Here is a 69,846-nt window from a genome sequence, read left to right on the forward strand (position 1 = left end):
TAACTCAAGCTCAACGCACTGACCAGGGACTTCAAAGCGCGCCCCGAGCTTATGTATGTAATTTATAGGGGCAACGAATTATCCATAAAGGAACATTATACCGACAGATTTTGTCATTTCAGTAACTTTGTTTAAGTCAGAAACGACACAACATGTTTCTTCATGTTTCAATCTAAAACATCTCTTTGTCAAGTTTTTATGGAATCACTTGGTTATTTCCATATTTTAATATTAAAACACATTTAAGATCTAAGAGTTTACATTCTCCCTACTGACTGTTGTCTATCGGAAGCTATCAAATGTTAGAAATAGGTGAAGGGGAGACCAGGTTGACTAAAACGACTTTTTTATAATTATGAAAGGGGCCATATCTGTCTATCATATAAAATCAGGTTTACATTAAATTTTCTGAAATGTGTATAATATCGCCTGCAGTCATATTATCTAACTGTAATTATGATCGAATTTTATATTTACGTTCACCAGTCTGATACCCCTTGGCATGTTGGACTCGCCAAAAACATTTTTGTGAATGCTGATTTTATCTTCCCGCTGATTGGTGCGGTACATCTAAAGGCTTGTGACGTCACTATGTAACAAGGATTGTCGGCGGCGGGCATGTGGCTTTGATGTTTAGAATCGTCTCGGATTCAAAACTTTGAAATTAGTGAGACGCCATTTTTGTTTTATATGCATAAGAAGCAAATCGGAACAGGTACGTGTTATTTTTACATTGTGTTTCATCTGCTGTGTATATCTCACTAAAACTTGACTAGGGAAGGTTTCACACAGGATTTCTACTCCCTACTTTCATACGGACTATTTTGAATAGCAAGGATTTCGTATTTTAGACAGCACAACAGATCCGTAGGTGAATATTATGAGCATTCCCAAAATGTCTTATGTGTGTGGAAATTCTATGGATTATCGAATGAGGAACCTTGGGTGTATTTTATTATACTCGTATGGTGAAGCGTTGTTTATTTTGTTGTGTGAAAACGTGTTTATAAATTCCGCTGGTAATGTGTAAAAATATTCTCACTTTTATGAATGTTTTCAGTATCAGTAATTGTTTGTTTTTTGTACTGAACCGATATCGATTTAGGTGTTACCAACAATCATGAAAAAATCCAATTACCAGTTTTAATTGATGAGAGCAGGTGCTCGATAGTACGAGTACGGCTTCGGTTTACAATGACAGCATTTATCGTTAATAACGTAATGAATCAAACGATATTATGAAATTTCATGTCCAACATTCTTCAAACGAAGAAAATAACAAACGAAAAGTAATGGATAAACCCGTGATTTTACTGCTGTATAACTTCTATAAACAATAATACATTGAAATTTATAAGAGCACTTCCTAACATGAATAGTCATATATGCACTGTGAAGAATTTTGTTTTATTGATAAATTCACTAATTGTGTATATCTTCTATGTGTAAAAAATGAAGAAATTTGTCATTTAATTTTTTGCTAAATAAAGCAGTACAAATGAAAACGCAATGAAAACTTTTCATTTTAACACAAAGTACAACAATGTTGATATTCTTATTTTTATACCGTTTCCCCCTTCTTGGCCCCCGATATTTGCATAGGCTATAATGGCGGCCTCATGTCCTCTGTGTGGATTGTGGTAATACCGAACAATTTCACTAATTCTTGCTGTAAACGGTGCTGATTTCGTGATGTTAGAGAAAGAAATGTAAGTAAGGGGATATTTCTTAGCTGTTCGATAGATATATAAACATCGAAGACGTGTTTTATTCCAGATTTAACAATTCATTGTTTGTATTCGAGCTGCTTACACCGATGTGGGATTTCATTCAAAAAGAAACGGGGTCAGAAATTTGGTTGAAAGCCACAAACTTGAGAATCGACTGATATGCACAAATACAATTGTAATGATATTTCATGAAGAATATATGAAGTGAAAATAGAAATTATATGACTCCATTTTGCTATAGGCAGTCATTGATGTTTTCATAGTGTTGGGGGATGAAGGAAAGCACCTCCATAAATTCTACCTTGCCAACTTCTGATAAATTTGTTGTTAAGTTACATGTAAGCCCACCCAGTCACTCACTGCAGCTGCATAGGTAACTAAAATACTACTATTTACGATAACATTTAACATAGACCATTTTATACTGCATACATGTGTACATGATTGATAATGTGCTTTTGACTATGAGATCAGAGGCATTAAAAATTGGAACATTTGTTTTCAAAAGCTGAAAATTCTTATAATACAAGTGTGTAAATAAGTCATATAACTTTGATTGTGTATCTTTTGTAGCTTGCGGTCATGTTTAAACCCAGTACTACAAAGTGTTGTGGTTCGAATGATGTAATTTAATCCTTTTTATACATGCAAGAGGTGGGAAATGGAATGAACGCTATCTGCCTTATTGAACACTTGATGGTTGTGTCCAAGATGAAATTAGGATATTGTATAATACTCCTGCGATAGATATTGCTCAAAATATTAAATCTTTGTTTCAATTTTAGATGATGACTTGACACTTTGATCTCTTCGTTGGACCAGTACCATGTCTGCAAGATGACAAGCAAAGTACATCAGTTCCTCAATGAGTCAGGGGGAAGCAACTTTACGGAGTCCGCTATCCGACCCCCAGTCTACGGCGAGGAAAATGAACTGGTTTCGAACGGAGGAGTCTCTACACGGAGTAGTGGCTCGCACAAAAGCCAGTTGTCAAACAAAAGTCAGACATCCTCCAAGAGTATGGGGTCCAACCGAGGAGATTCCCCTGCTGTTACTCCCCGTCGGTCCAACAAGTCCGCCCAGTCAATGAGTGTAAGCTGCATAGACGATGACGACATGGCCCCTCTGGGCTTTGAACCAGAGGGGAGTGCCTCAAGTTCGCCACCGTTCAATGAGAACAGTACTCCGTCTTTCATGAAATGGGCAGAGAATTTCAATTATTTACTTGAGGATTTACAAGGTGTAGAGCAATTTCGGAACTTCTTGGTCCAAGAAGGTCTTGGGTCATATGCTGTGGAATTCTGGTTTGCTTGCCAGGGTCTGAAAAAGAAGGATTCTGGTGAAAGCATTGCAAATGTGATACGTGTGATTCATAAAAAGTATATTAAATCGGATAAACTGCCGTGTATAAGTGAAGCTACAAAAAAGGATATACATGATAAGTTACAAAAACGTGTGGACCTCAATCGTGAGATTTTCGATGAGGCACAGACGGAAGTGGAACAAGACATGCGGAATAATACCTATCCATTATTTATAAAATCTGATTTGTATGTGCAATATGTCCAGAAGGGTGGGGAGAGTCCCAAGAGCAGTAACACCTCAAGTGGGTCCATTACACGGCCAGTGTCTGTTGGACCTCTTCCCACGCTTATGGAGGACCAAGAACTTCAAACAAATGGGACTCACCTGTCCTCGTCAGTATGTGGACCCCCTATTAGTGGTAAAAGTTCAAATGTGTCAAGGTCAAGCCAAGGGGAAAGTTCTGGTGCTAAAAAACACTCCTCAGAAGCCTTCAGTAGGTAAGGATCTCTCACAGCCTTTACTACTTGTTGTTTTACTTACAGATTGTGGATTTCGGTTCAACAACTTGGTAATGAAAGTGGAAGAGGAATCGGAGGTCATCTTAAGATGATCAGTACCAAACTGAAGTAGGAATACAAAATGTTAAGATCAGTGGTATACATCACTTAAAATCTAGTGCCAATTTCATTTTAATTTCATAGTACCATAAAATTACAAGAGATACAAGTGACTTGTCAGCTTTACAAAGACTTCTTGCAACACAAGGTTGTATCTTGATGTATTACCTGATGAAAGGTGATTTGTTTCAACTGGATTGACTAAAAGAATGGACCTGGGTTGGTTGATGGGGGAGGGGGGGGGGGGGTGTAGCGCCTTGGGGTTCAAGGGAAGCGCCCTTGTCTTAGAGTCAAGGGAGGCGAAGCACCATTAGTTTGAACATACTGACATGGGAACATCTGAACTGTCAACAACATGCAACATGTCAAATATAGATAACAAACACTAAGTTGATTAAGCATATTAAATTTAATGAACTGTCAGAGTTTATTAGATTTTAAAAAATTAGACTAATTGTGGACTGTCGGCGCAAATCAGTGAAGTAGTAACAGACTTAAGTTGTCAGACGTTGAATTCTGGCAAACCTTGACAAAGTTTGTGAAGACCTTTTAACATTTGTAGGCAAGTCCGGAATTATTCCTGAAATGTGACATTGAAAAAAGGATGAACTAGTTTGTCAACATGTACCCACCAGGCCCACACACAAGGTCCCAGAGTTAACAAGTGTAACATCTTACTTGTTCATTTTTAATGTATTAGTGTCTTAATATAACCAACACGCTGAGAAATCTTTTTCAGTCAGATTTTTTTTGTAAAACTATGTTTGGTGAAAACAACTGGCCAAAATCAAATTACAGAGGGGTTAATCGGCCGATAGCCGGATATTGTTGATAACCCGGAGGTTTAAAATATGTGGTACATAATAAGCATCTGTAAGTGTATTGTAAGAAATGCATGTGTACCACATTACCTTATAGTGTGGAACATTTCTATAAAACTGGCTGTTTTCCCAAAATTTTAATAAATGATTCTTTGATTAAAGTTGCACTGTATGACTCAAGCTTGATCAAACAATCAGTGGTAATTAGTACACATAGTGGAATATACCCTAACACCCTTGTATTACCCAGATAACTATTCCATGGTTTGTAAACACAGTTGTGAACAGTTCTAAATTTACCAACGCTGAACCGGATAGAATGGTTTTATGTTATATCTGTTGTGTATTGTAGTACTGTAATACATGATCCATATAGCTAAAAGGTAATGATTGCTCTCGTGGAGTAAAGTAATGTAGACCTAAATCAGATCTTTGCCAAAAAAGGTAAACTAAGTATAAAAATAACAAGATGAAGAGAAAATTGGTGGCATTTTGGCATCTCGGGTCTTGTGTGATTGTAAACAACTCTTGTATTGTAGTGTTCTGTGTTGGTATATTATAACTTTGTTTCCTTGCCCTCCAAACTGTGCCAATCTAAATCCACTTTTTCTAGAACAGCAGTAGGCAGAGCGACATTAAAGCCAATAGGCTTGCATTGATCCAATAAATCTTTGCGATGCTTTAATTTGGCTGAAGTTGCTTTACTATGTACTAGCCAAGGAGGTCATAGGAAATCTGTAGCTTCTCTGTAGTCTACAAGGCTGTGTGTACAGATTTACATGGAGGGGCTTAATGACTAGGGGGCATCAAGTACACTGGCCATGGTCTGTTCATCGACTGGCTTTGTCCTGTCCAATGGGCCTTGCCTCATTCCACCTGGGCAGTTCACAAGTGTGTGCTAATGAGCTTTCATTGCTAAAACGTTGTCTCACCTGTTTTGACCCAGTTTTGTTGCATTATATTGATATAGACAAGACTAAACAGGGCATTATGAAGTAAATACTGAAAAACATTTATGGTTATAGCTTTCAATTCTCCACTTGTACTTATTTTTATAGTTTCATAATGGTTTAAGTTTATTATTCTTTCATATTTGACTAAGAAAATTGACTTAAAAACTTGTGACAGTCAATTAAATTCTCAAAGCTGTTTTTCGCCTTTTATGTTTTAGATTGGAAAATTGCCAAGCACTTGTGTTTGTTTAACGTGATAAATTATTGAACAAAGTTGACATCAAAGCAAGTTAGGAAGTTAAAACGGAAAACATAGCTCAGATGAATTCTGCTTTAAGCATCTGTATTGTTGATGGTAATATCAGGACACTATTTAAGAAAGTGATTTTTTATGGAGTTGCTGGTTTTTGTCCATCTCCCTTCCAATCTGTTCTTGTTATGTCATACGGTTCAAGAATAGGGAGCAGGTTTTGGTGACAGGTATGCTGTATAGTAGTAAGGCAGTACGCATGCTTGAGCCAGATCACATAGACTACTCACTGATAGGTTCCACTTGGTTGATGAGAGAAATCCCTCCAGAACACTTCTACCTGGTAAACAGTACACAGAAATTGACTCGTCTCACTTTTGTTTCATCTATTTCTTGTTTGTTTTAGGGAAAGTAATCAAAGAAGACTTTTATTTGTAGTTAGTTTTTTTTCCCACCAGATGAAAGTCTGTAGCCTACTTTTGTACAAGGCCAGTTTTTTTTTTTGTATATATTCTGAATTCTTTATATTGGAATAAAAACAGATTTTCTGAATTATGATAGATGTACTCTTCCATCTTGGAATATATATACATGTATATTAAATGATTGAATATTTTTTTTAACTTTAAAATATCTTTAGAGGAATGATATTGGTTATTTAAGAGTTTGATATTTACCATAATTTAATTCTTTCAACTATTTAACAATATTATGTTTGATCCTACTTGCTATAAACAAAACCATCTAGTCCTGTTCTTGTCTTGACTAAGATTCCTGCTAGTGTATCGTATAACCCATGATAGAATTTTAAAATGTTCAAGATCTCTCTGTCGACTGAGCTCTTGCACTCACACACACACATACACGCACACAAAAGAGAGGGGATAAAAAACCCAGCTCGATGTAGGTTAGTGCTTGAAGTGAGGGCACATACTTAGATGATAGGAAAATTCATGGTCTGATGGGTGCTTTGATCTGTGCCAGAGAGCACTTGAGGCTTTTGGTGGTAGGGCTTTACCAGTGTTGTTCCAGTAGAGATGCCTTCTCTACTCACGACTGCCTCCTTGAGCGGGGAGGAAGGTTTTATAACTAAGTGTTCCTAAATATCAAGATCTTTTGATCTGATATGCTGGTGTTTTGATTATTACTGGGAAACACATTGGCAGTTTGATTATACTATTTTCTTGTTTATTTTTCACCTAAAAGTGAAGAGAGATTTTAAATGTGACTTCCTCAATAACTGTTATAATCCAATGAGATAAAAAGATTTAAAATATTGTTTATTAGAGAAAACACTGAATGATTGTGTTTGAAATAGTATTTTAGTAGCACTAAAGAAATGTTTTAGCATATTTTGTGCAAGTGCACCTGTAGACATTAATACCACGCCCGATCTACATCACTGGATGCATGTGTACAGTGAGTGAATGGGTTTGAAGGTCTCTTCTGTAGCATAATTACAGTAATTACCATAGAATCTCACTGAACACAACAACCGTCTGATTTTACTCACTAATTATATACAATAGTGTGTTACCTAGCCTCCATCAAATTCATTACATACATCGTGTTCACTCAAGATGGTGACCACAATTACAAAAAAAAGTCTTTACACCTATCATATTACCTGTATGTTCCCAATAATTTTTGTAGGATTTAGGATCAGTGAGTGAGTCCTGCACTCTGCTTTGTTTGAAAAGAGCAAGTCCCAGAGCTAATCAGTGAGTCTGGTAAAATCTTAGAGTACCACACAAAATACTTTATGTGAATCTCTTTACAACTAAATGCAGTTGTTAGAATACCCACCTAGATATGGTAGTTCATAAATGTTTGAAATGGATATATATATATTAACACCAGTGCTCTTTTGAGAAGCAATTTGTTTCATCTTCTACATACTGAAAAAAATCTTCCTTATTGAATTTACATTGTGTCATTTTTCTAATGGCACATGGTACATCTATGGTTCAGGCCTTTGCCTTGTAAATCTGAATGGCACTAATAATTGTTGGATATTTTCAGCCGAGTCTAGAACACCATTTCCAAAATTTTGACGAGTCCCATTACCAGGAGATATTGTGGGTCCTCAAAATTTAAGAGATTCAGTGGAAACACATGAGTGTAGAACTCGAATCTCAGTCCCCAAAATTACTGAATTGTATGGCCTTTGCCATCTTCCATCCCCAATATAAACAATAAAGTGCAAAAAATAACTTGACAAGGATTAAAATTACAAATTAAATTTTGCAAGGTAGTATAGCTAGTAATTCCTTTTTAACAGATAATTTAAAATAAAAAGTATGACTAGAAAGATAATGTAAAAATTAATAAGTATGACTAACTCTTATTCAGATAAACTCTTACAACAGTATCATCATCTCATTCAAACACTCGCATGACATCTGACATTCATTATCACCTTCATTCTTAGCATTGTTTACATTCGTACAAGGAACTGAAAGTGGTTGTTTCCACTCAAACACACAAGTGTAGCCCGAGGCGTTCAATCAACAATAAAATAAAAAGAGAACGAAGATTAACACAATTTGTGAAATATAAAACAAAAGTATAGAATGACACATGAGGAATCAATATGATGCCATATAAAACTCAGAAAAAAGTGAAAGTGATACTCTGAAAAACATTCAACAACTGTGATTCTTTTTGATGTATGTAATTGTATTCTGTGAGACTGAATGATTGATTGTAAAATTAATCTGATATATATTACATTCATAATGTGGTTTACATATTACCTATTGTTTCAGCCTACTCATGAATATTCATGTTTTTCTTTATGTCAGTTATGTAGGCATCATGTGTTATACATGGATTTGATTCCCTAAGAAACAATTTATGGATGTTTGTTAGTTTGATAAATGTTCTCTAATCAATACGATCTTTTAGAATATTTTCGGATCCATAAATATGAAGGATCATGAATTTTCTGAATTGTTTTGTGTTTTTTTTGTAGTTTTCCTGTGCCATTTGCCCCACGGACGCCCTTGGCTCATCCTTACCATGTGTCCTACGCGCCAGTATCAGCCCAGGACAGTGAGATACAGAGTTTGTCCAGTGATGCCTTGACTGATGACACGCGCTCAATTGACAGCAGTGTGTAAGTAGTAAACTTTTATCAATTGACATTCTGAAAACATTGATCGACTTGGATTATCATGACTGAAGGATAAGAAATTGGTCGATAGGAATGTCTCCCATAGTTATCGACGAATGAGTCCTGCCATATCTATAGCTTATAATAGTAGAACTGCTTTGTTTCTCAGTTCAGAGATGGGATAAAATTGGTATGGTATCAAGATTTTTTTTGTCAAATTGGGAATTAATTTATCAAAAAAAAACAGATATTTTGAAGATTATATACTGGGTTTACATTGTCTTGCCAGTTAAAAAAAACTCGGATCCTTCAGAAAGAATACTATTCTATCCTGCAAGAAGAATATTTAATAGTACATATACTCGGCTGAATGAAAGAGCACCAGCATGCTTGGATATTATTTCTTTGGTAGACCAACTAAATTTGTTTGTTTGTATCGGTTCAATTTTTCATTTGTTGTTTGATTTTCAACATTGAATTCCAGTACAAAGAAGTGCTAGAAACACTATCTGTAAACAGATAGTTTCTCATCCCTTTTGTTCAGAACTTGAAAATCTTTGCAACTTGAAGTTGTGTTAGAGGCCAATATCAGCTTATGCATTTTATGGGATATTGAAGACAGAAGGTAAAGAGAATGTTACTGCTCACATATAGAGATTGGTGTTAGTGCAAGAGGCTTCTTTAGTCGAACACCTGAGTTAGCTGTGTTGTAATAACCAACAGGTACACAGCATTTTCACTTCATTTGAAATATGTATATTATTAAATAAATGAATGCAGCTGTACAACCAGCCAGCATAGATTTAACCTCCTAAGGGAGAATTGACTCTGCTGAATCAGAGAGAGAAGAATCCACTTTGTATTACTAGGGCGAACAGGATTACAAATCGGTAAAATGACTTTCTTTCTAGTGGTATGCTAGCATTCATATTGGTTTAAATGACAGAGTGAAAACGTAAATGGTGTCAAATTGATAAATGCGCACAGGTATCCTGTTTCGTTTGATCAGCGATTTAGGAGATAGGGTCAGTCTAGGAGTAAGGCTGTATGTGTATACATCTTGTCTAGGGCCTTGTGTACTTGTTTCACCTAAAATCTCAAAAGCCCCACACCTAGCGGAGATACCACACTGACAGTGTTGCAACTTCACTAGAATTCTAGCAAAAACTTCAGGAGGTGCAATAAATACTGTTTGGTTTAGAATTAGAATTTTTTTTAGGTTTAAGAACATGGTAAAACTTTTTCACATCTTATAATTACAATACAAAATGATAAACTTTTGAATAAATTTTTTATGTAGAAATGAATATTCAATTTAAAAGGTCAAAACCTTCTGACTTTTAAACATGAATGAAGGATATCTGTTTGAATTTCTGGATGTAAATAATTTGATGTCTTAATTTTGATGTAAATTTGTCACCATCATTTGGTTCCCTGCCGTCTCCTTTGAAGTCTGGTTCCCATCCCACTCCTATGCTGGGAAAAAGGAGGTTATTGCTACACATTGAACTAATCTGTTTCGCTTGCACTGAAAATAGTAGTTTTTGAGATGAAGTAATCACATGCCATTGATCATTGACGCAGATAGTGACATCTCTGTTTACTTGTATAAAAACAACTTTATAAATATTTTTCTTTCAAAAATATTTTTAAAACTCCATTGAGACGTACAGTGAATTGATACACTTCTTGCTATTTCAAAGCACCAGTCTTGGCCTTTACAGTAAGGGAACCTGTATTTTACTTTAGCCATAATTTAATTATCTCAAGTCAATCCTTGCTTGGGTAGATTTTTGAAGCGGTTTATTGTTTTCGGAGCCTTTGATCCCCGCTTCGATGGCCCTTTGCTCATACCCAATACAATCTTTTATGGGGATTTCCCTTTGAAGTATACCTGTGTTCCATCCAGCCTGCATTACCACTGAAAGCTTTGAAGAGGTTCGCTTAGACCAGTTAGGGGCCTCCCAAGGGGAAACTTACCTGTGATCCTAAGACTTGTAAAATTCACTCTAAAGATCCGAGCCATTTGTGTGGTTTTATGTCCGATAGGAGCATACAGCAGTAAAATGCACCAGCAGGTAGCTCCAACTTTACAGGGTTTTGAGAGAGAACCAAACGAGTTAAAAAGGAATATTTAATGAATTGACTGTTTGTTGTTTGCAGAATCATTCAATACTTTTATGGAATTAGGTAGGATGAAAGACATGAAATATGGAAATAAAAGGACTTAAAAAGAACTAAGATCAAATGCAGTTATGACCTTTTTTAATACAGGCCAAACACATATTACATGTAGATAGCCGGTTGTTTTTCTACATTGTGATTAATAGTACAATAATTACTGGTTTGACGATTAATAATTGTGATGCACAGTGTTTGATTGGATCAGAGTCTTCTGAGCCAAGTGTTCACACACACAATGGCTGAGCTAAGTCAGGCTCTGTCAATAATTAGAACTTGAGCCTTTGAACAGCGTTTTTAGCAGGGCCCTCATAACAGCTGTGCACATGTAGTGTAAATTAAGCTGAAAAGTTGGCTAATGACAGTGAACAGTGACACAGAGTTAACTACACCAAGGCAACATGGCAGCAGACTGAAATTCCTTTGATGTCCAACCTCAAAGGATATTGTATGCTTACAAAACTGATATTTCCCCATGTTGTACATGTGTGTAGTCTGGGTGTGTTTGCCAAACAAATAGAACCTGAAATTGTTTAATAGCATTGGATAAATAACTCTTGTAGGCAGCCATGCATTAATCAATGGTCTTTTTTGGCCTTTTAATGTTATAGTGTTAGTGGGTAGGCAGATAGAAATTGTATTAATGATGTCCAGCCTGACCAATTCACAGATGTCCGTATTGGACGATCAATAGAACTGGCCTCAGAAACTGAAGATATCTGGGTATGGTGGGTGGAATAATATTGATATTTCCGAATTAAACAAAATGACTAGCTTTTGTTTGGAAGTTTTGTATTTTTCAACTGCCAATATTTCATACTTGAAATTTTTTACTGCGGGATAATGTTGATAAAAAAAAATTGATTGAGAAATTTTCGTATTTTTCAATCAGATATATTTTGTAATAAGAATATTTTCAAATGTTAATTATTAATTCCTATCTTTTTTTATCTTCCAGTGACAATGATAAGATGTGGAAAAGGCAACGCCGGGCAATGCGCAAACGGGCAGAACAAAACCGGGAGAGTGGAATTCATCAGCAGTTTATACCTGTATGTACCTCGAACTCTGTGCTAGGCTACTGAACACTTAAACACTATGAAGATATTGTAGTCTGTCCCTGTCTGATCCTAGATGTGTCTGCTGCTCCTTCAGCTATAAGTCTACCACATTTCTTCTAAAAGCCCCTTATTTACCCCTCTGGTACATCTGGTGGGTCCCACTTAAACTAGAACATCCAATTACTCTGTTATTCAACAATGTGAAAACTTAAACACAAAAATGCACTTTTTCTCGGAGTTTAAAGATTGTTTTTCTGCTGGGAGATCCACCTTCTTTTAACACTGATACCTTGCACCTAAAAGACACTCTTTTAATTGATTCACCCTGGGCTCTTTGTACTTAAATCAAACAACTTTTCAACTCCTTCAGATCTGTTTGTGATTCAAAAAATAAAAGTATGAATTAAAAAAACAAAAAAAAAAAACCAAACTGACACACCCATACTTGGATTTCAAGTGTTTCCCAGCTGTTAGATCACAGCCCTGTGTTTCTAGTTAGGTTGATTGTTGAAAGTGAAGCAAAAGAAAAGTCGGTCTTTTGTGGTTTCCTTTCATCTACAACACCATCATCAGTTAAATGTTTGTGCCCACATTTTACCTGCATATTTCATAAAGTATTGAGAGCTTCGTCACTTTGCCTGTTGCCTTTGTAAAAACAAAACAACAGGCAGAGCCATACTTCAGAAGTTACACTTAAACAAAGTATGACCTTTGAAGGGGATATCAGCTTTTTTGTGTGTTGTTTAATTAATGATGAACACACTTGTTTTTTCATTGTTTCTATGTAAATATGGATATAAGGAAATGGACACTTGAGATTTTTTTTGTTGTTGAAAGATTTCATAGAGATAACACAAAGAAACAGGAGTAAAGAGGGTTGTGAAGCTTGTTGTACTAATATGACAAGTTGTTCAACAGGTATATTTGATACTGTGCGGAAATAACCCCCTTTGTTATTTTAACAGAACACTTTCTAATCAAGCAGCATCAATTTTGCATCTGTTTCAAAAATTAATGAACACTTCTTTTGGTCTTTTTGATGTGCTGCAATAATACTTTCATTTGATCCATAATAAATAAACCAACCCAAAGCAAGAACAAATGAAATATGCACATCCGGGAGGATATACTCTTTCAAAAACAATCGGATGACAACAAAGACTTGAAAACAAGCTTTGATGGTTCAGGTTGGTCTGTATCATGTTTGTTGACTCAAAGCCTGTTTTCATAGTTGATAGATCACTGTTAACAGAGAGTATGACATCCATGTAGAAAAAAAGCATCAAGGTGTTTGATATATATTTATATACAGTATAAACACACAGTCTCTCCTGGTCCCATCATCAGGCTCTTTTTATTGTGTTGTAAGCTTTAAGCCTATAGGAATCCTTTCATATGGACATGAAACGTTTTCATTGCTGGCTCCTCGGCAGAAATAACTTGCTGATGTTTTGATTAGAAATCACTGTATAAATAAACATAAAAATAATTAATGGACTTGTATATTTGAGGTTGTTTCTGGGAAAAAAAACTGAAAAAAATGAAGCAGTTATTGTTTAGAAAACAATACAGAAACTTTAATTTGTAGGTCCATAATTTGGATTAGGACACATACAAGACATGAAACAGATTATATAGTAAAAGGAAGGTTTTATCTATGAGTTTACACAGAATGTTATCCTTGTTTTGCAGCGTACTCAAAGAGCACCAAAGGACTCCAACATTGCTGAAGTCAATCCTAAAAAGTTTGCTGCCATGTTGATAGAGAAGCTTGAAAGAGTTTTGAAGGAGCGAGAAAAAGAAGAGAAACTGAATGAATCTATGAGTAGAATTTTAGAGGTAATGTTGCTGATGTTGTATTTATTACAGAAAATATCAGTAGTTTTTGTTTAAAAGCCCCTGTTTAGTTTATAATAATAATCTTGAGTGTCATTAGAGAGGACATTCTTCAAGTCAAAGATTTTATAATAGAATTTTTCATTTGCAAGGATATCACTTACAGGATATGAAGGATATGTCACTTAACACTATGACAGAAGCTGGAAGAAATCTGTAGCATTTTTATATTAAGTGGTTATATATAAGAGCGATTACAATGTATTCTTTGTTTCTTTGTAGTCTGACTTGGAGGAGGGAGACAGATCAATGTTGAACAGGTCTGTGGATCGTTCAGTTGACCGACTGGAACGCCTTGATCGGTCTATAGAACGCTCAATAGATCGGTCGATGGATCGGTCAATGGACAGGTTAGACAGGTCTCTTGACCGGTCGGCAGTGTTGAGGAACACATCCTCTGCTACCTCTATGCCTTTAATGACATCTGCTGTGATAATGGACGACGACAATCCCAATAGCATTCTGGAGGAACATGTGTCCCGAATATGGGAGAGCTCTGCTCAACAGACACCCACTCGGTCGCCTGGACGACAGTCACCGTCGTTAAAGAGGTCGGCAGCTGATCGCAAGTCCTCGGCTAATCAGACACTGCCCTTGCCCAATACCTTGCCATCTTCAGTGCACAATAATAAATCATTTCACAAGAAACGTCCAGACTATCATTCCTCATTTGACAGTGGAATGGGTGAGGACAAACCCTCTGTGGAAACGCATCGTCACATACACCATCACCATCATCACCATCATTCTCGTGACCCCAAGTCCAAGACATATATTGAATATGAGGCACAACAACATGTGAGTTGTTGGCCTGGTGATGTGAATTCTAATAGTGCGCGTGGACACGGGTCAGGAAATAGTGAAACTAATAATACTGATAGGGGACGGACTACACGCCGTACTAATCGTAAACATTCGGATACAAGCAGCAACATTGACAGTGGAATTAGCATGATTGAGTCTATATCACCAATGGCTGTGCCAAATGCTCCTCTGGATCCCTCTACAGAAAAGTAAGTATAAATTCAAAAAATCATTTCAATTGAATTCAATGATATTCATTTTGAAGTAGAAAGAATATGAAATTGGTAAGACCATTACATACCAGGCCTCGTTTTCGGTCATGATGAGTTCTGATGGTGATTGTCTTTGAATTTTAACCAATATTTAAAGGGCCCCCTTGTATGGTTGATACCATGGTAACAGTATATCTTTGTATGGTGTTTATGTCATACATTATGGTAGTTTCCTTGGATAAGATATCAGAGAAAATCTTATCTAGACCCTGAAAAGATTTATCAAGAGACAATCTGATCTACAACTTGAAAAGATTTATTTCAGGCTGTTTTACAATTGGATGACAAGGAAATCTGTCCCAAGGGTAAAGTGACACTATCAAAGTTCATGTAGTGTTGACTATGGTACATTAGTAGGTCGTTGTAAAGATTGACCTGTTTTGCAAGGGAGATAATTCAACCCTTTCAGTAGAAGAGAAAGTAGCATCAGGAGAAACTGGTACTACCAACTGTAAAATAAGGAAGATACACTGTAGACTAGCATGCTACAACATGTTAAACAGAATGTGCTGTTTATATTGAATAATTTAAGTCTGGGCAAACCTTACTGAAGGCTTCAAAGTAAACACAGCCCTTTGATGTATGTAGCAGTCCAGGGCCTCTGCTGTAAGGAACCCAATGATTCTACAGATTCAGGATTTTCTGATAAAAGGAATCTGTAAAAATTAGTGGGGGCACACATACAGGCTTTCAGCAGTTAGAGTAGATCAAAGATCCTCTTATCATATTAAGAAACACCAACATTTGAATGTCATCCACAGCTTGTAGAGAATCCCTGCTGTGTGGGATACCAACTCGCATCTGTTACATAAATCTTGCTTCACAACTAGACCAAGCTCCAATATCTCCCCCATTGTGACTGTTAATTATGAAATCACTTGGGGTCCTTCATCAGTCAGCCCTGAACCAATAAACAATAGCTTTTGTCATTTCATAAAAACAGCTTTTTTTTTTCAAATGGCTCATGTAGATTCATTTAAATGTTGTATTATCATTAGGTGACAAGATGTTTTGTTCACATAAATCCCCTTTATCTAGTGTGTATAAAATCCTTGAATTGGTGTGATAGGATTTGTGAAGATAACATCTAAATTAAGTTTTTGATAGATTGATATTCATAGTATTATGATTGATATATCAGACATGATAATATTGAACATGGATGTAGTGAAGCCTTTTATAGTGTCTGACTGCTTTTTAGATTTATTTACTGACAAGTTTATGTATTTAACTGTATACAATAGGGCTTCAGATACTCTAGATTATTAGAGAAGAGAAACCACAGACCACTTTATGATTTCTCTTGTCTTAATTTCCTGTCTGTAATCCTGGCTTGTACAAGATTCAAATACCCTGGAAAATGAATCAGTCTGAAAAATTGAAACTTGTATTGGGACGAGGGTCTTTGATCTAAGGGAGATAAATTGTGGGCCATAATTGATCATGAATAGTCCTTAATTATCCCTATCCAGTTTCAAAAGGCTGCTTTTTGTACAAGGCACAATGGAGAGTTATAGGGCAAAGCTTTTGAAGGAATTTGAGTGTGGTAGCTGTAGCTACGGAGAGCATCTGTCAGGGCTAGCATTTGGCCATGCAGCCAGCAGGCTTCTGTGAGACTCTAGGATCACTAGCCTATGCTGAAATCGGACCATGCATCAAAGGGCCACATCCCCCAGTGCTGGCAGCTTCCCCGCCATGTATCATTTGGTACCAGCATTAGGTTATAAATAGCAAATAAATGAAAAAAGAAAGGGGAGGGCTTTGAAAATGATGGTTGCTTGAAGTACTGGCAGCATAGGGTTTGCTAATTAATATCATGATGATTGTAAGATGTTGGAACACCAAGTCTATCTTGTGTTTACAAGCCTGATTCACTTTATACAAGAATGTACAAGTCTGTTCACCAGCTTTGAAGTGTAACAGAGGGGAGGAGGAAAACGGGAAGGGAAAAAAAAGGCAGTAATATCTTTTTCAAGTTCCTGTTGATAAGCATTAGTCATGATAAAGATCATTTTTGTTTGGACATATAAGAATTAAAAGTAAAAAGAAGATACGAAAATATTTTCATAGTAATAATATATATATTAAAAGGTTTTGAGTGTCCTTATAGAATTGAAAAGGGGAGTAAGAACTTGTGTAGCCAGGGAGAGGTATATAAACACATGCAATAGGACCTGGGGAAGTGACACTACTTGGGCTGTGTATGTCTCCTTTAGCACTTTACAAATTACACAGAAATTATCAAACATGCTTGTCATAGTTTTCCTGAGCAAGGAATAGGTTGGCGTAGAGGTAGGAGGGACCCCTCATCAACTCCACTACTGGAGGCATATAAGACGCTATAATCTATGAGGGCCACCAGAACCTCTGCAATTTGTACCACACAGAAAGCTGATACATACCAAGACTATTGGTTTTTTTCTCTTCTCTCCACCACTATCTTTTTTATTTGGTTGAGTTGAAGGAGAGGAGCAGAGCTTTAAATTCCTCCATATGGTAGTGTAGCTCTTGGCAATATTTGAATGTACTTTGCAGTACCCTGTACTTTCAGTATGTTGTTACTGATAAACAAGTGATCAAGCTGACACTCCAACACAAAAAGGAAAGACTCGGGACTTCCCATGTAATTACACCCGAGATAATAACAGGGCACATTTTACATGGTGGAGCTGTAACATTATTTCACTTTTCCTTTCATCTCGATTACACTTAATACATTGTACTACTAATTATACATCTTATTAATGTACATCAATTTTTAAAATTATGTACATCATATTACTTATTTTCATACGTTATACTACTTATTTATATACATCGTACAACTTGTTTATATACATCATACAACTTATCTATATATATCGTACAACTTATTTATATACATCATGCTACTTATTAAGGTACATCATTCAACTTATTTAGGTTTATCATACAAATTGTTTATGTACATCATACTACTTATTTATATACATCATACTAATTATCAAACATCAAGCATCTTTCAGTACAATAAAAAAAAAGGAAAAATGAAAAGATAAAAAATTGTAATTTTCCAGATAAGTTTCAAAAATAGGAAGGGTTATGTTAGAGTTTGATAACAGAGAAAAACAACTTATGCCATATGTTACTGTGTTTCCTTTGCTACTGTTTCCTTCTGTTTCTTTATTGTTTCCCCTTAGTTCGCTGTTTTGTGTAGCAGGCAAACATGTTTAAGTGCATGTCGAAGAGCTGCTATAAATAAGGTGCTTTCTGTTTGTTGGAAAAGAAACAAAACTGTACATTCATGCATTGAAACTTTCCACATGTTGTTGGAGGTAATCGGAAAGTCATAACTTGCCTGAAAACTGCGTTTAGATATAATAATAACCATAAAGAAATAATTGGTTATGAATGAAGACGATAGAACTTTCTGATTATGTTGTTAGGATGTTGTACACTGCCTCTCGGAGTGTGGAGATAAGGCCCCTGCACGCTACTCTGCAGTAAGATGGGCACAATCTCTACAAAACCTGTCAACCTTTGCAAACATGACTTGACACAAAATAAAAATATGATAAGGTACAGCTATAAGGGCAGGAGAGCATTATAAGGAATGGTATGATTTGTCTTTTACTGTCAGGGGGGTCCCTGGAGGGGACAAACATGATAATAAAGCGCCATAGCCATTGTCTGAGGTTATTAGGGGTCTGTTTAGTATTTGACACTTCAAGATAAAAAATTATATGGACGTTATAAAATTAAAGTTATCTGAGTTTTCATAATTCATCTTCATCTAATGTTAACCTTAGTATGGGGTCTCTTGATAGAAATGGGGGGGGGAGGGGGGATACTCGTGATTTGCTGAATTCTTGTGATAAAAGTAAAGGAGTGGTCGCAAGTTGACATTCCAATCAGAGTGTTGGATAATAAGAGATAGATATCTTTCCAGTAACATTCTCTTCAAACGGATGATAAAGAAAAGATAGCATGTTAAATGTGACAGTGGCCCAGTTCTTATCTCTGACAAATATATCCAGTGATATGATTTTACAAGTATGCTTCTCCATGATCCAGGATGGCCACAGGGACTTGAGAAAACATATCAAGTACAGACACTTCATGTTGTGTTTGTAAGCTTACCTAATATATTAGCTAAATTTGAAATGGTAGTACTGTGAACAAAATTTTTTTTGTGTATTTGTAGGGTACTGAGCTGGATGCGGGACAATTCTTGGGACAGCGAGCATGTCAGTAGCGGTGCAACAGGAAGCACTGATACTGAACGCACCAGCGGATCCCATAAACGTTTCCGGTCAGGCGCTGCCACTTCTGCAACTACTCCTCACAAGCAAGGGTAGGCACTAGTTGGAATCTTCAACTGTGAATGAAAATTTTTGGGGAAAACCCAGTTTTAACTTTGTGATCTTATACTATCATGTATTTTTACATACTTTGCTCTATGTTGTTGATTGAAGAATAAAATGTCTAATATTCTGATCCAGAGGTTCTAGATTCAAAACATACAAGATGTCGTTATCAAAATTTGAAAAATGATTACTCTTGCATTACCAGATCTAACAAGAAGTCAACAACACATGGTTCTAGTCGATCAGCTTCTGTGGAGAGAACTGGAATGTTGCAGCCGTGGTTGACAATGGGTGGTCAAGCTCTGCCCACACAGCCATTTGTCCAGGACCCATCCATGCCTCTCCCCACACCACCCAACACCACTGTTCAGCTGGAGGAAGCCAAGCGCAGGCTGGAGGAATCACACATTGTTCCTGTCAAGTCCAAGTAAGAACACATGCATCATATCCATAAAACTAGGTCACGGTTACCTGATCTATTGTTCACAGTAACAATGTTGTAGGGAAGATGTAAAATGTTAATGAAAGATATTAGGTGATATTAGGTGACGTAATAGCTTTATGGTAACTGATTATGCCATACTTATTTTGTCCTTGTCAATGTTTGTAGGTCCTTCACTGGTGTTCCATCCAAGGAGAAAAAGGTAGCAATGTTCATCTCGCAGAGCATGTCATCTGCTAGACCTTCACTCCCGACAACACGCACCGTACCGAGTGACCTTGACCTTTCTGCTGCTGAAGCACCTGTTGCCAGTAACTCTACTGAGTACGTATGACCAGTGGTTTAACTTTCTCAGTAGATTTGACTATCGAGAGGAACTTGTCTTAAACATTTAGTGTCTTGCATCAAACATTTTCAATTTAAAGCAGTGTCTATGTATAAACTTCCATTTGTTATCATATTCTTTAAGATGTTTCCTAAACTTCGGCACCATATATTTATCTGTTGAGTATGTAAAGGTAAAAGATGTAGTAAAACTGGTGCAATTAAGATATTACAACCAGCATTGGAACTGCATTATATTATAGAACATGGATAAAATCTTCAATGTCTAATTGTTGTTTGATGTTTGTGTGTTACAGGAAGAAGGGCAGTAAGAAATCGTCATCGAGCAGTGCCAATACATCTGGGTCAGCACCCTCGGGGACCAGCGCTTCCACACCTGCTGCCCCTACAGAGGGGGGCGAGGTCATCATTGGCTATTTCTTCTGCGGGGAGCCTATCCCATACCGCCATACTGTACATGGGACACATGTCACACTGGCGCAATTCAAACATCTGATTGGCCGCCGGGGCAACTTCAAGTAAGTATATCACTGTAACATGATCAAGGAGATAAAATACTAATTTGATCAGGAGGTAGGAAGAATGTATTTCTGTGTACTGCAAAGGTTGTTATTGCCAGGATAGATTAGTCCATATTATTATTATAACTTTCTGAAGTTCGCATCCCATTGGTGAAACTATAGAAATTTGAACCATTGTTTAAAAAAAAAAAACAGTGTTGTCTTGAATACTGTTAAAAACGTTTTGATTTCTTAAAAGCATGCAATGTGAATTAGCGATTAGGATATGATAATATTAATGTGATTGTGATTGAAAAAGTCTTCAGTTTGCACTTTAACAGTTTCTGAAAGTGCATGAGGAGTCATTGTTTGAAGTCCTGTCCTAAATCGAACACAAAAACAGGTTGTCACTCCTCTGATCACTAGCCAGGCAAATGATCTAAACGTTTGTAAGGTCTTTGACATTTGACAGAGGTAGGGGTAAAAGAGGCCCTTCAAAGTATCTAAAATATGTGGTTGGAACATGTTGGGGTTATAGAACAGGCAGGCATGTCTTTAGTGTATGCTCAAACAATGTGAAAGAAAAAGAAACAAAAAGAACTTCATACCATGAAAGTTATTAAGTTTTGAATAAATTCATAAGATACTGCACTCAAAGCTAGTGATTCACTATCTCACTATTGAAGACAATATCTCATGCCATGGTATTAGAATTACTGTCTACCTATTCTGTGTAATTACTGTGGGTAAGTGTGAAGTAAATTTGGAGGAGGATGGGGACATTTAAACACCCCTTTTAGGGAGGGTGTGTAAAGGACATCTGAGGTACCAACAGATAATGGCTAATAGATAAGTCCTCTTTTTATCAACTGTTATGAAAAAAATTAGTGTCTTGACACCATTTATCTAGTATATTCCTTTTGAAAACATGCTGTTTTGTTAGGGAGGGAGGGTTATTGTAGGGGATGATTAGAAGAAAGGGAAGATGAAAGAAGGTCTCACTTCATTCCCCTTCAACCTGCTAGCAGATACACCCTACTTTCCTCCTGCTTGAAAACTTGCTATAATAGTGTGCACAACTTATTTGATGTTTATACAATAAATTTGTAACAAGATTGTAGGAGAGCAGGCCACAATTATGAGCGAGTATAGTAAATTTGGTTAGATTATGGGGAGGAAGATTGACACTTATGTTAATAAGGTTTGTATCGGTTAACATGAGCACTTTATCATATCGGGGAAATATGGACACTATGAATTGACATAACAGACATATTTGATAATTATTTCTTGTTAACTTTAAAAGAATGACTTTCTTATTTTTTGTTAATTATTTTGTTCTTTTGTGTCTTGCAGGTTTTTCTTTAAGAAGTTGAGCAATGAATTTGAGAGTGAAGTTGTTTTTGAGGAAATCCGCGATGACAATGAGATGCTTCCATTATGGGAAGGAAAGATTGTAGCCAAAGTGGAAAAAGTGGATTAAAAGACGGAGCAAATCGGAAAGAAAAAAAATCTTTCGAACAAAAAATTAAAGAAAAGAAAGTTAACCATGACATTCAAGTGTCACTGGAAAAGAAGGTTTAATATTTCAATAACTTTGTAATTATGCATGTAAATATGTATATATATATATATAAATATATATATATATATGTGTGTATGACTGTGACTGAAGAGGGAGAAATGTCAATTAGTATGCATGTATGATCAAATGATAACTGCTGACTCAGGGGAATTTGTTGGACTGTAACTGGAACTTTCGCCAGTATGACTAATGTAAAGGGCATTGTGTCCTTGATCTTAAGGTAGTGGACAGGTGACTTTGACCTTAAATAACGATTTAAAAATAGAGGATTTTTTGGACATATATCAAGTTGTTTTTGTGAAGGCATATTTCGGAAAGATACACCATACAAAAATATTTAGTTTAACATGAGGGGGGGAAAAAACAAAAAAAAAAAACTAAAAAAAAATGTCAAATTTGAAAATTTTGCAATTTTGATTAACTGAATGATGAGAAATTACTTTCCAAAAATGATAATAAAATGAAAAGCTAGTTTGCATGTGATGTGCAAGACTTGAATAATTTGATGTTTTACACTGTAAGTATGAAGACCATGAAGAAATGGTATTTGTTGCCGAGTTTTAAAATTATTTTTTACAATGACGACTTTTAAGAAAGATTTGTTTAACATACATAAGATATACCAAAGATTTTGAAATAAAGATATCAGACATATGTTATTGTGCATCAATCATCATTTCGTTTAGTGAAAAAAATTATATCATTATTATTTCATAAAGTGCATTCATTTAGAAGAAAAGAGTGTTTTCAAGGTCCAAGTTTTCTGTACATCTCTGGCTTTGATCTGAAATCCCTCATCAAAAGGATGTTGTATTATATATAATATTGTAATTATTTCTCTTGTGTTAATTTATGAACTTAGTGCTACTTCTTCTGCTAGTACTTAATTGATAGTTACAAATTTATATAAATATGTACAATTAAAGTTCTTCTTACTGCTGAGCCTGTGTCCATTCAGATCAAAGCTTTTTTTTTATATAGACCACCTTTGATCATTAAATAAAATTTGCATACCATAATTAAAAACAATATTTTGTGTTAAAAGTTCAAAATAAACAAAAAATTATTATTGGTGTCCTCGCTCATGGATTTCTCTCGTCTTTAAACATTCCCTGTCTTAATTAAAGGTGAAAAAAATGTAATTTTTAAGTTTCATAAATATTTGAATATTTCACTAAGTCTTTTTTAAAAAGTTTTTTCTTGCAATGATTATGGTTCAGTATGATTTTTTGAAGTGTCTGGTCATTATTTGTAAGGATTGGTCCCCACTTGGACACAGGGAACCCAGAATATCTGTAGTCTTTTAATAATCATGATAAATACAAGGGCACCACAAGTCAATTTGTCAATTAAAGAAAAAAATTATCTGATTGTTACGATTATCATGGATGGAAAAGTCCCCAGGTGACGAGGGTAGAGGATCAGGTTTTCAGACAGCTATTTATTTATTTCATTTCTATTCAACAGATGTATCATGTTAAATCAGGAAGTTACGGTTGTGATTTTGGCAGCAACCTCCTGTTGATCTATCGTTAAAAACTACCGGTATTATTTAAAAATCAACTGCCATTTTAACAGTCCATTCATTTTGATTGGCCGATACCTTTTAGTCTTAAGTAGCTGTGGGCATTTTAATACATAAAACTTTTTTAATTAATGAAATGTATTGAATGTAAATGAAATCAGGTTTATTTCTCTTGTTTGTTTTGTAACTTATTCATGGTATCAAGCGTTCTTAGATTTTATAATGAGTTCAGATAGGAGGAGGTAAATACTATTTAAATTTGGGTGATTCAGGAGAGACAGTAATCAAAAAGTAGTTTTTCTATGACATTATCCAAACAGGGTCTTCAATCTGAAAATTATCATTTCAAACGAACGATGGATGTTTATTCTGTGAGAACGACATCTCACTTTTGAACATTGTACATATTAATATTAATTATTTTATTGACATGTCCAGGCATTGTCATTATTCTTTTCTGGTTCATACTTCACTAATTAGTTCAACATTTCCATTATGTAATAAATAGTTACATCCAATAAAATTTTGTACTATAACAAATATTTTATGAAGTATTTATGTGTTGTTATTTTTATGCTTCATCGAGCTGCCACAACTGAAGGAATCCAATAATCATGTTGCTTAACAGTTTCATAGCTGAACTAAAAACGAAGCCTATTGACATAAACTAAAGCACAAAATGTGACATCAAACTGAAAGCACTAGATGACCGTAAATTGGACTCGTACTAAGTCTTGTTCTGAAGTCCGACTTCAATGGGTTTATATTACAAAATGGACATGCACGAGCAAGTTTATCTGGGGGAGTATTCATATAGAGTCAACTCTGAAAGGAAGCCTGACATTTGTTGGATTACTTGCCCATATGTTGATACCCATTTTTGTTGCTTGGCAGGCTGCATCAGCAATGTTTTAACCAACATCACAGAATCCTACTTTATCAAAGAGCTGGGTAAACTAAAACAACTAACTTCATTTAGGATGTTAAGTATGGACATCCTTATATGGACAATTGTGTAGAATGGAATAGAAATAAACAATTTTATCATCAAAGATTTTATCATGCAACAATTCAACCTATGTACTAGAATGACACCAGCATATCATCAGGTTAGAATTTTAACACACTTATTTACCAAGTTTAAGGATAAGATAGGTATTGTTGACAGTGTCAATGTTTATAGGCAAGTTGTCGTTGACGACAAGGAAAGCCATAGCTCGCCTGGTAAGAGAATAAGCAAACAGATGCACTGGTCTTTATAGTGATGTACTTGTATCCTTAAGCTGCCCTTGCTGTCCTGGCTGGCATGCGACGGGCCTCTCGTATATCATTCAGTGCGGTAGTCACTAGTTAATATAAGCAGACCCCACCTCGAAATGACCCTGGCTGTTTACGGGAGGATAACAAAAACAAATCGTTGACTACACATTGCTACCCATCCTCGATACAATTTACATACAATACTCGTATTTCACTAAGACTGCTCGTAATTCCTTCCACTACAATTCTGTATTAAGTACAAATTAAAGAAGCGCGTATCCAAATCATATCCGACGAAGTGTTTCCAAAAGGCTGATTAAACCCTGAAACATCAATGGCGGTCACACGACCAATAGGGGAGCAAACCGTCCGGAGGTCACACAGTACAGAAGAAGAGGCTAATTACGCTTGATAACAAGGTCACTCAAGCATATCGGTCGGGAGGGACGAGCACCCGTGGGCGACACACTTCAAAGCGGAGGTAAACAATACAAGTTTCTCTGTTCCTCCAGTTTTCACCGAGAAAACAACAGGTCGTCGGTCATGTGTGCGCCCACAGCACGCTTCGTGGCTTTTGATCACCATCAAAGGTTCGCTGGCAACACCACAGGGATCTGGAATTTAGACTTGTAACCATCTTGTTTTCTTTGAGATGTTTGAAAATGACTGCCATGTGAAATTACAAGTCCCTGTGATTAACCACGGGGTTGGAGGACTACGGGTTTAAGGCAAACTGGTGAAAAGGTGTATCACCAGCAAGATTGTCGCAGTTAGATCCTTAATAAGGATTTAGAACAAATAATTCATATTTTCAACTTTTTGTTCGTGTTTTGTTTCCTCCATTTCGAATAAAACTACAACATAATTTGTGATAAATTAATAAACATGTACAGAATAACACTTAACTTGAAATATGGCTCTTATAATTATCAATTTTCAAATGATTTCCACTTCTCACAGCCACTTGAGGTCATTAAATGTGCACAGCACAGAAGTTTCTATCCGAGTCAACCAACGAAATTGACATCTGGAGCAGACGACACTTTCAGGTAAGTAAGGTGTATCGATATGTATGAATACCATATATTAACTTTGTGACTCACCTAGGCGGAACATCAAAGGGATGTTTTATAAACCCTAGCTCTCTAGGATCGTTTCATATTAACAGGTAATACTGTTTTCGTATCTGTAGCATTAGGTTACGAATCTGTTTGTGATGGGATTTATGTAAACAGATCAAAACCCATTCGTAAGGTAATAAATAAGATTTCTTTGATATACACTATGTGTACATTCTATAAAAAAAAAAGCGCGTGATTTATTTCTCTCAGAACATTTTGTAACATGATTAGACAGTAATGCATCACACACAAAGGTTGATTAATATTTCTCTGTGAAAAAAACCCCTAAGAAACGTTAATGACAAATCAAAGAAATACCAAGCGATTTTTTTTCATCCCATATCTTCTTTTAAATTATCAATTTTCTTCATTTTCATTTTATTTAAAAAATAATATATATGTATTGGAAACTAAAATGTAAGTTAGATTAAATTTTGGTAATTAAGACACCAGATGAGCAATAGGACACAACAGATGAAATAGTCAGATTTCTTTATGATTCTGTTTATATTTGGTTTAAATAAGGAAGGCCTCAAATTCCAGAGAAAAAATGTTTAAAAAAATACCAAAGTTGACAAAGGTTGGTACATGATCATTAGAGGCGCCTTAAATGTTGACCTTTGTCTGGTGACAAAAACAGATGTTCTTTATCCAAAATACTTCTCTGACATTAATCTCATTGATTTTTTTCGTTTTTTATTTTTTTTTAATTTAGTTTTTAATTTCATTAATTAAACGTCAACATTTTACTTTAAATAATTTCTTCTAGAGCAAAATCAGCAACTAGGTTGTATGCTAGGTGAATAGAATATATGAATATAAAATAAATTTATAAATGACCTAGGGCTAGTTCAAGGTCACATGAGTATTCAGAAATGTTAAAAAATCATAGGAATCTTCTTAAAATTACAGAAGACCAAGGGTCCTTTTATTAGTACAGCAGGTAAAATTTCCCAGTACAAATGACCCTGATTACTTTGAAGTTCACAAGGGCCAAGTATATTGAAATAAGTCATCGTGATAAGAGTTCTCTCTAAATTCTGAAGACCCAGGTCCTGATATTTGGGCAGCAGATATCCTGCATGGATGCTTTCCAAGTCTTGCTTACCTGGTTAGAGACATATTTTTATCAATTTAAGGAAGTACATATATGCAAGCCTTTTTTTTTAAAAACTGTTCCTTGTTTCATGTATGTAAGACGTTTTAGTACAATTCATGTTCAGAAATTAAGTTTAAGTAATTTGGTTTATAATCCCATAAACTTTCCAGGTTATTTTCAGGTCTCCCTGTAGGAGCTGGTGGCAACATCAATGAACAACAAACGGGAGGCCCATTTCATGCCATCTAGAGCAATTAGGGCAATGACAGTTTCCTGAGAACACAAACTGCCAAAAGTAAATTAATCAAACACAAATAATATCTTTTTATTTTCCATTTTATCAAACAGAATTCTAGATTTAAGAAATGTAAACTTAACATGGCTTTGTGACATTAACTGAAAAAAATTAAACTGGATTCAACTTTGAGGAAAAATTTGTCAGTATGTGCATAACATTGCACTGTGATCTTATTCTAACAATTCTAACCAAATTTGATCTATTTCAAATAGAAAATATATGAATTATGCTTAAAAATGTAATTTTCCTGTAAAAACTATACAGAACTTTACCCCCTCCGCCCTGCCCCACAGGCCCATGGATGGGTGTGGACCATGGAAAGTTTCATGCAAAGTTTCATTGAAATCAGTTCAAGTGTTTTCCTTAGGAAGTGTAAAAATGTAAAAAGTTTACGGAAGCATGACAGACGACGCACAATTCTTCTGACTAATTTCATCGATTGCATATTAAATGGAGGAAACCGAAGTAAGATCGTCCATATATTTTGTTGCTTTTTCATATGTTGATCACATTTTTATGTAAATATGTATTTAGAAATTCAATCAACTGTAGTCAAGATTTCAGATTTACATTTTTGACAGCATCTGAACCACTGTGAGCCATTAAGACACTGGAAATAGCTTTCATTCACTTCTATGTCAAAGGCAGTTTATATCAGAACTTAATTAACATTGTTTTAATATCTAAAACAAAATTTAAGAAATAGATTTGAAATTATGACAGATTTGATTTTAGATAATTGATGGTTTCTGGCCCAAATTCACAGAATTGTATGAAAAAAAAATGTGTATGAATATATATATATATACACAATACAACTACCAACAAACCAAACAAATATTTGTCCTCGTGTATGTATTTGATGCAAACTTTCCTGAACATTCACTGTATTATGTAAAAATTCTGACAACAGTTATAGCTCAACATCAAAGTGTGGAAACCTTGATTTAGGGATACTTTTTAATCAAAGCCTTTTTAAATGTGGAATATCAATTGATAAACTGTGTTTTAATCTCTGCTATGAAAGTCAATTCATTGTAATTTACTACGATGAAAAATCTGTAAAACCATGGTTGATGACAGAAAACCTATTCATGTATTTGGAGTCAGAAAGACATCAAGAAGGACAAAAGTATCACACAAAAAACCCCACTGAAATCTAATCTCTCTGCCTTTGTGCAAATTTTCCTTTCATTACTAAATTGACACTAGAGAAGTAAAGGTTGAAATGAAACTAATAGGTCTTTAATAACAGAAGTGAATTAGACCTGTATGCTACTGATAAGATGCTACAAAGAATAAATGGATTGTTTCCATCTTAGCCAAAGTGTGTATTCTCTTGATGGGCGACTGATATTGGCACTTGCAAATTTGAACAAAGGCAGCTAGTTAGTTCTCAGCAAACGGTCCTGTTGTTATAAAATTTAGTGTCAATTATACGTTTCTGGGTGTCTCAAATGACTAATCTGTTGGTACTCCAGAGAAATTGTAACATTTGTAACTGTATCGAAGTCAAAACACTAATTGTTATGTTCCTGAGTGATCAAGTCCTGATGAACTAATGCCAGATTGGTTGGTATGTCAGTTGCAACCAGTAAGACCTGTATATGGCTTGACTGTCAAGTCCTTGTGGTCTGTATCTGGTCTAAATGTAAATCCCTTTGATCTGTTTCTGGCCTGAAAGTCAAGTCCTTGTAAACTTTCTCTGGACTGACTGTCAAGTCCCTGTGGTCTGTATCTGGTCTAAATGTCAATCCCTTTGATCTGTTTCTGGCCTGAAAGTCAAGTCCTTGTAAACTTTCTCTGGACTGACTGTCAAGTCCCTGTGGTCTGTATCTGGTCTAAATGTCAATCCCTGTGATCTGTTTCTGAAGGTCAAGTCCCTTGTGACCTTTATCTGAACTGATTATCAAGTCCTTATTTACAATCAAGTCCTTATGACCTGCATTTGGAGTAAATGTCAAGTTCTTGTGATGTATATCTGGACTGACTAGAAGTCCATGTGTCCTGTATCTGAACTAACTATGAAGTCCCTGTTTAGTTGATCTGGACTGACAATCAAGCCTCTGTGACCTGTATTTGGACTTAATTAATATTCCCTGATATTTTGATTTACTGTAAAGTGCCTGTAATCATGACTAACAATCAGGGATTAAATGTTGACTGCCTTTGACCTGGACTGACTCTCAGGTGCCATTGACCTTGACCATGTAACAAGTCCTTGTGACATGAACTTACTATCAGGTCCCATTGACCTGTACAAAGTAACAAGTCCCTGTGATCTGTATTCATTTGCATGTTGAGTATAGTTTTTGACCTTGAATTAATCCACGGTGGGGTAAAGAAGCATGTGCCTAATAGTTGATAGATATGTGTCCTATTTTGTACAATGGAATCAATTATACCTACTACGTAGGATAAAGATATATTGATAGGATCTAGCACTTCTCAGTAACAGGCATTGTTCTTTTCTTGTAGAAATATATATTAAGCATTGTTGCAACATCACATTTTAAAGATTACTATCATCTTAAAGTTGTTTCATCCCGGTGATTGAGATAAACATTGACAAATTCTAAAGCATACTTATTTACATAAATCATCAGAAATATATTTTTGATACCTATATCAAATACAAATCAAAGAAATCCTATAAACAATACCAAGAGATTAGAAATATTTTATTCTTTTGAAAAAAATATATATACCATTGGTCATCAAAGACAACAAGTACACCTGTTTGACCTGATGTGTATGCACTTCACACCTGTATACCTGAATATTGATTATCCCCCTCTAAGGACACACCTGTGTGTTAAAGAAATTATCACACCTAACAAGCTACCTGTTCAGGAGTTAATTGAGCCCAGGTGAGTATAATGGGCACCTAGTGTCTTCACTAACTAGGCCAGTCTTAATTAGAAAAGATCAAAGATTTAGAACGAGTACACAAGGTAGGTTAAGAAGAATCTTTTATATATAAGTTGGTTTGATGCAAAATTTTCTCAGCTCAAGCTCCCTTCTCCTGCAAGATGTAGACTTGTTCCATATCTAGGCCTCTCTTAAATAACATTATTCTCTGTTGTGTCCCTTCATATCACAAGGCAAAGTGATGGTCCTTCTTGGAACATTTTCAAATTTCAGTGCATGAAGTCATTAAATGTATGAATAAATTCCACTACAGTACAAGAAGTTGAAATCTACATTAGCATGTGTAGTTTAAGAATTCAACAAGTTTTATTTGTCCTTTTATAGATTTAAAAGTTTCGAGATAACAAAGATTTACTTTTGTCTAATAGCATCTCTTTGATTGAGGGACATAGTTTTTGACAATTTTTTTTCTAAAAATCAAACTTTGTTACCATTTCAATCAAATAAATTGACATTTATTTGTGTCTGTGACAGAAAAAATTAAAGTTACATATAACTTTCCTTTCTTTCAGAGCTAAAATTCAATATCTTAAAACTAACACCCAGAGCTTTATTTAGCTAAATGACTGTATGTATATTTGTCAGATAGGTGAATTCAAAAGTACATACAGGGGTATTATTGTAAAAAGGTCTTTTTAATTTTTAAGTAAAAATTTAGCATTGAAAATGAAACTATTTTAAAATAATAATGAAAAGGATTTATATTTGAGAAAAACACTTCAATAAACATGGAATATTATAATAGGAAGCACCCTTTAGAAAACCACTGCCAGAGTTGAATGCATGTACTAAAAAGAGGTTACGTACCTTTGGGGGCCACCTTTGTAGGTTAATCTTTCTTCATTACTTTACATTGATTTAATAACACAAAAGACCATGTGTTCATAGATCCAACTTGATACATGACAAACTACCTGCACCAAGTAACATCAATAATTAAACTGAGAATCATTTAAATCATATTCAAATTCCAGGATGACTAAACTGCTTTTAGTACTCTTGAATATTGATGAATATATTGTCCAATTAAGTTATTTTGTTGAAAAAAAAAAATCAACAAACAATATACACCATATCTTCTTTCCTTTCATCACAATCTACAAAGGATAAAAAGCTTCTATGACAAAGCACACAGTTTAGAATTCAATAAATAAATGCTATCATCAACACATAAGTTATCTTTGTAGGACAGGATCAGCAGATAGGAAAACACTTGAAATTTTAAAATCAAAAGAAAAATTTATAAGATAAAATTGTCATTTCTTTTTATGCTATCGTTGTAAAGGAAACTCTGATAAACCTGGCCAAACTAATCAGTTCTTCAAAAGGATTCACCTACACAACAAATAATCTATATACCCACTCAGTGTAAATTAGACCCACACAAATATGGGGCTCCCATTTGAATTTTTTATAAAATCTTTTTCATGCTTAAAAAAAGAATACTGAACGCTACACAAGTTACCAACCAGAGACCTTTGTAACACTATCAAAAAAGGTCTTTGTCACTAGGTACAATTAAAAAAAAAAAGTAGATAGCGTCTGTACAACCATCAGTCTGTTTTCAGTTTTAGATAGGCATGTGCTTTATTCCATACACTAGGCATCGAGAATTAAAAAGTGCAATTTTCTTACTGTATAGTAAAAGAGTTCCATTGTATGTCTACTATAAACAAATTAACAAAACAAACAAAAATGCAAACAAAAAAAAGTTTTGTTGTTTCATTTTCAATACACATGTACTTTGTAAATGAAGCATACTTTGATCTTTGAGACTAAACTCCTGTGATAACAGTTATTGAACTTTGACCTAAATTACTGATTGTATGTTATTGACATACTCTCAGTGCAATGATAAAACAGAAAAGCATTTAGAATTTACCTAACTACAAGGTCTTTGTTATAAGCTAATGGTGATATATTTAATAAACAAAGTTCAAAGTTCATGTTTATCCGGGACAAGATTTTAATTGATAGGTTAAGGGAAGTGTAGTTGGTGTAATGGGGTGGGGTGAGGGTTAAGATTGGGGTAGGTTAGGGAAAGTGTGGGTGGTGTAATGGGGTGGGATGAGGGTTAAGATGGAGGTAGGTTAGGGAAAGTGTGCGTGGTGTAATGGGGTTGGGTGAGGGTTAAGATTGGGGTAGGTTAGGGACAGTGTGGGTGGTGTAATGGGGTGGGGCAAGGGTTAAGATGGGGGTAGGTTAGGGAAAGTGTGGGTGGTGTATTGGGGTGGGGCAAGGGTTAAGATTGGGGTAGGTTAGGGAAAGTGTGGGTGGTGTAATGGGGTGGGGCGAGGGTTAAGATGGGGGTAAGTTAGAGAAAGTGAAGGTGGTGTAATGGGATGGGGTGAGTGTTAAGATTGGTGTTGGTTAGGGAAAGTGTGCATGGTGTAATGGGTTGGGGCAAGGGTTAAGATGGGGGTAGGTTATGGAAAGTGTGGGTGGTGTAATGGGGTGGCGTGAGTGTTAAGATTGAGGTAGGTTAGGGAAAGTGTAGGTGGTGTAATGGGGTATGGTGAGGGTTAAGATAGGGGTAGGTTAGGGAAAGTGTGGGTGGTGTAATGGGGTGGGGCGAGGGTTAAGATGGGGGTTGGTTAGGGAAAGTGTGCGTGGTGTAATGAGTTGGGGCAAGGGTCAAGATGGGGGTAGGTTAGGGAAAGTGTGGGTGGTGTATTGGTGTGGGGCAAGGGTTAAGATTGGGGTAGGTTAGGGAAAGTGTGGGTGGTGTATTTAGGTGGGGCGAGTGTTAAGGTTGGGGTAGGTTAGGGAAAGTGTGGGTGGTGTAATGGGGTTGGGTGAGGGTTAAGATTGGGGTAGGTTAGGGACAGTGTGGGTGGTGTAATGGGGTGGGGCAAGGGTTAAGATGGGGGTAGGTTAGGGAAAGTGTGGGTGGTGTAGTGGGGTGGGGCAAGGGTTAAGATTGGGGTAGGTTAGGGAAAGTGTGGGTGGTGTAATGCGGTGGGGCGAGGGATAAGATGGGGGTAAGTTAGAGAAAGTGAAGGTGGTGTAATGGGTTGGGGCAAGGGTTAAGATGGGGGTAGGTTAGGGAAAGTGTGGGTGGTGTAATGGGGTGGTGTGAGTGTTAAGATAGGGGTAGGTTAGGGAAAGTGTGGGTGGTGTAATGGGGTGGGGCGAGGGTTAAGATGGGGGTAAGTTAGAGAAAGTGAAGGTGGTGTAATGGGATGGGGTGAGTGTTAAGATTGGGGTTGGTTAGGGAAAGTGTGCGTGGTGTAATGGGTTGGGGCAAGGGTCAAGATTGGGGTAGGTTAGGGACAGTGTGGGTGGTGTAATGGGGTGGGGCGAGGGTTAAGATTGGGGTATGTAAGGGACAGTGTAGATGGTGTAATGGGGTAGGGCGAGGGTTAAGATGGGGGTAGGTTAGGGAAAGTGTGCGTGGTGTAATGGGGTGGGGTGAGGGTTAAGATTGGGGTAGGTTAGGGAAAGTGTGCGTGGTGTAATGGGGTGGGGCAAGGGTTAAGATGGGGATAGGTTAGGGAAAGTGTGGGTGGTGTAATGCGGTGGGGCAAGGGTTAAGATGGAGGTAAGTTAGAGAACGTGAAGGTGGTGTAATGGGATGAGTGTTAAGATTGGGGTTGGTTAGGGAAAGTGTGCGTGGTGTAATGGGTTGGGGCAAGGGTTAAGATGGGGGTAGGTTATGGAAAGTGTGGGTGGTGTAATGAGGTGGGGCAAGGGTCAAGATGGGGGTAGGTTTGGGAAAGTGTGGGTGGTGTATTGCGGTGGGGCAAGGGTTAAGATGGGGGTAGGTTAGGAAAGTGTGGGTGGTGTATTGGGGTGGGGCGAGTGTTAAGATTGGAGTAGGTTAGGGAAAGTGTGGGTGGTGTAATTGGGTGGGGCGAGTGTTAAGATTTGGGTTGGTTAGGGAAAGTGTGGGTGGTGTAATGGGGTGGGGTGAGTGTTAAGATTGGGGTAGGTTAGGGAAAGTGTGGGTGGTGTAATAGAGTGGGGGGAGGGTTAAGATTGGGGTAGGTTAGGGACAGTGTGGGTGGTGTAATGGGGTGGGGCGAGTGTTAAGATTGGGGTAGGTTAGGGAAAGTGTGGGTGGTGTAATAGAGTGGGGGGAGGGTTAAGATTGGGGTAGGTTAGGGACAGTGTGGTTGGTGTAATGGGGTGGGGCGAGGGTTAAGATGGGGGTAGGTTAGGGAAAGTGTGGGTGGTGTGATGGAGTGAAGTGAGGGTTAAGATTGAGGTAGGGAAGGGAAAGTGTGGGTGATAAGTGGGGTGGGATGAGAGTTAAGATGGGGGTAGGTTAGGAAAAGTGTAGGTGGTGTAATGGGGTGGGGCGAGGGTTAAGATTGGGGTAGGTTAGGGAAATTGTGGCTGGTGTAATGGGGTGGGGCGAGGGTTAACTTTGGGGTAGGTTAGGGAAAGTGTCGGTGTTGTAATGGGGTGAGGCGAGGGTTATGATGGGGGTAGGTTAGGGAAAGTGTGGGTGAAGAAGTGGGGTGGGATGAGGGTTAAGATTGGGGTAGGTTAGGGAAAGTGTGAGTGGTGTAATGGGGTTGGGCGAGGGTTAAGATTGGGGTAGGTTAGGGAAAGTGTGGCTGGTGTAATGATGTGGGGCGAGGGTTAAGATTGGGGTAGGTTAGGGAAAGTGTGGGTGGTGTAATGGGGTGGGGCAAGGGTTATGATGGGGGTAGGTTAGGGATTAAGTGGACTGCGGGGTAGGGTGATGATATGTTAGGTTGGGCCTAGTTTGGGATTGCATTGGTGGTTGGATAAGGTAAAGGTTACAAGTGAGGGCAGGTTAGTGAGTGGGTGAAGAGGTGGAATGCAGGTTACTGTTGGGGCAGGTTTGGGAATTGTTAGATGGTATAGTATGGTGAAGATTACAGATGAGAATAGGTTAGGGAAGGGGTAGGTAGGTGAGTTTTGTGAAGGTTATAGATGATGACAGGTTAGGGAGTGGATGGGTGGAGGGTGGGGTGAAAGTTTTATTTGCAGGCAGGTTTAAAGGAATGGATGGGTGGAGAGCTAGGGTGAGGTTTAGGGGAGGGACAGGTTACGGAAGGAGTAAGTTGTAAGGTGAGGGTTAGTGGTTTGGGCAGGTTAGGCTTAACCTTTTCTGTTATCATTTATCTCTTGACAGACATTAAAAAGAATAAAACACCCCAACATCCCTCTAACCCCCCCAAAAAAACATCAAAGATAAAAAATTACTACATATAGGCCGTTGGTGCCCAATGAAACCTTAAGAAAAAAAGAAGATTGCGAGTATATGCAATACATTTGTGAATATATGCAGTATGTTTGCAATATTTATTGAGAATATACACAATACTAGCGACTAGATGTCGCTTATGGTTCCATAGTTTTGCACACATATTACCCTGCATTAAAGTTCTATGGCGACACCTTCACGGCTGAGAAGCCACATTTCCTGAGTACAACATGTAAACTTAATGTTCGTTTAGATGAAGTTACCGTTTCAACATGCTGTGGATAGCATGAGTGACACTATCAGTCTAGCCAGCTATGTATCATTAGCAAGAAAAGTACAACAACAAAGAAAGACTATTTAAAATGTTTGCTACTTGGCTCTGAGCAGAATTTACCAAGGAATGCTTCTTATCTATTAGTAAACATGTTATACTACACACAGACTTCTCTTGCTTAATATTTCCATTTCGGATAGAAATCCATATTTTCATTGTTTTGCCATTGTAGAACTTGAATGTAGAGTAGTAAGCTTACAGAACTTCAGAATCATAAGAGACATGTAGTTAATAGTATTGCATATATTCACAATAAATTCTGTGTTTATTCGTGAAAATCATTGCATTTTTCACAGTATTTCATTTTTCATTTGGCACCTGTATTTCAGTATTTAACTGTCAGCAAAGTCCTTTAAAAAAATCCCTACTCTAGTTTAATCAATGTTATCAGAGAATTATTGAATTTTGAAATCTGTCATTATCAATACTAGCTCAAATGTGGATGGATTTTTATGACGTCCCTGGTATGGGACACAGTATCCTCTGTAACTAACTTTAACATTGAGTAGACATATACAGCATGTGGTGAAACGGCCAACTTTTATATAAACAGACTTGATTCTAGATTAAGTATGTTGACTATTCAGAGCAGTTCACATTCAAATGGTTTCTTCTTTGTAGAAATTCATCTAAGCCTACCTAATGTAAGCTTAACTTTGAAATGGTTTGGGTCAATTTAACACCCTAACCCGATATCACCAATTCCTTTTGATCATCTGGATCAGTGATTGGCTGGATGGGGATGACCAATCAGATGAAACCACCTCATTAAATATGCATGCCGAGGAGGATATTACAAGAAGTAATGATCCTTTACATGGGCAAACATAACTAGACACACAACTAATGAGGGTATCGTATCTTGACTGCCGCATTCTACTCTATCACCAACCAACTGAAACAAAATCCAATGACAATTTACCTGAAGATCCTTTTACGCTTCCTAATGAACCACACTAATTCCTTGCATTTAATGGAATGGGGCAAGACATACCTTACTGAAAAAATTTGAATGAAAATAATAATTAAAAAAATGTCTTTAAAAGGTTTCAAATTGCTTATTTAAACCTGTAATAAGAAATTAAGAAGAAAAAGAAGTTTTAACATATTTAATCCTGTCCTGTGACTTGTTCTGAGGTGTCTAAGATCTGTCCTATTCCATGTTTTACGTACATGCATGTTTCTTCAATAAACAGATTTAATCCACATCCCTAGATAATTCATTTAAGTGTATATGAACCTGGTGTGAAATATAGTTTGTTTATTGTCATTGTGACTTGTTAACCGATCAAACAGGTTAGATCACATTTTTTGAAAACTTCATATTTTCACTTCTTTGACAGTTTCAATTCACAATTCACATTTTCCTTTCAAAATGAATAAAGTAGGCATTACATAGTCAAACTTGCATTAAAGACCACCTGTCTATAACAAATACCTGTCTGTAAAGCACACCTCTATATTACAAATACCTGACTATAAAGACCACCTGTCTATAACAAATACCTGTCGGTAAAGCACACCTCTATATAACAAATACCTGACTATAAAGACCACCTGTCTATAACAAATACCTGTCTGTAAAACACATCTCTATATAACAAATACCTGACTATAAAGACCACCTGTCTATAACAAATACCTGTCTGTAAAGCACACCTCTATATAACAAATACCTGACTATAAAGACAATCTGTCTATAACAAATACCTGTCTTTAAAATACACCTCTATATAACAAATACCTGACTATAAAGTCCACCTGTCTATAACAAATACCTGTCTGTAAAGCACACCTCTATGTAACAAATACCTGATTATAAAGACCACCTGTCTGTAACAAACACCTTTCTGTAAAACACACCTCTATATAGCAAATACCTGACTATAAAGTATAATATGTCCTTATCAGAAATATTTAAAAAATAAACAAGACAACATTGTGAACTACAATGTTCACTTAATCTGATTTTAAAGATTATCTAAATACATTTTTTTATGCTCCAAAAAAGCTCTAGACCCCATGATTAGAGAGTTATTGCCCTTTGTTAAAATTTTGTGTCTATAACACCACATCAAGTTGCTTGCATTTAAACAAGGATAATGAAACTTGCTGAATTCATTGATGATACTAAGACAATGTGCAGTGTACCAAATTCAGGGCCCTGACCCCTGAATAAAAGAGTTATTACCGTTTGTAAAAACTTTTTGTGTCCGGAGCATAACTTTGCCAACATTTAAATAAGGATCATGGAGCTTGGCGTATAAAATGGTCATACTAAAGCAATATGCAGTGTACCAAATTTAGTGCCCTTGACCCCTAAATTACAGAGTAACTGCCCTTTGTTAAAATTCTGTGTCTGGAGCATAACTTTGGTTGCATTTAAGCTAGCACAATGAAACTTTAGGTTATACATTGATCATGTTAAGACAATGTGCATTGTATGAAATTCAGGGCACTAAACCCCTTAATAAGAGAGTTATTGCCCTTTGCTAAAATTTCATATCTAGAGTATAACACTACATTGCTTGCATTTAAACAATGATAATGAAACTTGGTGTATACATTGGTTATACAAATACAATGTGTAGTGTACCAATATTAGGGCCTGCAACCCCTTAATTACAGAATTATTATCCATTGTTAAAATGTTGTGTCCAATAAAATCAATTTTGGGGAGGATTCGTCAGTTTCACTGATACTCTTGTTTGCAGATGCAATACATATGTTATAAAAGCAGATATTTTAAAAACATAAAAACCATAACAAAAGAATTCTTAAGATTTTCTTTTTTTAATGAACAAAGATCGTTCAATCAAAAGTAACTAAGTATCATGAACTCATTAAATGGACAATTTATTAGAGATAATTTTTCATCTTAAGAACAGCAAAATCAGTCTAAAATCTTTATCACATCTTTTTGATATAACAAAATTTCAATTTCTAAATAAAAAAAATAAATAAAATATAACTTTAAATCAATCAACATCACATGAGAGGTAGTACTGAATAGATGACATAGGATTATCATATTTAATAATTAGGTTGTGTAAAAATTATAAATCGCCTTACTGAAGTAAATTTCTTGAGAGTTGACATAAATAATTTTTATAATAATTTCAGACTAACCTTGAAATACATATAAAAGTTCGATGGTAATGAAGAGTGAAGTATATGCTATGTATACAAAAATTTGAAATTTTTTGTGTATGTTTTTCCACCTGTTTTTGGTATATTTTGCTTTTACATTCTGTATGAAAAAGAGACGTTTCTTCTGTTTCTTTTTTCCATATCTGGAACATCAGAATACATTTGTGTTTAAGAAAACTTTAAAGAGAGCAGATTGAAGGATTGATAGGTCCATATGGTTTGACCCCACCTTGAAGTGGCCCTGGCTGTTCACAAATGTCCCTTTGGATGTTACAAGGGCAATAAACCCAACAAACGGACTAACAAAGCACAACTGAATCAACTCAAATACATTGTTTTTTGAGAATTTACTATCAACTTGATACTTTTTAAGCAGCATTTTTTAACCGTGTACAGCGAAGTATGAAATTCATTGTCACTGTGTACTATTTTTTTGGTACACCTCATGGTACTTGTTCTTAGTGTTAAATTTGTTCTTTAAACATCATATAACCTTAGTATGGTTGTGTAAATCTTTCCACAGCTTCACTTGAGATGGATATATCTTCTACAGGTTGTCACTTTACCAAGCTTTACTGAAGATGGATTTATCCTATATAGGTGTCTGGCTTTACCAAGCTCTTCAAGAGATGGATATATCTTATACAGGTGTCTGGCTCTACCAAGCTCTTCAAGAGATGGATATATCTTATACAGGTGTCTGGCTCTACCAAGCTCTTCAAGAGATGGGTATATCACACATCTATGTCTGACTTTACCAAGCTTTACTGAAGATGGATTTATCCTATATAGGTGTCTGACTTTACCAAGCTCTACTAGAGATGGATATATCTTATATAGGTGTCTGGCTCTACCAAGCTCTTCAAGAGATGGGTATATCACACATCTATGTCTGACTTTACCAAGCTTTACTGAAGATGGATATATCTTATATAGGTGTCTGGCTCTACCAAGCTCTTCAAGAGATGGGTATATCACACATCTATGTCTGACTTTACCAAGCTTTACTGAAGATGGATATATCTTATATAGGTGTCTGGCTCTACCAAGCTCTTCAAGAGATGGATATAAAAGATGGGTATATCACACATCTATGATATATCTTATATGACTTTACCAAGCTTTACTGACTGAAGAGATATATCTTATACATGGATATATATCTTATATAAGTGTCTGGATTTACCAAGCTCTACTAGAGAAGGATATATTATTTTGCACCAGAGTGTATATATTTACATCACATTTTATTTCCCTGAGTATAACGCTAATGTGTAAATCAATTTTCATTGATAAATTTTAAAGTAGAATCTTATTCTGACTATTAACTTGACCTTACAAATATCTCCTGTATGCATGTTTCACCCTGCCTATTTCTCCATATACTTCAAGGGAACAAAAATTTTCCCATTTCCTATCCTTTCCTTACCCATACCCATCACCAGTCATATTCTTTACCCTGCAACAACATACTCTGCACAAAATACTCACAAGAAGGTGATGTGTGTCTTATACATCTAGATAGATAGATCGATATCATAATTGTTTATGAATTAACAGTAAATTAATTTCTCTGGTTATAAGAAACAAATTACCATCTAGATCTGTCTTGAACATAAGAGAACCATTTATCACTATGAGAAATAATAGTATCTGCTTTTAGAAGTTGTGATTTTGAATTCTGTGTGATATCATTTGACAGCGATCAAGTCCTCGGGTCCAATTGGGCCACATGCTTTCTGGTGTGCGTTGACCTCATTCTCACCAAATATCTGAGCAGGTGGGGGTTCAAGAGTGAAATTTCCATGATCTTTCCCACACACATGAGTAACAGAATCTCCAATTTCTGCCTTTTGCTTCACATATGCACCACAGTACCGTAGGGCTACACCTATCCGTCGTGTTTTGCCTGAAGGTCAAAGATTTGAAAAGGTAATATGCCTAGAGGATAGGACAATAAAGCAATCGGTATGAAAATATATCTTTTGAAGTAGTTTTTCCACAAAATATTACCAAAAAGGAAGTTCTCCACTTCTCTGACAGAAAGGTAACAGATTTTGTGGAGATTCATCCATGTTTATTTCTGATGTCTTACACCTTAACCATTTCAACAAAACCTTTGCAACAAAAATACAAGTTATGAACAGTAACATTTTTAAGCAAACACAGTATCATCAATGTGAAACTCTTTTATATAGAAATTAATAATGCTATTAAGGTTGAAATCAAATAGCCTTAACTGTAAATTTGCCATCAATTATATTTTTTGATAGGGGATGGTATACTTACTCATGTTTGGTCCAGAGGAATGAACAGTCATTACATGATGGACAGATGCTTGACCAGCACTCAGCTCTGCAAGGACTACAGTAGATCGGTCCACCTCTACCGGAATCTCTTGGCCGTACAACAGCATAGATTTGTCTGACATCGTGTTTGTGTGTTCAAACTGTCCCTGTCACCAAAATCATACAGGTATTGTGTGTACAAACTTTCCCTGTCACCAAAATTGTGTGTACAAACTTTCCCTGTCACCAAAGTCATACAGGTATTGTATGTTCAAACTTTCCCTGTCACCAAAATCATACAGGTATTGTATGTTCAAACTTTCCCTGTCACCAAAATCATACAGGTATTGTGTGTACAAACTATTCCTGCCACCAAAATCATACAGGTATTGTGTGTACAAACTGTCCCTGTCACCAAAATCATACAGGTATTGTGTGTACAAACTTTCCCTGTCACCAAAATCATACAGGTATTGTATGTTCAAACTTTCCCTGTCACCAAAATCATACAGGTCTTGTATATATAAACTGTCCCTGTCACCAAAATCATATAGGTATTGTGTGTACAAACTATTCCCGTTACTAAAATTATACAGGTATTGTGTGTACAGATCTCTTATCAATATAAGGTGTCATATCTACTGCCTTTCATCAAAATAGCTCCTAGACATGTGGTTTTGCCATTTATTATATCCGTGGTCAAGACAAAGACGGGGGACTGGTTTTTGACCATGAATCTGTGATATTATGTGAAGCGTTTTTGATAGGGTACTAAAATGGTCTCTATTAAACTTGGCACATCATGGTGCCTTTCAATATTTTCTTAAATTCTCTTTTATTTTTAGTTTTCAGTTTTTTCCTTTACGTTCACTTATAATCTGCAATTATGGAATTATAATAATGTCCATCGTGAACAAGAGAAAACATAACAAAATGTACAGATAAATATACCTTTAGATGACTTTTTGAGGAGAATTCCACACAGCCATTCATTTTGTTAGAATCGGTAAGAGCTACCCAAACAGTCAAGGCATCAGGGGGCTCCATACCTTACAACATACCAGTATCATAGTAAAACATACAAGCCAACTCTGTATTCTAAATGTTTGCTTATTTTGGTTTCTAAAAAAAATTGAGAATATTTTTCATGTTAACTTTACTAACTTTCAATGCAATCAATATAAGATTCAAGCTTGTTCTCCCAGATCGCAAATGTAATGTACGCATATATAAATTGTTTGATTTTAGAATATGATACTGTTTAAACTATGTTTGGATTCTACCTATGTAAGTTGAATCCTGGTGCCATCCACAGGACTTGCCAGTTCCAGGGTCTTTTGGAAATAAATCTGTTGACCAGCAGACAACATCAGGTCCTAAAAGAATCATATATAGAAGTTTTGCTATGTTTTAAGGGATATTGACGTAATCAATAACTTCTTCTGTAGAACCATAATGGCTGGACCCATATTTACCCCATAGATAACAATACTGGAGATCTGTACAAATAAAAGAATGAAGGTTTCACATGGGAAATCAAATGTACCAAGAATCACTATAAACATTCATTTTTGAATGAAACAAATTGATATCAAAGGGTGACATCATAAGTTTCTTTTCACAACCTGCTTTATGAGTTTATGTAGATTTTGACTTTGAAAGTGGGTCAAGGTCAGTTATTTGAACAAACTTGAATATCCCTTCAATTCACCATTACACTTGCCTAAGATAATGATTCTGCGGTAACTTGGTTTTTACGAGATACTATCTAAAAGAAAACTTTGACACTGTTAACTTACACTCATGCTACTCAAATGGGCTTTACACGATACTTACCAAGAAGCTGACATACAAGATTCACGACCTTGGGATGGGTTACAAGGTCATATAACCATGGTAACAGTAGATGAGCTTTAAATCGATAGGCTCCTGTAACTTTTCCTCCCAAACGGCTCTCGTAGTCAAGGAAACCTTTCAGATAGACTTCAGTTTCATCTTTAGATAGTATGTCAGACTTCAGTATGTAGCCATTTTGTTTGTAACTTTCTGCCAAGCTGCCAGGTTCTGTCCGTTCTTCCATCATCAAAACTACATTAACAAGTACTATATTAACTGTCATCACACCATAAACAGTAAACAGGTGAATATCTCCTTAGAAACTGGTGTTGTGTTATTATTGCATCTTTCTTTTCACAGTGTGGATTTCACGGAAAATTTTTAGATTTTGGTTAATGGTGTCCTCAGTAAAGTTTTGTACCTATTACTGCTGATGTAGTGTTTGCATTTTGTTTCAAAACTAGAAATTTTCACACCATTCTAAAACTTTTGGTTGTGCTGGTGCAAAAAAAATATCACTACAGCAAAAATATACAGGCAGCCAGTAGTTCTGCTTACAAGGTATCAGTAACCTTCCTGAATGTCATTTCTACTAAAAAGCGCAGCATACTGCATATTTCTATGAAATTTCAATGATCTATGGTCAGTGTGGTTAACTTCACACAGTATGGACAGAATAATAAATTTGATTTATCATCTCAAGAGACACTCTGTCTTTCCAACCTGCAAGTATCTATCAAATGTCATTGACGCACATCAGAATTTATGGCACAAACAATTAACCTAAACTTTTACCTCAATATGACCTTGACCTTGTAGTTTTAGACCGAAGTTTAATTTCTCCTAAATTTTCATTGATCCTTTCCTCTCATGTTCAATTTATAAATTACATTTAACTTCACTAACCTAACTACAGTTTATTTGAACCTAAAATGCCATTGGGCTCTGGATATCATAAAATGGATCTCCTGCATACTGTCCGGTAAGGCTGACACTAGCTCCTACTACAAGGAGACACTGCCTTTAAAAACCTGGCAGTAACTTTCACTGTGTTCCAGCATTACAGTGCCTATTTCTATATGTAAATAAAGTTAAGCAAATGAGGAAAATAGATATTACACCAGGATTTAATAAAAATAGCTTACAGCCATTAAACTTCACATTGTGTATACATTATTGATAGGTATTGTATTTCTAAAAGACTTAATGGGTGTATTTGCATTAAGATAATTAATTGCAACATGAAGTTTTGTAAATGAAAAAAATATTCAAAGGAATAAGCAGAACTTGCTGTGATGAAAAATACATTGTGAAACAACTCATGTCAGCACTTGAATTATAGATCTAAAGGATTTGCCATATTTCCCAACTGTGACAAACTGAACAGGTACATTGTACTGAATAATGTTTCCCAGGTAAATTGTAAAAGTCATTATCACCATACCCTTTGAAGTTCAAAGGCTATTAATTCATGGCATTGAGTACAATGCTGTTACTCCACAAATAAGAAGTTTTATTTTTTTAATATGTCAGTATTAAAACATTACAATATTGAAAACAATTTCTACTTCTAAAAGGACAGACTGTTAGAAGAATGTGTTAACACTGGTATTTATCACTGATGTGTAATGTAACAATAAAACCTAATGTCTTTGAAACATCAGATGTTGCACCATTTTAGTACCGTATTTATCAGGTTATAAACCATAGCTTGGTAATAAACCCACCCTAATCTATTTTGTTCTACACAATGATTGACAAGTTTGATATCATTGTCCTGTAATAAGCCCACCCTTATTTATTTCATTCTCCAAAATGATTGACAAGTTTGATATCATTGTCCAGTAATAAGCCCACCCAAATCTACTGCTGATCAGCTAAATTATCAACAAGCATGATTTCATTGTCCAGTGATAAGCCCACCCTCTGCTTTGAGTCAGAGTTAGTACAATAAAGGTTTCACCTCTGGTACAATTATCTATGGTAACACTTGGAACATTTATCTGAAAGATGTTTGTCTATGTCATACAATATGACTTATCATTTAATCTTTTGTGATAATATAACCATTTAACATTTTCAGCATTTGTCTTTCACCTTTTAGTATGTTTGATGTTATTTCCTTTTGTAATAATAATAAAAAGTACTTATACCAGACATAAAGACCATACCTATAGAATCATTTGAAAGCTATACATAATTTTCTAATTACAAAATGTAGCACTATCAGCACCAAAATAGAATTTAATTCCAGCTGAAATGGATATGCAATCAGTACTGTAAAGGTTTTATTAATTTTTTTTTTACATAAAGTTCGATACAAAATGAATGCAATTTTTTACAATATATAAAACAGCAAATGGCTTCCTCTAGAAGTTTTACTTTGAAAGTACCATGCGGTATCCATATTGTCATGACTTTATTTCATCCTCAAACAAGAGAAACCAGAGGGATCTTGGCACCTATAGTTGTTTGATCTTGTATTTGTTCCGTAAAAGTTTTTTTTTCCTTCTTTTCTCTTCTCTCCTCTGTTTTACACAAAAATGAGCACAATCACAAACCAAGAGGAAACTACATATCAAATTTGAGAAAGATCAATTTCGTACTACTCAAGAAATAGCGATAACAAACTTTCATAGTTGAAATCCAAGATGGCCACTTTTCTGTCCCAATTTCTACAGTCTACCTAACAAAATACCTTCTACACTGAGAAGCATTATTGGTTGAATGTGCCTTTTCTTGAGAAGTATAATAAGGACAAAATGTATAAGTTTCCTTTTAAAGAAATAATTGTTTTAGATAATATATGTCATGCTGCATTTTAAAAGGTTACTTTATTATAATCAGTTATAATTATTATAATTAGATGTATGATGGAAGCAACAGTCAGTGTTTCTGTCCACATCAGGTTTAGCAGATTTTCTTTGTCACAAGTTTGATTGTTTAGTGCAAAAAGGAGCACTGCACATGTAATCCAGAAATTTTTACAAAATAACCCAGAGGCTGCTCTAGCTTGACAGCCAATGGGGGCCAAGAATGGGACTAATGGGAACCTACATATGAAATTTGAGAAAGATCCATCTAGTTCTTCTCAAGAAATAGTGATAACAAAAATTATGGAAAGATGGACAATGGATTAAGACATCTGAATATCGAAAAATTGAACCCTCAAAAATAATTACCAAAATGTTTCTTTTTTTTTAATCATTAAAATGTATTATTTTCAGTTGTTTCAAACTTTTAATTTTTAGCATTTTGATAAGGAAAAGCATGAAAATTTCCTTCTACATATTCACAAAAGGGGAATCAGAAGTGTCTATTTTACTTCTTCATTTGTCATATTGTATCCAACATGCTAATCTGTCCAGTTATTTGTCTGTCACTTTTCGTTTCCGTGCAATAACTTTTGTTCTTTCTGGCATTTGCTTCTTAGATTCATAGATCAAAGGTCACATGACCTGTTACTAAAAATATCAACGGAAACATTCTTTCCGTGCAATAACTTTTAATCTTTTCATAGTCACTGGATGATGTGATGATGCAAGGGAAATAACTCCTTCTGTCCTACCATAATAAATTTTGCTATATTCATCACTCCTGCGAGTTTTATTTTTGTTGTTATAAAGAAACAAAATAAAGAGGTCTACTTTATACAGTATCAATAATCAGCAAAACAGTGTATCCTCTTCATGTAAAAATGTTTGTTTTAGTTTGAACTATTGATCATTTACATCTGAAGTAATTATTCTCCAAAATGGGCAGAATCAGAGATGTATATCAATCATGTGTTATATATGTCTCTGGCAAAATGTAATGGGCATTTTTAATGTTGCTTTGTGTACTGAAAAGATAAAGAGACACAGCTTCTTTAATTGTAAAATATTTCATATTTAATAGACATAGCTGTATAAAAAGTAAGAGGAATGTTAGAGCACCACACCTATTCCCCCCAATACATGTTAACAAGGGGCCTAAAGGACCTGTATCACTCACCTTGATCTGAAAGGCCAGCAGTGGTATACATACCTAAAGGTTGGGTATTTCAAGTATCTCCAAATTACAGATCAAACACTTATCCTCTATGGTAATGGGTAAATTCTTATATCATTACTGTCTTTCTCTTTAAGAGTAAGAGTTTATATGTTTATCAGGTTGGTATCTCAACTATATAAAAAATATGACCAAAAATTAGGTGCCACATCCAAGGGTCAATTCTTAAATCAGGAATGTGTTTAAGTTTTGATGCTAAGCAATATATGGTTATGGGGTGGGCCTTTCAACTGTTTCGAAGATAAAACCCAGAAATTAAGTTCAGAGGAGTGGTCCACATCCAGTATCCAATTCTTACATTGTAGGTATGTTTATCTCTTGATGCCCAGCATTGGTATTTATGGTTTAGAGGTAGGAACTGAAGCCCTGGAAGTGGGGCAAGACCTGGTCCACATCCAGTATCCAATTCTTACATCGTAGGTATGTTTATCTCTTGATGCCCAGCATTGGTATTTAGAAGCCCTGGAGGGCAAGATTGAGGGCCTATTCTTACATCCTAATTGTGTTATCTTTTTGTGTCCAGCATTGTTATCTATGATTATGGGGTGGGGAATCTCAACAGTTACAAAGATGGGGTGGGTTAAGACCCAGGGCCAAATCTTACATAATTAATGTGTTTATCTCTTGATGCCAATCGCTGTTATATATGGCTATGCGATAGGGATCTCAACTATTTCAAACATATAACCAAGAAACTAAGTTCCTAGGAGTGGCCCAGACGACAGGGCCAATTTTTACATTATGGTTGTGTTTATTTTTTTAGGCCAAGCAAAACTATATATGGTTGTTGGATGGGGATCTGCAATGTTTCAAAGATAAAACACATTACCCATATTAGGCCTGCCCCTCCCTCGGTACTCCTGAAGGCAAAATTGATTTCCCTTCACAGATCATACTTCACACCAAATTTTTAAAGAATTTGTTCTATTTCCCTTAATAGACCCTGCCCCAGAAAGCCAAGATCCACCATTTATACACAAATTGTTCCTCTTCACCAACTATTGCTTCAGACCAAATATTGAGAAAATCATTCCTACAGGAGGAGTAGGCTTTTAAAATTTCATAGGGATCCAGACCCTCAAGCCCCTGGGTAAACCCCTTGGGGCCGCGACCCACTCTTTATACGAAATTTATTCCTCTCCCAGGGATGCTTTTTAACAATTTGTTTTCAATGTCCTGTAGGTCGTTTATGAAAAGTAGCGATTTTGTGGGGAAAATTGACGGACGGGCGGACGACGAGGTATGCCAAAAGCTCGCCTTCGGGTCAGGTGAGCTAATAAAACAAGAAGCAGAGAAACATTGTACAGGTGATCATAAACATGTGAACACACCGTGAATTAGTACATGACAAGCTTTTTTTGTATGTTGTACAGGTGGAATTAACATATTTAATGACCATGATCAAAATCAAACACGAACTTACCAACAAAATACTCTCACCGCAACATTTGTTGTGCTTTTCACTGTGTTGTCAAAATTGAGTAGAAAACGGGAAGTCAAGCAGAGTTATCTCTTGTGGTCAACATCCGGTTTCGTTCTGATGCGATTGTGAAAAATTCATTTGAAATATTTTCAGTTATTATGTCTTGGGGACAACAGCCTGGTCAATACGTAAGGACGTATTTCATATTTACGATGAGTAATAGTAAGATTACTGCATGTCACTTCAATTAGCTTGATGAAACAGTCTTTGGGTGTGGCAAAACTTTGACAATGCGCCTTAAAACGGCCTTTGTAGCAAGTGACTGGACTTTTTACTCCGACACACTCAAATATACCAAAATGTACTCAAATACACCAAGAATTCACTGAGACATCATCATTTTGTGCCTAATTTGACCATTATATATACCTTATTATTGCAGTGTTAGACTCTACAGCATGTAAAATTGTGTTTATTGATTTAAACTATGCCCACTGTTGATTAACAACATACAAATGTACAACTAAATAGGAGCGTGTAATATCTTAATATTTCTGAACTGTATCAAACCAATGTCGCAAAATGTAAGCTGCATTTTTGCAAGGGTTAAGAAAGACAAAAGTGGCGAGTCACTTTTGTCTTTCTGTCCCGAGCCAAAATGCAGCTTATATTTTAAGTCACTGGCCATGTATTCTATTTATCCTGCAACACTGATTGAAATCAGACTTTTTAAACTTGAAGCGTTTTGTTGTTCAATCTATGTTTACCTGATGTTGATGTTACACTGAATTCAAACTTCATAGGATATACTAGTGATTTTATGAATTTTTATAGATCAATATGTTCATTACAACATATAAAATCACTTATTTCAACAACCATTTATATTTCTAAACATGATATTTGAGTAGATTCAGAGAGTAATTCTATCAAATTACTGCACATGCTAAAATGCAGCTGTTTTCCATCACTGCTGAATACAGCAAATATATATGTGGCAAGTGTATTCCCACAATGGCAGTGCCAGTTTCAGGATAAATAGTTAAACTTTGTTCATTTGAACTCAGAAAACTTGAATATCCTTGTTAATTTGAGGCATTTTTTGATGAGGGTAAATATTCTTTGATATATTAACTTAGATTTGGAAAACTTGTGAAACTTTGATGATTTGAAGTAAAAATTTGGTCCCAGAAATAATAATTCCTCATTAGTGTACCTCATGACTTGATGTTTTGAATTTTAGCCTTAGATAACACACTGAAAGAAATTAATTTCAGACAAAATATTATGACACAAGTCAATCTTTGTCTCAGTTCATTGTTGCCATTTATAGAGCACCCTGTTCCCTGATATTGCTCTAACTTTAGAAAACAAAATCTGTCTGGCTGTTGTCACAATTTTATTGGATCACATAGTGGACATATTGAAAATCTCTCTCATTTACAAAGTATCTATCAGATTTCACACTCCAGGTACTCAAAAATAAATGATGAGAAACTTGACTATCAGTGTTGCAAATAATCCTGAATTAAATTGACAATGTTAAGTATGTTCACATTATAGTTATAAGTAATCAACATGGCACAATAGAAAGTTATTCCCCTTAGGTCCCTTGATTGAGAAAACGTTTTCACATATACATGTAGGTAGCCTACTGGTAGTCCAATATTGTAGTATAAGTAATTAGATCTAAACATTACACAAGGCACAAACTGATGATATTTGAGTGCATTCTATTTGTATTTGAGTATATTTTTGTGAATTTAGATTATATATGTGTTTTGATAAGTAAAAAATCAAGTCTGTGGCATGGTATACTGAACTGTGCAGTAGTTCAAATTAAATAGTACTTTAGTATGGTTGGCATGTGGTCTGATTTCAAACAAAATTTTACCTTAATTATATAATAGTATCAAACCTTCAGTAGTATTTATCAATCATTAGAAAATTATTATTGTGATACCATTAAACAATGGAGGCTTGAAGTGGTATTTCAGCTTATGAGTTGAAATATTTAAGAGAAATATCAGTCTAGGTTATGAATGACGTTAAATGATTGGATTTTGCCCAAATTTAGTCTGCAGTACTTTGTGGTGAATGGGAATCAATTTTGTATAAATGATGGGTCTTTGCCCCCTAGGGCAGGAACGGAAGGGCTCAATATAGGAAATGGGTTATATCTTTGAAACAGTTGAAATCCCCACTCCATAACCATCTATAGAATTGCTTAGCATCAAGAGATAAACACATTTTTTATATAAAAACTGGTCGTTGGGTGTGGCACACCTGTAGGTACATAATTTCTTAGTCATATTTTTGATATAGTTGATATACCAACCCAATGACATCATAAACTCTTAGTGGGTATCTGTCATGATTTAAGAAATTACCATTGTCTTGCCATATCAAAGAAGTGAAGTGACAGCTGTAATTGGAAATATTTGAAATACCGAAATATTTGAAATACCCAACCTATATGCATGTATTCTGTTGATTGGCTTGAATATCTAGATGAGAGATACAAGTACTTTGGACCTGTTGTTTGTGTTTGTATTTTAATATTGTAATTTATTGAATCATCAAATTTTCATAGGGTGGGTATGGTCAACCACAGCATCAACAACAACAGTATGGAGCCCCACCACGGGGCCCAGCTCCTGGGTATGGAGCCCCACCTCAGGGATCTGCTCCACCAGGCTATGCCTCAGCTCCTCCCCAACAACACCAGCAACCCCCTGGTTATGGTCAACAGGGGGCACCCCCTCCACAATATGGACAGCAACAGTTTGGAGGGTATCAGCGACCACCAGGCCAACAAGGCCAGGTCCCAATGTACGGTCAACCTGCAGGATATGGAGGAGGGGCACCACCACCCCCAGCTGCATATGCTCCACCCCCACCACCTGGAGTTAGTACAGAACTATGGCACTGGTTTCAGGTACATACAAATAAAATTATATCAAATTTATATAAAATTTTAACTATTGATAGAATAAGATTACTAGAAAATAAAGGGTTTTTTAGTGGACTTGGATGGTTTGAGTTTCTCTGAAGCGTTGTAGTCATAAAGAGTGCTTCTGCTTCTTACCTGGGTACTCTCAATTTATAAATACATCATTTTGTATTTGTACAAACATTTCAAGGAAACATTTACGAACTAAACAAAACTGTAAATTAAATAAAAAAGTACTTTGCATCTATTGTGCATGTAATTTACTGTCATTGATTATTTGAAGTAAACTTTCATTTTCTTCTATCACATGCTTGTTACTAGGAGTGATTTTTACATCAGCATGATGAAAATCAATAGAATTTTTATTTACCTTTATATGGTGGGACATGGCATCAAAATGGATCAATACTATTTTGTCTGAACCATGATTTCTGTTCTATTTCATGTCAATCACTAAATTCTAATTTAAATTTGTATACCTTAAGATAATTTGATATGTGTAGTATTCTGTATTAAAGTTTCATATACATGATATATATGTTGTGTTTAAACCGTGACAAATTTAGTCTTGTCAGAGAAAAATATATACTTAAACATGTTTCCCCATTTTAGCACTTCAAGGAAAGCATTGATTTCTAGCAGGAAATGTGTTTCAAAAACAGAAAAGAATGTTAAAACAAGATTTGTTTATGAAACACCATGCCTCCAGTTGCAACAGCATTCTAATGTGGGACATTAAAACTGTATTGTGCAAGGCATGTGCTAATTGTGTGCACACTTTGTGAAACACTTATGTCTTCATTGTGGTGAATATTTTTTCTTTATTTCAAATGTAGGTCATAGGTCATGATCATGGTCAATAATTTTGGTACCACCAGAAAGGTCTTGTGACAAGGAATATGCATGCCAGATATGATGGCCCTACCTCTAATGATGTCGTAGTTATAGCCAATATTGAAAATGTAGGTCAAAGGTCCTGGTCAAGGTAATGAAATTTGAAACCATGGCAAAGGTCTTGTCACAAGGAACACGTATGTCAAATATGAAAGCCCAACCTCTTACGATGCAATAGTTACGGCAAGGTTAAAGTTGACAACAGACAGACAACACAAAAACAATATACCCCTGATCTTTTGATTCAAGGTCATAAAAATTAATATGGAGCATTAAATCAGTCTGTAAATAGAAAATAAATAAATAAACAATTACAGGCGGTGGACCAGGACCGGAGTGGGAAGATCACAGCTGTAGAGTTGAGACAAGCTTTGATGAATGGTAACTCTTCACCGTTTAACCCAGAAACCTGTAGAATCATGATTGGAATGTTTGACAAAGACAAGTAAGTTATTTCATTCTTGAAATCCCAGGTTAGATCATGTTTCAGAATTTTACTGAGGAGTAATCTACTGTGAAATCATTCATTCATGTGAGCGATTTATTTTTGTTGAATTCATGGACACGCTTAATCTGCAAATTTCGGTCCACAAAATAGTGAACAGATAAAAGGATTATACTACTAGTGGATTCTTCAGTAAGATCTGTCCACGAAATCAAGTGCCAATGAAAACGTATAATTTTGGAAAAATGCAAAATCTGAGTCTATGAAAATTTAGGATCTTACAGTGTGTGTTCATATGCCTTTGCTAAAACTATAACACTTCGTCATGAAAACTGAAAGGAATCAGCTGTAAAATCAAAATATCTTTTTCTGAATTAATTCTTTTGTGCACTTTATTTTGAATTTGTTATTAAATTGGTAACAATTTAGATAAAGACAGATTTTGATAAGATTTGCATGTTTATATTTCTGGTGGTGTAGAGACTGCTAACCGGGTCTTAAGGACCAAGTTAGTGTATGCCGTGGCATGGTGTCCGTCGTCTATTGTCGTAACTTTTCCGTTTGAGAAACTTCTTCTCAATAACCAGTAGACCAAATATCATTGTATTTGGCTGGTAGGTTGCTGGGGTTAAGGCAGACAAAGTTTGCGAAAAGAAATTACGTTGACTTCTATTCAAGATCACACTTTGAATGCCAAAGGTATATAAGTCAGTATATTTTGTGTTATTAACACCGATTGTATTTCTGATGACCATTGAATACCAGATGAGCAATGCAGGCCCTTTGGGCATCTTGTATACATGTATTGAATCATTGATGACACGTGTTTGGAGGACTATCAAATTAAGAAAATAATTTAACATGATGCATACAAAATAAAGTGTTCTTTCATCAATATATGAGATAATAAAGACTTAGTTTAAACAATGGTTTATTCAATAATTCAACAATATTACACAAATCAAGGAAAAAAGTTTACTATTTTATAGATATTATGAAAATTATTGTGTATGAATGGATTCAAAGTGTTCTCTTTATATTGTATTTATTTGACAATAAGCCCATGCCTGTTAATAAGCCCACACATAGTAGGAATACCAACGAATTCTGACTTGAATCATTGACTAAGAGCAGTATAACTACAGTGCATGTTCTGTTATTTAAACAGTAATAAAAAAACTGAATACAAGAGAAAAAATCTTATATAGATTGAACAGAAAGTACTTCCAAGTGACTTTGACCTCTACAGCTAAGTCTTTGTTACAGGAGTGGGACGATAGATGCTCAAGAGTTTGCAGCTCTTTGGAAGTATGTCCAGGACTGGAAAGGCTGTTTTGACAGGTAGTGGCATCAACTTTGTCTGATAAATAAGCATGAGTTATGTTCCTTGTTTGTAGTAGTGTTGTAAATATGTACGGTATGTTAATTTGATATTATAATTTACATGAAATATGATGTGATGTTATTTGTCTGTTTTGTGTATATCCCGTTGGTTACAGAGTTAATTGTGTATTACCAGGTTTGATACTGATAGATCAGGAAACATTGATGAAAGAGAACTAAGCACTGCGTTTGAGACATTTGGATATCGATTGTAAGTATCCCAGTTATCAATACTTGTTTACACAATTATTATCACTCAAATCTCGACTAACGTAGGAAGATTTGACAATACTGAAAGTGAAACGTTGAAAATGAAATAAGTGAATTCAGAAATATTACTAATTCGTTCAGTATGTTTTGAACCACTTTATTTTGGAGTGATGTTATTTTAGGAATTTTTAGGAAAAAATATTGGTTATTTTAATGTCAGTAATTATTATCTACTTTTTTCTCCACATGAATAAATTAAGTTAAATACTTTGTGTAAAATGAAGTTGAGGTACTCCCTGTACATGTACTGTATATGTATTCACCTTGTGATTGTATGTGTTGTTGCAGAATATTTTCAAAATTTAGGCTGGGTTGGTAGCACAGTGGTACCAAAGTGGTAACACACTCACATTTCACCTTGACTTCCCTGATTGGACGTGATAAAAATTTAGGTTACCTGCTAGACTAAAGCGGTGTTTGCTAGGATCATGGGATTTCTATGACATCTTGTGTGTTTCCATATGGGTTGATGAGAGAATTAAATAAGTTGATATACGGTAGTTTGTATTGTAATATTGTTATGAGGTAAAGAAAATATAGGATTTCTCCAGTATATAGTTCTTTAAACTTGGGCAAAGGGAAATCAGTTTTGTATAAACGGTGGGTCTCAGAGCCTTTTGAGGCAGGAAGGGTGGGCCCAATAGGGGAATAAGTGCAAATTCTTAAAAATCCTACTTGGCCCCCCAGGAGCTGTAGGAGCAAGTCCCAATAGAAGAAATAGAACAAATTCTTTAAAATCCTATTTTCCCTGTAGGAATGATTGGATTTCATCCAAATTTGGTCTGAAGCATTCTTGGTGGAAGGGAAATTAATATTGTATAATTAGTGAGTATCGAATCCCTGATGTGGAACCAAATATTGGAAATAAAACAAACTCTTTCAAATCCTTCTGTTGGAGTGATTTGGTCTAGACTAGGAAGGGTTATCCTGACCTCCTTGGGACAGAGGGAAGAAGCAATTTCAGCCAAGGAACAGCCTGGTGAGTGATTGATTGTTCTTGATTTATTTAATATATTTCAGATCTCCTCAATTTTGCAACATTGTGATCCGGACATTTGACAAACGAGGTGCTCGGACAATAAATTTTGATGATTTTATTCAAGCCTGTGTAATGCTTAAAACACTGACGGATAAATTTCGAGTGAAAGATACCCAGCAACGAGGGATGATAAATATCAGTTATGAGGAGGTGAGTCATCAACCTCTAGTGAATGGGAGAAATGCTATCAAGAAAATTCAATAAAAATGAAGGAAAACATTTGTGGAGTTGAAAAGCTAGTGATGCAGGATATGATTTTCTGCTGGTTTCATTACCTGATAAGCAGGTGGTTGCCTCCACTTTAAAATTGCATTGGCTCCTTTATATGCTATGTAATGGTCTTATATAGCTATCCTGCAATAGTGCTCTTGATTAAAACTTAGCATAAATATTTTATCTGGTTTACTTCAAAACTTTACAAAACAATTTTGAATTTTTTGAATTCCAGATATGTGTCACTGCCATATTAGACAAACATTATGAAACTCCATTTTCCCCTTGTAAAACCTTCAGAAAGAGAAAAGTAATTTATTTCATGAAAGCTATAGAAAAAAGCCAGTTCATTCAATGATCAACTTTAACCCTTTCGGCGCCATAGTCGACATGCAGACAGGCCGCTGTAGGCGACAAAAGTCGACATGCAGACAGGCCGCTGTAGGCAACAAAAGTCGACATGCAGACAGGCCGCCATACGCGACTTTGGTCGACAATTTTTATATCTTTATTATATTTAATATTTGGTGCTGAGCTGTACATTGTGAGAGATATTTGGCGCCGAAAGGGTTAAGCTATGTATCTTGTCATTCTATTTTACTTGATAAAAGTATCCTCCAACTCCTGCTGTAATTGCATTGGAGAGCAATCACTTGTTTCATTAGATACCTTGTACATCCTGTATCTCTCTTGTCTTTTCTGCCCATCTTTGCAAAATATTCATCTCTTATATCTTCATATTTTTCTTATTTCTTACATTGTTTAAACATGTTTTGTGTAACTTTTTCATTTCTCATAAATCCTTCCTGATAGTAATTTACTTAATAGCCACTTAACAAAGTCTGTTTGTGTTTCATTTTTTATCCTTTTTAAAGATGTCTATGTCTCCTTTTCCCTATCATTCCTACTTGTCTTTTCTTTGTCTCACTAGTTTCCTGTTCACGAGGTGATAAACCCAGTAAACAGAGCATATCTTTCCATTAATTATCTTACCGATGATTTACCGACTTAGATGTCCTTCTGGCATTGTTTACCCTTTATCTACTGATTCCTTCTTTCTCTCTTTTATGTCTCCTATCTAATCTTGTTTATCTTTCCATCAGGTAATTTTAATCTTCTTGGAAAGCTATTTTCTTTAATGTTTGGCTGATTAGTTTTCATTTGTATTTTAAATTGCAGTTCCTGGAAATGGTTTTGGACAATACATTAATTGGTGTGAAGTAAAAAGTATGGACTGTGATACTTCAGCCCACCAGACAACTGTAGATCATCTACCAATCAGTTTGTAACTAACTGATTGTATCAGCATCATGTTGAGTGGACGTCTACGAAAGATTCAAAGCTGGACGTTTGTTTTGGACATTAGGGAAAAAAAAAACCCCAAAATGGGGCAAAAAGAATTCTATATAAGTAATAAAAGATCTATTCTTATTGATAATGTTCTGCCTTAGTGGATGATAAATGAGATAAGAATGTTAACTTTCAAGGGTCATGACTATGAATATTTCTCAATGGGTACTGAGAAATATTATTGTTGGGAATTTAAAAACGGGAAATGTTCTGAAACTTGATGGTGCTAAATTCAAAACTTCATCCTGCTGAAAAGTTGAAATGGAAATTTAAAATGTCAGTCGTTTAGCTGTTTCCACAAAATTAAGTTCCATCTTCAGTATCGTCTAATGTTTCCAGTTAATTGTGATTATTGATATGTGAATGGTTTCTTGTGTCATACAAAGATGTAAGGTGGGCGTTGTTTCTCTTCTTCTCCAACCCAAAACATATCTATTGTTGTTTACTACAAACACATGTTATTGTCAGCTAGTGCTATAAGGATGAATTTTTCAGTTGTTATCTTATTTTGATGGTTTAAACATTGCGCTAAAATATGACTGACTAATTGCAGTTTCCATATGCTGTTTATGCATATGCATTATGGATAAGCGAATACCCCAAAAAGTGGTAATATGCCAAAATTTTATAGCACCAAATTCAGTTTGTTTGCAGTAAGCTCACGTCCTGACATTGAGACGTGATTTATTGATTGGTTCCCCTGCGTTTAATGCTGGATAAATACAATAATAGGTTACTGTATATTGGGAATTTTTTGTACTTATCTCATTCAAATTTCAAATTACAAAAAAATTAAAAAATACAAAATGTGAATGTTTTTTTTGTTGTTCAAGCACTAGTAATACCTCTATAGAATTGATGTATCTACATGCACTTTAACACTTTTTAGTTGTACTTCCATAATAAATTAACACTAGTTAGTATGTAAATCTCTTATCTAGTATGACTGCTCAGTCAGATCTGATATATATATGTTTGAGCCATGTCCTTTCTGAACTATTCAAAGTTTTCTAAAGAGGCCTTTTGAATAAGCAATAAACACAAAAGGTACTTTTTCGCCGGAAATTGCACAGCTCAAAAATATCCCAATATACGGTATTTTATGGATTTTCAGTTTACCTGATCTCCAAATGTAATATACAATGCGGATAACGATGTGTTATTTTTCTGGTAGTAAGTGTACCCTATCTAGCTCAGTAGAATGATGTTTACCAGCAGGTGATTTTTTTTCCTGTAATAATCATGAATTTTGAGTCAGAGGTAGTAAGTTGTAACGAAGAAGATTTTTCTGACATTTGTAGATTTAGAATGATTTAGTTATTTATAGATACACTGTATATTAAACATATAGCAAATCCTTTTTACTTTGATACAAAATCTGGGTAAAAATTATGTTACTTTCACAATCAGTATAGATTTTGTAAGATTTGATATTCTGAGTTGTTAGTGAGCCAAAGGTAGTATAGACTATTTGACCATTATAGTTTACAGTATACATGTACACCCATTTTATATGACAATGAAAGCTTTGTTAAAGCCGTATATATTATGGCTTATATATCATATTCTATACATATCCTATTGTTATCTTGTATATTCTGACACCTGGCTTTAGTGGCATCTGATATCATTTTATGTTAAATTCTGACACCTGGTTTAAGTGACACCTGGCTTTAGTGGCATCTGATACCATTTTATGTTATATCTGACACCTGGCTTTAGTGGCATCTGATATCATTTTATGTTAAATTCTGACACCTGGTTTAAGTGACACCTATCATTTTATGTTATATCTGACACCTGGTTTAAGTGACATCTGGCTTCAGTGACATCTGATATCATTTTATGTTATATCTGACACCTGGCTTTAGTGGCATCTGGCTTTAGTGGCATCTGATATCATTTTATGTTATATCCGACACCTGGTTTAAGTGACACCTGGCTTTAGTGGCATCTGATATCATTTTATGGCATCTGGCTTTAGTGGCATCATCATTTTATGTTATATGACATTTTATGATATCATTTTATGTTAAATTCTGACACCTGGTTTAAGTGACACCTATCATTTTATGTTATATCTGAGACCTGGTTTAAGTGACACCTGGCTTTAGTGGCATCTGATATCATTTTATGTTAAATTCTGACACCTGGTTTAAGTGACACCTATCATTTTATGTTGTTTGACACCTGGCTTTAGTGGCATCTGATATCATTTTATGTTAAATTCTGACACCTGGTTTAAGTGACACCTGGCTTTAGTGGCATCTGATATCATTTTATCTTTAAGAATACTTCCTACTTCCTTTAAACAGGCCTTTCCAATATATTGATTTGATTCAGTGTAACCAGTAAAGCCAGGTTTCAAACAAACTCTGAGGAAATGAAAATGCTCTCATAAAATGGGATAAATGTTTTAAATAGAAATCCTGGAACGCTGATGTTATAAGGAAGTATAAACATATGCATCATACTGAAAAGTGTTTCTGATCACAGCACAGCTACTTAAACTTGTTTAGTGGCAGATATACATGTTCAGAATGGACAAGTCTGTCTCTTCAAAAATTAAAAAAAAAGAAATCCCTGATGCACTAAAACACATGTTGTCAAAAACAAAATGTTGAATGGAAATGATTGCTGCCTTTTGAGTTAGGTCAAAAACAGAAGTTTTCTTTAATTTCAGTCATTCCAGTCATGTGACTTTACAATTTTGTTAGCCAGAGTAATTTCTGGTCGGTGCAATTAATAGTTAGCAGTGGAGGAATTTCAAGTATCAATGTTATTCTAATGTGAATAAATGCCGTTACAATGGAAATAGAAAGAGATAAAACTGCCATTAAATATCTTAAAACCACTGATGTTTAAAGGTTGAAGAAATCAAAAACTTTCTCAGATCTCTTGGTAGTGTTACAGGATAGTCTGTCACCTCAGAGGTTCACTCAGTCAAGATTCACTTATAACTGTGTCACATGTTTCTAATATGTAAGAATTATTATAAGATGTCTATATAGAATAATCAGAAACTATATTTGAGATATAAAAATATTTCATAATCTTGAATTAAGCATGTTTCATTAACTAAACACACATCTACCATAGACAGGAAGTACGTAGGGCTGACAAAATTTCTGAAGGTTGAAACTAATCACGAAAATGACTAGTTTGCTAGTGCAAAAGATAGATTTTCAATTCCATTTTTTTTGCATTTTGACTCTGAGGATCATTATTACAGATTATACTGATTTGAGAATTAAATTTTTACATATCTTTATACTGAGTGGCTGCCTAGAACCAGTCTTTGAATAATACTGAAGTTCCTAATTTTGCATCTACAGTTTGAGATCTGTGATATTGGACACTTGTCTGACCTTTCTGTTTGTACTAAGAGAAGAATAAAAAAAAATTAAGACACTTGTGTTGGAAAAATCTATCCTTATGAAGCACAAGACTGTACTATATGCTAAGCCAATTTGCTCAAGTTTATATTGGTCTGGCTGTTCATGCATATTTATTGAAGAAAAAAGAAATTACGTGATATATGAAATATCGGACACCAAATGAGATTTAAACTGTCAGGATATATTTATTAGACACTAATGACAAAGACCATAAGTAGATCAGATAATGACTTTATGGAACACCTATCTACAGTATCATACTGCATCCAAAATCTAAAATATTTTGAATTTCGGCACTCTTTCTATATTTTGATATTTGCTTTGATTTCTAAGTTGCCTTCATTTGGAATTTGAACATTGTTTTATTTTTGTTTGGCCTTAACATCCTAGAAGGACAAAACAGCTTTCAATGTATCCAATATTTTATTCAGTATGTATCTATTAATAGATCTGCACTGACAGGCATTATTCACTTGTCTTTTGTAACATAGTAAGAAAATATATCTGTTACCATATATAAAATTTCAAATGTTGGTTATGTATATAATTTCTTATTTCAGGGATTTGTGATTCACTGTAGTTTTCTTTTATCATTCCATGTAGTTGTAACTTGCAGCTATTGTGTTGTGCTATGTAAATATCAAAGTGTAGAAGCAATTTTTCAGTCTTTTGTCTAATTGTGGGTATTGTCCAAATTTATGTGCAAATTACAAAGGATTATGTTCAGCAATTGGAGGGTTCCTACAATTAATATATATCAATTTTGTTTGACATAATGAAAATTATTTTTTTTTTTTTTTTTTTTTTGTGTTTTGCGGAAGGAGAACGAGATGTTACTTTTTTTTAAGAATCCACTTTGAAACGACGTACACAGCACCAGCACAAATAGGTGTACATCCTGAAAACGAGTTACGCGAAATCATGATGAATATAAAAGACTTATGGGATTTTGACCAAATTTGGTAAGCATCCTTGGAGAAAATGGAACATATTTTGTATAAATTATGAGTTCTGGCCCCTCAGGGCCTTAGGAATACAGCCCAAAATGGGAACTTTTTTAAAAAATCAAACTCTTCTAATAATAATTTGATTTTGCCCAAATTTGGTCTGAAGCATCTTCGGGTGATGAGAAATCAGTTTTGTACAATGGTCTCCTAGAGGGGGGTCAGGCAAAAAAAGGGAAATAATGGAAATTTTTTAAAATCCTGCTCCTTAAGAATGATTGGATTTCCCCTAATTTGATCAGAAGCATTTTTAGGTGAAGGGGGAATACATTTTGTAGGAACAGTTGGTCTTAGCCCCCTTTGGGCAGGAGGGACAGGCCTCAATAGGGAAAATAGAATGAATGAAGCATTCTTGGGTGAAGGGAAGGAATGTTGTATAAATGTGAGACCACAGCCCCTAAGGGGCTGGAGGAACAGAGCCCTTGGAAGGGGTTAACTGTACATGATGGCAGTATAACATAAGGCCTTGGAAGGGTTCACTGTACATGATGGCAGTATAACACAAGGCCTTGGAAGGGTTAACTGTACATGATGGCAGTATAACACAAGGCCTTGGAAGGGTTCACTGTACATTATGGCAGTATATAAGCCCTTGGAAGGTTTAACTGTACATGATGGCGGTATAACATCAGGCCTTGGAAGGGGTCACTGTACATGATGGCAGTATAACACAAGGCCTTGGAAGGGTTAACTGTACATGATGGCAGTATAACACAAGGCCTTGGAAGGGTTCACTGTACATTATGGCAGTATATAAGCCCTTGGAAGGTTTAACTGTACATGATGGCGGTATAACATCAGGCCTTGGAAGGGGTCACTGTACATGATGGCAGTATAACACAAGGCCTTGGAAGGGTTAACTGTACATGATGGCAGTATAACACAAGGCCTTGGACGGGTTCACTGTACATTATGGCAGTATAACATAAGGCCTTGGAAGGGTTAACTGTACATGATGGCAGTATAACACAAGGCCTTGGAAGGGTTCACTGTACATTATGGCAGTATATAAGCCCTTGGAAGGTTTAACTGTACATGATGGCGGTATAACATCAGGCCTTGGAAGGGTTCACTGTACATGACAGCAGTAAGACATAATGGCTTGGATGGGCTTTTTGTACAGAATGGCAGTATAACATAAGGCCTTGGAAGGGTTCACTGTACATGATGGCAGTATAATATAAGGCCTTGGAAGGGTTCACTGTACATGATGGCAGTATAACATAAGGCCTTGGAAGGTTTACTGTACATGATGGCAGTATAACATAAGAAGGCCTTGGAAGTGTTTAATGTACTTGATGGCATTATAATAATGCCTTGGAAGGGTTTACTGTATATGATGGCAGTATAAGATAATAATGCCTTTGAAGGCCAAATGTCATACTGCATATGAACAAAGCACTGGTGATATTTTACCCTATAGTGATGGGTTGTGACCATTTTCCAAGAAATGATGTTAAAACATATTTATATTTTGTTCAAAGCATGCACTTTAGCAATTAAGTTTCTACAAGTCTCACATATTACCTTTATTTTTAGTCCAAAATGTAAAGTGTGTATGTATGAATGAGTGAAAGGGTGTGTATGTGCTTGTGGGTGTTTTGGGGGTGGAGTGAGGTGGGGTGGGGGTGATTCTTGATTAGACACTTGATGGCAAACTTTCACTGGATCAGACACTCAATTGGATGCTGCCATAAATTTTGGTCAATATTGTAATTATTGCATCTGTAAATCTTTGCACTAATTAAACTACATTCTGTTATGTTCTTAGCAACATGCTGGTAATGAAAAATTTTGACATTCTCATACCTTTTGATCATGTATATACATTTTGTAATATTTGTTTAAGAAAAAAATGACGAATTTTCAATAAAAGAAATAAAAATGTTTTTTTTATTCATTATTTCTAGGTCTTCTCATCCAAACGGTCTTGGAGGATTTCAACCAAATTTGGTCTGAAACATCATTGGGGGGTTTGGGGAATATTTCTTAATTCAAAAAGTTCATTTTACCTCCAGGGATATGGGGATCGAACCCCAAATGGAAAGCGAGACAATATTTTCCTTCAAAGTTTCACTCTTCCTGAATGCTTGAATGGAATTCATTCATTTCATCTGTAACATCAGTAGGGGTTGGTTAATTAATTCTTCACTTCAGAGATGATTTGACCCCTAGGGACTTAGGGTTGGGCCCCAAATGGGGAAGGTAGACAATATCTTGCTTCATAAAACTTCTTCTTAATGCCTGGGAAGATTTTAACCAAATTAGGTCTGAAAAAATTACTGCAAGCAGGTTACATTTCTTTAATTCAAAAGTTGACTCGACCCATAGGGACCTGCTTGCGGGGCTCTAAATGGGAAAATTAGTCAATAATTTTGCTTCAAAATGCTACTCCTCCTTAATGCTTGAATAGATTTTATATACGACTAAAACACGTGAAAGAGTTGACCTGTTTATTACATACAGAGGCAATGTGTGGATAACGCATATTACAACACTTAAATATATAAAACTACTCTTTGATGTATCAGGGGCTACTCACTCAAACACTAAACTAAATAACTAATAAACGTAACTAGAACTGCAAAGTTGCCTCCTCAGCGTATCGAAGGAGTCCAGGTAAGAAAGAAAACTTTACTTGATTTAAACGTAGGCCATGTTTAGCTCTTGTGTGATTCAAGATAACTAAAGTACAAGCTAAATGATCTCCCAAGTTATGGCGAATATAATAAAAACACACTCCTGCCAGGTAGAGTTTGATAGTGTCAAACTCCAGGCCCAATGCATTTTGGCAGTGGATAAAGAAGCGTATCAGAAGGTCTTCTGAGACTTGAGGTAGAGATCCCAAAGGGTATGAAATACCTTGCATAAGAATGAAAGTCAGGAAACAATTGAGCCCAGAACTGTAAGAAGCTAGGGTCTGTTTCCTCAAGGCCCGTCTCATAAGTTGTTGACTTCCCTGTTCAGCTTATCAGTAGAGATGACATTGGGAGGCATGGAATGGATAAGAGGTCTGTCTGGGGTGCCAACTGTCTGAAACATTCCATCTGAAAGCAGGAAATAGCATCAGCTACGTTTTTTTGTTTTCCAGGAATGTGAACAGCATGCACAACAAAGTTATGGATGACTGAATGAAATGTAAGTTTTCACATAAGCCGCATAATACTTCTCAATCTAGAACGCCCTTTTGTGATGATTTCGACTGTTGCTAAGTTGTCACAATGCAAAAGAATCCTCTTTTTATGCCACTGATGACCCCATTAACACACCCTGACAATAGAGTACAGTTCATACAGAGCCATAGATGTGTCCATCTTTTTAAGACTAGATTGAAACAAACCCTGGGAACCACTTAATTCCTAAAATACCACCAAAAGCTTCCTGCGTAGCATCTGTGAATAAATGTAAGTCAGCAGCTAAAGTTAAGCTGTCGTCCAGGAAAAAAAGAAACGCCATTCCACTGTTTTAGAAAAACAGACCACATGTTCAGATCGGCTCTACACTCCTTATTAAGTTTTACATGGTGGTGCAACGCATGCGCAGTTGTAGACAGTGTGATCAAATGTGAAATGAAAGACCATCTGGGTCTGACACAACGACTAGCAAAATTCATGTGGTCAAATAAGCTTAACAGTTCTGTATTTCGCTCATGTTGAGGCAAAAACTAGTTGTGTGTAAGGACAAATCACATAACTCACATCACACATGTTTAGTGTCTGCGAAAATATTACAAAAAAGGGTGTTGTCATGTACTGACTAGCCAATTGGTATACTGTTGAAGCGTAACTAAGCAGTTGCCCTTATCGAAAACTGACGGTGATTATCATAAAAACCTTAGGTTGGATAGTGAGTACCCATGTCTACAATGTCTCCCATATAAATCTAATTCAATACACAGGGCAGGATGAGCAGAACATATCACATGCTTGTAAACACCGAAGGCTAAAATAAACTTGCTCATTGACAAGCGTCGGGTTTATCAGAAATTTGACAGCTTGGGTCACTTTGACCACTGAAATAGTGAATGAGCAAGGCTGCCAAATTTACGTCTCTTTCGGAAATAATCTGCTGTCTTAGCGTTAGCGAAATTATTTCCACTTGTGGCAAAGTTTCGAAAGCGTTCCCAAATCTAGTTGTTATGGACCGAGTCTCACCTTGGTGCCGTTCTACAGTAGTAGATTAGCCGAGGCGTTTGTTACAGTGTCCAGTGTAAAATCATGTGGAGTCGGAAAGACAGGTCTTTCTGTTTGCACTTAGCTGCTTTCGCTTCCTGGTGTTGCCGTAAGCATCTCACGTCTTCTAACATCTGAAGAACTGTTTATGTGCCTTTCTAAGCAAACGTAGCCTTCTTGTAAAGTGGCCACACATGAATGTTATACTTTATGGAAATATAAGGGATATATATCATACAAAACAATTACATTACCAGCGAGATGTGGAACTCTATAGAAGTCACTGTAAACAGTGTATATTTCAAAATAAGATCTTAAAAAAAACCTGCTATAGCAAGATACATACATACAATCATTCATACATGTAAAATCTGGCCAAGAATTCACAATCTAACACGCATCAAGCAAAAACTTAACTACATCAAGTTAAAATAGAGATCATTATTACCATAATTTTCTGGCTATTTCATTTCTAACTTTTACAATGCATTTCAGCATCATTTCAGTACATAATCAATTTTGGGAAAAGTTGGAGCTCATATTATCATAGAAGTTACATAGATCAAATACCAAACAGGTAGTTACTGACACCTGAGAAGTTGAAATGATATAATATTTTTCATTTAATGAACCTACTCTTAATCACCGTGATAGCAAAACATCCATGACAAATTTAATATGGTTTGACATGAACAATCAAGAATTACATAAAAATATCAAAGATGCATTGAAAGTTTGCTTAATCTCATTAAAAAAATGGGCTCAAAGGCATCAAGGTATCATCAAATAATGACATATTTCTTAAGTAATTTAAAGGCAAGATATTCTAGACAATAAAGCAGCACACAAGGTGAAATAATTCCAAATAATCTGATAGAAATTATTTAACATAGATTATTTTAAAATAATCTCAAGAAACAATGGAAACCTTAGTTTCAAATCACAGATATCCATACAAATACATGTAGTACATGCAATATAATTCAATATTTCTGGGTTCAATTTTTGTAAAATTGAAAGATCATACACAATTATGGTGAAATTACAAATGTATGGAAAATGGTAATATAAAGTAAACTCATTCTCATTGGCAAGAAACCATAACTCAACAAATAAGTACAGTTCCATGAACACTTACACAAATGGAGGTGGTTTCCTCTGAATTGCTTTGAGAGCTTTTTGATTCAATGAAGAGGGTTTTCCCCAGATAGCATTCTCAGCGGGAAGTTGGCCATACCAAACTAATGCTGGTCCAGGAAGGTGAAGGTGGAATGCCGCTATGCACCGCTTATGATCCTGGGTGATCCCATGAAAGACGGTATAGGAGTGAAACTCGCTCAGAAATTTCACACCATTTTCATACAAATAACCATGAAATTTTGGTAGTGTTAGATCACTGACGCTCACCGACGGTCGATCACGTGTCTCAGTGGGCAACACTGGAACCAGTGGAACATGGTCCTGACGAAAATTGTCCAGCGAATGCGGTTATCATGAGCAGGCGAAGGGTAACTCGGGTGTTAAAATGGGTGGCCCACGGCTCTGAGGAGTTAAATATGAGGAATCCATCACAGGATCCCTGTGACAACTGTGGTCTAAAGATGGCGGGAAAATCGTACTTTCTGCGACAACGAGCAGAATGTTTCGTCTGAATGTAGGCCTAGTATTCAAGATCAATATCTCGGCATAAAGTTCAAATACACAAATAATGTTACCATAAACAACAGTTCTTCACATTTGATGCATGTCGATTGGATTTTCCACCATGTGATGAACAAGAGGGCCAGAGGGCCTGTATCGCTCACCTTGATCTTTATGACCAACTGTACAATATCTGTGCAGATGTTCCACAGTAGATGCTTAAAGCAATATGACAAATTACTCCATATGGGTTCTGTCCCTTAGTAGTCCAAAATAAGTCATTTGTATATAAGCCTTTAATGGCCAAATATGATGGGTTTTGGACAAATATTATGATCCTAAGCCTTTACCTTAATCAGAAGTTGTTCAAAGGTTTAACACATTTGACTGTTGTGACCTTGAATATGGGTCAAGGTCATTTCTGTTTGGAATAATATCACTATCCTAGATGTTTTGGATCATCAGAAAATGTAATTTAAAGGTTTAACACATTTGACCCCTGTGACCTTGACTATGTGGCAAGGTCATTTCTTTTTGCAAACTTTCTTGGACTTCATAAAAGGAACATACTGGCCAAATATAATATTTTCTATATTTCATAAGAAATTGTTTAAATGTTTTAACACATTTGACCTCTGTGACCTTGAAGATTGGTCAAGGTATTTTCTTTTAGCAAACTTTGTAGGACACCATAAGAGGAACATAGTAGCCTAATATAATGATTCTAGGCCTTTTGGTATTATGGAAGAAGTCGTTTAAATGTTTCAACACATTTAACCTCTGTGACCTTAAATATGGGTCAAGGTCATTTCTTTTTGCAACCTTTGTTGGGCTTCATCAAAGGAACCTTCCAGCCAAATATAATGATTATAGGCCTTCCGGTATTTCAGACGAAGTTGTTTATATGAAAAGTTGACGGACGCAGGACGGGCGGACGACGGACACCGCGTTATGGCATAAGCCCTTTGGGCCAGGTGAGCTATTAAATGTGAAAGGGATTCATGTACGTCAGCCATGCATTTTATTCTCGTCTTATACTAATACAAAAAGTGGTTGCCGGTTAGCTTTATCCGGACTTGAGTACACACTAATAAAATGATATACAATAATTTCCTGATTTCAGTTATCTCCCTTTGACCATTCCCCTGTTCTCCATGCCCAGTATACTAATAAAGAATCACAACAGTAGGACGCTTAGGTCCCATGATTAAAAGCGGGGGAGGCGAAGACTGCGGTTTCCTTGTAGAACTACTGACACGGTCTACTGCATTTGAATGAACAAACGAATTAAAAAAATCACGTGAGCAAGCGACGATGAGTCTCAACGCAGAAGAAACGCAGTGAAAACGGAGTACCAAATCGTCTTCATAGGAAGTATACGCAATAGTCTGTGAGTTAATATTTAGCAGTTGATTTCAGTAACAGGCATTGAAATCCCGATCGTGAGAACCTGAAAATTTGAAACGTGAAAAAAAGAGTAAATAATAAGCGAAAACAAAGTACACAAACACCCGTTGTAACTTAATGGCTGAAGGGGAGCAGACAATAAAATATAACAATTGAGGAGGTTAATAATCTAATCCATAAAATGAGTGTTACTAAATCTCCTGGGCCTGACAAGTTACATCCAAAGGTGTTGTATGAATTGCGTTCTGTGATAAACAAACCAATTTTCAGGATATTGGGAATGTCGTTGAGGTCAGGTAGCATACCAGAGATATGGAAAGTTGCCACTATCACTGCTATTTTTAAGAAAGGAGACAAAAGGTCAGCATCAAACTACAGACCAGTCAGCCTGACAGGTATTTTGTGTAAAATGATGGAAAAGTTAATTAGATCAAGAATAATGGAGTACATGGAAAAAAATTCAGTGACAGACAATTTGGATTTTTAGGAGGGAGGTCAACTGCATTACAACTACTATGTGTATTAGATAAATGGATTGAAGTTCTGGACCAAGGAGGAGTTATACACACTGTATATATGGACTTCATGAAGGCCTTTGACAAAGTGCCACACCAAAGACTTATCGAGAAGCTCAAAATGTATGGAATAAACAAGAATCTATGTACCTGGATTGGAAATTTTCTTAAAAATAGGAAACAGTGTGTACAAGTCAATGGGGCACATTCTAAGTGGCATGAAGTAACCAGTGGAATACCCCAAGGATCAGTTCTTGGGCCTGTTCTATTTGTGATTTTTATAAATGTCTTACCTGAATGTGTATCATCTGACGTGTTTTTATTTGCGGATGACACTAAAGTATATAGGGTGATTAAGGACACTGGTGACACTTCAATACTTCAGTATGATCTTGACCAGCTGTACCAATGGAGTGAAAGATGGTTGTTGAAGTTTCATCCAGAT

At 35.7% G+C, this 69,846-nt stretch overlaps 3 protein-coding genes across 4 annotated transcripts; 2 read left to right on the forward strand and 1 right to left on the reverse strand.

Annotated features, from left to right (window-relative positions):
• Window positions 1-609: 609 nt before the first annotated feature.
• LOC132548762 (axin-1-like) lies at window positions 610-24,302 on the forward strand. Of its 2 annotated transcripts, none has more exons than XM_060212646.1 (11): window positions 610-715; window positions 2,516-3,532; window positions 8,651-8,794; window positions 11,931-12,024; window positions 13,726-13,872; window positions 14,152-14,942; window positions 19,189-19,338; window positions 19,557-19,778; window positions 19,962-20,117; window positions 20,435-20,656; window positions 21,995-24,302. In XM_060212646.1, the coding sequence occupies exons 2-11, from the start codon at window positions 2,568-2,570 to the stop codon at window positions 22,119-22,121; spliced, it is 3,018 nt and encodes a 1,005-aa protein (XP_060068629.1). In that variant the 5' UTR covers window positions 610-715; window positions 2,516-2,567; the 3' UTR covers window positions 22,122-24,302. The 2 variants fall into 2 exon arrangements, with proteins under 2 accessions (XP_060068629.1, XP_060068630.1); XM_060212647.1 differs by lacking the exon at window positions 610-715 and adding an exon at window positions 1,623-1,709.
• Window positions 24,303-40,343: 16,041 nt separating this feature from the next.
• On the reverse strand, window positions 40,344-48,757 carry LOC132548779 (L-threonyl-[L-threonyl-carrier protein] 4-chlorinase-like). The gene is made up of 6 exons (XM_060212674.1): window positions 48,718-48,757; window positions 43,245-43,496; window positions 42,692-42,784; window positions 42,360-42,457; window positions 41,410-41,575; window positions 40,344-41,029 (listed from the first exon to the last, which is right to left on the reverse strand). Exons 2-6 carry the CDS (start codon window positions 43,489-43,491, stop codon window positions 40,812-40,814), a joined length of 822 nt encoding a protein of 273 aa, XP_060068657.1. The 5' UTR covers window positions 43,492-43,496; window positions 48,718-48,757; the 3' UTR covers window positions 40,344-40,811.
• A 72-nt stretch (window positions 48,758-48,829) lies between these two features.
• Window positions 48,830-59,228, forward strand: LOC132548765 (programmed cell death protein 6-like). Its single transcript, XM_060212652.1, has 7 exons — window positions 48,830-48,905; window positions 51,311-51,655; window positions 52,882-53,009; window positions 54,276-54,350; window positions 54,529-54,603; window positions 55,683-55,851; window positions 57,094-59,228. Exons 1-7 carry the CDS (start codon window positions 48,876-48,878, stop codon window positions 57,136-57,138), a joined length of 867 nt encoding a protein of 288 aa, XP_060068635.1. The 5' UTR covers window positions 48,830-48,875; the 3' UTR covers window positions 57,139-59,228.
• The last annotated feature ends 10,618 nt before the right edge of the window (window positions 59,229-69,846 follow it).

The sequence above is a fragment of the Ylistrum balloti genome, unplaced genomic scaffold (assembly GCF_031769215.1).
Source record: "Ylistrum balloti isolate Yb309-2 unplaced genomic scaffold, AGI_CSIRO_Ybal_v1 Utg370026, whole genome shotgun sequence".
NCBI lineage: Eukaryota > Metazoa > Mollusca > Bivalvia > Pectinida > Pectinidae > Ylistrum > Ylistrum balloti.

What these genes read in the sequence shown, in the direction of transcription:
- LOC132548762 (XM_060212646.1), top strand. Translation starts at nt 2,568, where the DNA reads ATGACAAGCAAAGTACATCAGTTCCTCAATGAGTCAGGGGGAAGCAAC. An exon ending in CGCTCAATTGACAGCAGTGT is followed by an intron (nt 8,795 to 11,930) that starts GTAAGTAGTAAA and finishes TTTATCTTCCAG; the next exon opens with TGACAATGATAAGATGTGGA. An exon ending in TTCATCAGCAGTTTATACCT is followed by an intron (nt 12,025 to 13,725) that starts GTATGTACCTCG and finishes CTTGTTTTGCAG; the next exon opens with CGTACTCAAAGAGCACCAAA.
- LOC132548779 (XM_060212674.1), bottom strand. Translation starts at nt 43,491, where the DNA reads ATGATGGAAGAACGGACAGAACCTGGCAGCTTGGCAGAAAGTTACAAA. An exon ending in TCTTGTATGTCAGCTTCTTG is followed by an intron (nt 42,785 to 43,244) that starts GTAAGTATCGTG and finishes TGATTCTTTTAG; the next exon opens with GACCTGATGTTGTCTGCTGG. An exon ending in TTCCTCTGGACCAAACATGA is followed by an intron (nt 41,030 to 41,409) that starts GTAAGTATACCA and finishes TTTGACCTTCAG; the next exon opens with GCAAAACACGACGGATAGGT.
- LOC132548765 (XM_060212652.1), top strand. Translation starts at nt 48,876, where the DNA reads ATGTCTTGGGGACAACAGCCTGGTCAATAC. An exon ending in AACTATGGCACTGGTTTCAG is followed by an intron (nt 51,656 to 52,881) that starts GTACATACAAAT and finishes AAACAATTACAG; the next exon opens with GCGGTGGACCAGGACCGGAG. An exon ending in GGAATGTTTGACAAAGACAA is followed by an intron (nt 53,010 to 54,275) that starts GTAAGTTATTTC and finishes TCTTTGTTACAG; the next exon opens with GAGTGGGACGATAGATGCTC.